Here is a 61,046-nt window from a genome sequence, read left to right on the forward strand (position 1 = left end):
GTTATTATATGCCATCGAGTCGGACTCGACTCATAGCGACCCCTTCTTGGGTTTCCGAGGCAGTATCACTACGGAAGTAGATTGCCCACCCTTCCTTCCAAGGAGTGCCTGATGGGTTTGAACCGCCAGCCTTCTGGTTAGCAGTCAGGTGCCTTAGGCACTATGCTACCAGAGCTCCCTCTGTTGGGTTAGACTGTGGTTATTTTCATTTTTAATTTTTTTTCCTTTTAGATTTTGAACCCTCCACCATCCCCAGCCACAGAGCGATCACATTACACAATGGAATTTGGTTATTCTTCAAACAGCCCTTCTACTCATAGATCATACAGGTAATACACGTTTTCTAATGTAAGTTGAAGTATTTATCCTAAGGAAGAAGAATTCTAGCTGTGGCTTTGATAAAGTTCGAAATAAGTAGATGATGGTCACCAGAGAGAGGAGACATCTTGTCTTGGTAATACTGCCATTTCCTCTTTCTCCCACAAATCCTTTCCTTTCAGTGAAAAGTTTTTAAAGAGACGGACAAATACTAGCTTTTAGAATAATAAATAGATTTCCCAGGCTTTTGCATTACTCTGAGGAAAAGTTACCTACCAAAATGACTGATTTCAAAATAACTTATTACTTAGTTTAGGTTTCTGTGACATCCTAAGAGTAGACTATTGGGGTAACATTATAGGTCAGAGGGTTGGTAGAGCTCTGAAATAGTATAGATGTTGAGAGTGCAGAAGTTGAGAGAAGCATAACCTCAGCCCTTACTTAGGTATGTTATTACAGTCTAGAATGAAGGGTCTCATGTTGTTGCATGGAATAATCAAAGACTCACTAAAATAAATTAAATGTAATTATAAGCCAAAAAGGAGAAAGTATGCCTTTGTGTTGTTTTTTGAGCCTATAGAGAGTGTTGAACAGGTGAACACTGTTTGTTGTATCAGCACTACTCTCCATCTGATTTAAAAGGCCAGCAGAAAGTCAACAGCTTGATAGTCTCTGAATAAACACCGATTACCCAGTGATTATGGGCAACCCTCAAGTGCCCATTACTGTCTAAATAGGGTGTCTCCTAGCATTCAAACCAAATTGCTATAGATTCACGTAACCTTATAAATGTGTAGAGATAAAGTAGAAACTGTTTATAGTATCTTATACAGAATTCTTATTTCCATTTATAGATGAGAATGAGATAGGTTTGGCTCTGAACTGATTGTTTTTATGTTTTATTTTGGATGTTTTCTCCAGACACAAGTTTGTGTTAAAAAGTCAGAACAGAAAGGTAGAAACCTGAAAGTTCAAAAACGAAAGGAAAGATCGAAAATTTTATTTTAAAAAATTTCTTTATTTCAAGTTGAGTTAAAATAAACATAATTACCTCCGAAACAATTCTTACTTAACCCATTTCTTGTGTCTTAAGCCCAGTTTCTCTTCTGAGCCAAGATTTGAAAAGATTTGTTGAAATTATCTAACCTATGACTTTTGAAAGAATTTTATTAATTCCATTCTCTTTTCTCTCATGAAAGTATTGGGCCTTTTAAATGTGGAGCCAGGAAATTTCACTAAGGCCTAACAATCTAATTGGACAGAAAGATAGGACATTAAAAAAACTATGATATCTTGTCAATACTCATGGTAAAGACTTCTGAGAACTGCTCAAGAGATATGTAACTTTTGGTCTCTTAGTTTTTTGAGGCTTGCATCCTGGGATGTTATCTTGTGACGTTTTGTATCATTGGGTATTTTATAGAATTGTTAACATCGCTTTTATTCTTGTTCTTGCCCCTTCTCTTGCAGTCATTTTAAAAAAAAGTCTGACTAAATCTTTGAGATAAATATGAAATTGGATCAGCTGTAGCTATTTAGAATATAAATGGTTTAAGAAAATACAACTAGAATTAGGAATAATAAGAAAAGTCAGCCCTTTAGATCAGCTTTTATTTTCACTAGTTTGTTCTTCTTTCTATTTCTAATACCTTTTTCTTTAGTTAGCCAGGCTACGAACTTAATTAACAGCTATATTATAAGATTACTTGAAAAAGTGGCTAAATAAGTATTAAGCAAACAAATTAGATTTCTAGCATATGTATTAGAAATTTCACTGCCTTGGTAATTCAGTGGTAGCGTTCTCTCCTTTCATGCAGGAAGACCTAGATTTATTCCTTGCCCGCATACTGCAAGCACTGTTAACTACCTGTCACTCAGCAGAGGCTTGCTGTTTGCTGCGGTGCTGAACAGCTCTCAGGGGAGCTTTCAGACTAAGGCAGACTAGTACATAAGTCAGTCTACTTCTGAAAATCAGCCATTGAAATCACAACAGTCCAGTCGTGTTGTACATGGGGTCGAGAATCACGACCTGACTTGATGGACATTAACAACAATATTAAATTTATCATTTTGATCAAACTGCTCTTAACAATATACTCACCTATACACAGGGAATCAAAGTTTATCTCCTCTAATCCACAGCAATTTCCTTTTGATAATAGTAACAGTTAATGGGATCGATATACTCCCTTAGGCTGTGCACCAAAATTCAGCTTGAGTTGTACATTGTTTGAGTTTTAAAGAAAGAAATAAAGTTTTCAGACGTATTCATCATCTACATTATGGAGCAGTTAAAGAATGTTGAGGGATGTTAACATGTTTGAGTCATATAACATATGTAAAGACCATTCTTTTCATAGACCATGAAACTACAGAAATTGGTGACAGTCCCCTGTACAGAATAAGTATAAATTTTGTAACTGATGTTTTTGAAGGATAAAATTAAGTCCTCTTTTTTTTTGTAATACAGTTTAACTTGAAGATATAAGTGCTTATCCAGAGGCTCAATTGAGTCTCCTCTGCTTTCCCATCCTATTGATTTTTTACTTGCCTGTAATCACTCATAATGAGTCAGAAACAACTCGATGGCAGTGGATGGTGGATTGTGGTTTAATCACATTTCTTTACAAATATGAAAGTACAGTCAAATCTTGTTTTTGCAGTAGCTATGTTCTGTAAAGTCTCTGCAAATGCTGAATTAGTGAATATTAAACCAGGCTTGATTGAACGCAGCTTGAAATTTTTCACCTCTCTTTGTACTCCCGTGTCTCTTCATGTATAACTGGGAACACATTGCAAGTATTTTTAACAAATAGGTGAATTTGTGAATATGAGATTAGACTGTACGTTACCATGTTGCTGTCAATTTAAAGTAGAACAGCATAGAAGCAGACTGCCACAGTTTTCTTCCATGGAGTGGCTTGTAGATTCAAACTGCCAGCCTTTTGGTTACCAGCTGAAAGCTTAACCACTGTGCTACCAGGACTCCTTAGACTATACATTAGGCTCCTCTACTCTGCCACTGAAAATAGCCTCTTGGTCTATGCAGATTTAAACTTTTAAAAACTTATTGCTGCTTGGGACCATAGTTTCAGGGGACATAGTACATAATTGACATAACATGTTGTTGTTGTTGTTGTTGTTACGTGCCGTCAAGTCAGACCTGACTCGTAGTAGCTCCGCCTTGGGTTTCTGAGGCGGTATCACTATAAAAGTAGATTGACCAGTCTTCCTTCCAAGGGGTGGCTGGTGGGTTTGAACTGCCACCCTTCTGGTTAGCAGTCAAGTGCCTTAGGCACTATGCTACCAGAGATCCTTGGCACAACATAGTACATAAAAATCTTATTCTGCATCCTTCTTTGGTGAGTAGCAACTTAGGCATTAAAAGCTTTCAAGCAGCCGTCTAAGATGCAACTATTGGTCTCATCTGTAGCAAAGAAGAGTGAAGAAAATCAGAGTCACTTGGAAATAATTAATCCAAAGATATGGTGGACCCATGAGGACCTCTTCACAACCCTGAGACCAGAAGAACTAGATGGTGCTCAGCTACCAATGCCAACCACTCAGGAAGGCATCAGAATTAGAGATCCTAGATAGGGAAAATGTGGAACAAAATTCAAAAACACAAAAATGACCAGAATTACTGGTCAGATAAAGACTGGTGGAACACCCAAGACTATGGCCCCAGAGTACCCTTCAGGCCTGGAAGTGAACTGATTTCCATGAATTAGCTCTCACTCCAGCAGCAGAAAGACCTACAAGCAGAACACCTACCCCAGGGAGATGCACCCCTTAGATCAATCAGCCATGAGACATCAGAGGGGCAGCATACACATAGAGGGGAAGCTGGATGGACAGGAATGCATAGATGATAAGGGCACAGGGAGGAGACAGGAGGAGCTTTTTATGGCTGGGATTGTAATCAGGGCTTTGAAACCAAATGTGCATGAACTGTTGAGAGTAAAACGAATCTGCTTTGTAAATTTGCACCCAAATCACAATGAAAATTTTTTTTAAAAAACCAACTTATTGCCTTCAAAGTTATATTTACATCTAATACCTCTGTAGTCACATAGGGAAAACCACTTTTCTGTAAAACTGACTCTTTTTCTCTTGATTCACCCCTATTAACAGCTACAGGCCATACAGTTATCGGCACTTTGCACCTCCCACCACACCCTGCAGCACAGATGTGTGTGACAGTGACTATGCTCCCAGCCGGAGAATGACCTCAGTGGCAACAGCCAAGGGCTACACTAGTGACTTGAACTATGACTCAGAGCCTGTTCCACCTCCTCCCACTCCTCGAAGCCAGTACTTGTCAGCAGAGGAGAACTACGAAAGCTGCCCACCTTCTCCATACACTGAGAGGAGCTACTCTCATCACCTCTACCCACCGCCACCCTCTCCCTGTACAGACTCCTCCTGAGGAGGGGCCCTCCTCCTCTGACTGCCTCCAATGCAAAAATGTAAATACAAATTTGGTTGAGCTATGGAGGGGGGGAGGGAGCTATTCTAGAAGGGTGAGGCAGACCATGTACAGTTAAAAATTATAAAATGGGGTAGGGAATACTGGAGATATTTGTACAGAAGAAAAGAATATTTATATATTTTCTTAAAACAGCGTATTTGCTGCTTGTGCCATAAAAATTTGTATAAAAAATAAATTTGTACTAAAAGTTTTATTTTTGCAAAACTAAATACACAAAGCATGCCTTAAACCCGGTGAAGTGACTGATTACAAAGGAAACAGGAATAATAAAGGCATCACTGACTCGGAATGTCTGGGCTTTATTGATACCAAAAAGAAGATTAAGTCCATCTCAGAGCAGCAAATCATAGGTTCTTGGCCATAGCCAAATAGCCTTCATGTTATTTTGAAGGCCAAGTTTAGGAAGTCATGGAAGAAAAAAAAGGAATTAATACTAACTTTGGACAAAGGGCTTTGTTTTCTTTAGGAATCCAACAATTTTAGCCAGGAAAACAGAAATATAGACATCCATTCTGAGCATTGCCGTTCAGGAGATCAGCTGTCTGGTAAGGTTTGTGAGAGTCTTCTGTCCCTCCCTTAGAACCCACATCTCTGTCAAAAATTCTCTCTGAATTATTCGTCACCTTGATGCCTCCCCCAGCAACTTTGTAGGCAACTTGGCCAATTTTCAAATTTCTTACCTGAAGAATTGGTTAAATGGAATATTCTCAATTAAGGTTTGATTTTAATATTTCTGCTAGCTCCATTCACCAAGAGGCTTAGCTCTTCAATTTGACTGCTGTTGTTCCATAATGATCAAAAAGTTAGACATACTATAGCTCCTCTTTACTTCTAAGATTGTTTTAATTAATACTCATTAAGATGTCTTGTTACAACATATACAGTGTGTAAGAATTACAAATTTAACTATTTTTCTTATAATCATATATCCTTGCAGTACTTTCAGCATATATCACAATATAAAATCATTTTTATATGTATTTTTCCTAGTAAAACATTTAAAAATGTTCGGTTACAAACAATATATTTAAAAGGAGAATTTTTTTGTTATCATTAGAAGGTTTTTCTTTCTGTATTAACTATCTGTGCCATTTTTATGATCCTTAAGCCAGTTTTTCTCAGAATGATGTCTACATACATACCTCTTCTAATGTGTGACATGAGTTTAATATCTTCTGTTACCCACTGTGAATGTTAGATTTTCAAATTATCCACAAACTGTTCTTATAATCACCTCCTATATATTTTTATATGTGTTCTCTCTTATCCTGTTATTAAGATGATTGAACAAATTTTAAAATGTGGATAAAGTGAGAAGCCAAACTGTTAACTTTTCAGCTGTCAGCACTTGGGTGGAGGGGAATATTTATTGGAGGCCTCTTATGTAATCTGTCCTGTAAGGTAATGGGCTGCTACATCTTCAGGATCAGGGCTGGCCTGTGGAATGATACTAGCACTGCTCTGCCACCTTGCCAGAAGTTTGATTTCCTGCTTTTTACGTTGTCAGCATTTTTCCTGCTAAAAATGAATGTGTTTTTAAACTATTGTGTTTTTTACCTTAATAGGTGTTGGTCAGCTAGTTACCAAGTGATTTTTTTCATTATTCTGTCTTGCTGAGGCCTCTCTCGGTCAAGGCCCAAGAGAAAACAATAGAAGAAAGAATTCAGAATTTTGGTAGGGGTAAAGCAGCTTTTTAAGCAATTTAAAAATACTTAAGTAAACTTTTTTTTAAGAGAAGAAAAATGTGGTTTCGGAATAATGCTTACATTGTTTTGGGGACAGCTTGTATGAATCAGGTGCACTTGATTTTGCATATAAATAAATGGTAGTGCATCAGTGGCTTGTGTTTCAGACAGAGAAGCATCAGTTCTTCCAGCTGATGGAACAAAGTGCTGACTCACAATTGATAGCATGAACACTGAGCCTGCATTCTGTGACACACAGGGCCACTTGATGCTTAAACCAAGTTGGAAAGGTTAGCAATAACTCGGTATCAATCAGATTTGTGAATTCTTTGTTTACATTTTTTAATGTGCATCTTTATCTGGTGGGCTTCCCATAAGGAAACTTGCACTATAATGAACTAAGAAGAATATTGCCTTGTTACATCTCGGTCCAAGTGCTTGTACTGCGATGGCAATGGCCTCTTCTTGCAAAATACTAATTGTGTGCCAATTTGTTTGAAATTATTTGAAGGCAATTCAGCTTAATCCCAGTATCCTCTTTCAGGAGTGGTTGAGTTAAAACCTTAGTATTTTGGGGAGAACTTTATGAGAGAATTGTCAAGTCCAGGAATGATTTATTGGTTCTCGGGTCACATGGACAGCTAAGCCTAAGTAAACTGTCTTGATTATTAAATCTGAGTGCTTTAATTGAAAGACTTAAGGAGAGAAAATAAACACACAAGAGTACAAATTGTGGGGTTGGGGTGGGGAATGAAAAACTTCTTAAATTTGGTATATTGCTAGATTCATGACCCAGGGGAGAAAAGAAATTCATTGGATTCCTTAAACACAAGTGTTTTGTTTTTTGTGTTAAAAGATGCCTACTCACTACTGTTATTAAAATAATCTGAGAAATGAACTGTAGTGTAGCATACTTTCTGTTCTGCATTGAAGTAGTCTTCTGTAGCTAAGGTTTTTCAGACTTGGCTCCTGCAGTGGTCCAAGGTGTTTTGCTGCTTAAATCAGATAATGACAAATTCATAGGAATAAAACAGTTGATGGATAGAATTTTCTCAGCATTAAGATTTTCTTCCATGAAATGTTATTACAGCTTTGGCACTTGCTACCACTCTTCTATACGAGCGTATCATGAGACTTGTCTGATTTAGCACAAAATTATCATCATTTTAATATAAAAATACTTAGTGGTATACCCCCAAGAGAAATTAGGCCTTTAATGAGGTTTGAGAACAACTATCTAGAGAGACAATCTATATTTAGAAATGAGACTAATGCACATTTCCATTTAATATAGACCAATGATTTGGGAAACTTTGAACAAAAAAATTTTAAATTGAGGATTGTATTTATTTGTTCATCATTTGAAAATACAGTAAAATCACTAACTTTGTGTGAGGCCAATTCATACGATACTAAGATGTAGAAATAGCCACCATCAATTTTAGGATCTGAAACGAGCGATCAGTTTTTTGGGAAAATCTTTTTGTTGTTTGGCCATATGTGATCCACATAAGTAGAGTTAGTAGCTGAAGCTTACCTAGCCTGTTAATGAGATGTGTGGAATTATGATGGTAGAGGCTATTTACTTCTGGTCCCAGAGGCTGGCCTACTTGACAGTGTGTGGGCTGCTGTTTTACTTCTAGCTTTTTGCCCGTTTTCAGTTCTTGAAATCCAGTTTTTGAGTAGTTTTATTCTCACAGTGGAGAACTTGCCAGTTCATTAATGGGTATGCCATAGGAGCTGCATATTGCTTACTGTTACAGACCTGACAAGATTTCAGGAACAAAAGTCTTTGACTCTGATATCTCATACATCATGCTTTGCAGTGGCAATGAATTTGGTTTGGTTTTTTTGTTTGGAGGCTGATGGCATGCCAAGTATGTGTGGAATGTGTAGATGAGGATGTAATTACTGGTTGCTAGACAAATCATTGGGCATCCACAAATGACTGTACCAAGTGGAGGTAGGAACTGATTCCTAAAGAAATTTACAATCAAGTGTTGTTTAAAACATATTATTAGACTTCTTAAACTCAAGAAGAAATTTAATTGTACTTGGCCTTCTTATCCCATGCCTTCCATGAGCCAAGAGAAGTAGCAGATGATTTCAGGAAGCACTGTGGCTTCTGACTTCTGGGATGGCATCATTTCATTTAATAATGCAACACAACGCACTGCCATTGAGTCAGATCCGACTCATAGCGACCCCTCCTTGGGTTTCCAAGGCTGTATCACTACAGAAGTGGATTGATTGCCTAACCTTCCTTCCAAGGAGTGGCTGGTGGGTTTGAACCAGTAGCCTTCTGGTTAGCAGTCAAATGCCTTAGACACTACACCACCAGAGCTCCTACATTTCATAATAGTCTCAATATTTTTAGTTTTTGAAAAGTTTTAGAATGAGGACTCTAAACCTGAAGCATAAATTTATAGATTAGTAACTTAAAAAAAAACAGTATTGTATATACTTGAGTATTGTGAATCCATATCCTCAGGTTGTTTTAACTTGATTCTTTATCTCATTAAAGAATGAATGAGCTAGATAAATTTCAAAATAAAATTTCTAAATAACTTAGAAATAAATATTGAATCTACCCTCAAGCCAGGTAAACTTTACTCTGTTTAAGTAAAGGCAAAGTCTCTAAGCAATTCTTATTTTTACTAATGAAAAACTCCATATGATTTAACAAATAGAATTAAAAACCAAGTGATTTCTTGTACTCAAAAGTGAAATGTAGACTAACCTTCAGATTTCCCACCATCACGTAGGGTAGGATTTGCCCGGAGGTAAGCACCAAAGAATTACAGACAGTTTGCTTTTGTTTAACTGTCCATTGTTATTTTTATAGTAAATAAAAGTGAGAGGGGAGGGGGGACACATGCATTTGTACATATATACATTGATGCCTATATATGGGCATTAAAAAGAAAAGCAAAAAAAAAAAATCTGATGAAATTCAGTGTTACATGAGGTATCTGGGTTTAGTAAAGAGCATTTGAACAGGAGTGAAGAGGATCTCAGGAAGCTTAAGCTGGACTAGCCTTATTTGCAAGTGAAGGATCTGGTGCTGCTTTCAGATGTTTATCCTTTGTGTTTTAAAATTTTTTTCTTAAGCTTTAATCTTCTACCTTGTCTTAAAGTCAGCTGGTGTTTCTTGTTCATAGACTTTGGTACTTTGGTACGATGGTGCTTTGCAAGGATGTATTTATATTATAATGGCCAACATTTGGTCAGCCCTTGTCCACTATTCACTACCCTCTTTTTGTAAAATAAGTGCTTTAATTGTAAACTGTATAAAAATACCTTGTATAAACCCCCTTTTGATTATTACAATAAGCTGAGTTGTAACAAATGAAATGTTGATTTTTATAATAAAAGTGGAAAAATAAAAGTGTCATTTCCTTTCAGCAGGAAATAAAAACAGGAGGTGGTTGTGCTTTGCTGTGATAGAAATAAGACTACGATTAGGACAAAATAAAATGCACCTGCTATTTGCATTTCAAGTGAAATACTACTGCCTTGTGGGGGAGAGGTTTGAAAAGTTGCTGAGTTCTCTGTTGACAGTGATGGGGAAGGAAAACAGTTTGTGCTTTAGGACAGCTCTTGTTTTCTGTAAACTCCTGGACGGAGTCCTGATATGTACTCAGACACCCCCGCACACGGACACACTCCTCAGCCCTCCAAATTAGCTTCCAAAATGAACATTTCTTTTTCCAGTGCAGAGCCCAATATAATGTGATGATACTTTTCTCCATTATGTTAGATATGGTTAAAAACCAGTGGGAACTCAAAATTACCGGATCCCTGCTTGAGTCTTAGGTTCAGTACATAGGGAAGCTTGTGGTTTTATTTGCCAGTGTTGAGCTCAAACATCAGCAGGTTAGATAGAAACCAAGTTTTATTATACAGGTCTTAGGTACTCTAGAATAAGTAAGGCAAACTTAATCATGGCTTCTTTGGTGACATACCTCATTATTTTTCCTTTGGAGAAAATCACGTAAGTTGTGCCGTTCCCATTTTGAGTCAAAGAAAGGAAGGGCAGAAGCTTTCTGAGTGAGCAGAGAACTGTGATTGGTTTGCCTCATTTAGGACTGAGCTCGTGGATCAGAAAGACTCTGTGATTAGTTTTGAGTCCTCCTCTGCCTGTAGGTAGGTTTTCAACTAAATTTACAATTCTTTTCATTTTAATCCTTTGCCTGGTATATAGTTGTATTGTTTCTGTAAGTTTAATTCAAATGACAAATTACTCAGATCTCTGCTTCTATCCACTCCTTGGAAGGAAGGCTGGGCAATCTACTTCCATAGTGATTACCGCCTCGGAAACCCAAGGAGGGGTCGCTATGAGTCGAGTCCGACTTGATGGCACATGACAACAACTGCTTCTATCCATTAACAGCATTGGGCAATCTGCACAAATTTTTTGTTTTCTTTTGGCCACTAGAAAATTTTCCACCTAAACTTGCATTTGCAAACACTCAGATGGATTACCATATAAAATCCTACGTCCTCCCCAATGAAGGCTAATGTTCCTAACATTTGCCCACCCTACCTTTGCTCTACACCCAGCACTGTGATTTAAAAAAAAAGCAATTGGTTTTGCAAGACTGTAAATCTTTTATGGAAGTAGATTGCCTCATCTCCCTCCCGCAGAGTAGCTGGTGGATCTGAACCACCCACCTTCTGGTTAGCAATCAAATGGCCTACCCACTCTGCCACCAGAGCTCCACAGCACAGTGACAGGTGTCACATTTTTTTTCCCTCAAAATAATGACTAATGACCAAGCCTGACAAATTACCTATGTGAGTGCTGAGAAGGCATTGTAGTTTGGGAATCCACATTTCTGGGCCCATAGAGTCAGGATGACCCTGGCCATTTGCCCATAGGTGTACTTTTGGACCTTGAGCCTCTTGGGTGCTTATTTTCCTGTAAGTTCTGGTCAGAGAGTGGCCCAGTTAGCAGTTTAGAGGAGAGCAGCACATAGTAGGGAATATAAGTGAACACTTAGAAATTGCTGAAGAGCAAGCACTGTTCTAAGCACTTTATGTAAATAAACTCATTTGATCCAAACAGAAACCCTGCAAATAGATGGGGACTATTACTTATTTTAACCATAGGACACTCTTGGCAGCGGTCTTTATATTTATTTTACCAGCTACCAATCGTTACCACAAAGAATAACAAAGCCACAGAGATCTTGAGTAGTAGAAGAGTGGTCACTGAGAAGAGAGGGGAGAGTAGTGGGGTTGTGGTGGTTATGTTTGTGTGTCAGCTTGGCTGGGCCTGGTTGAGTGGCTGAGCAGCTGGATGTAGTATTACCCATGATGAGACTGGTAATCAACTCCATGTAAGGAGAAGCCTTGGGGAACAATCTCCAGCTTATGCATGCTTGAACCCTGCATGTAGCCCTGTCGTTTGTCAGCAGCCTGCCATGCTTTGCCTACCTTGCTTGAGACTTTGAATGGACTTGAACTAATGGCCTGCTGTGTGGTTTGGAAACATTGGGACTGTGCCTTTTTACTTGTCAACTTCGGGCTTGTCAGCCTCAGCAGCCAGCATCTGAGTGAAGAAAAGGCTCCCAAGGTCGAGGGCCTTTCACCCAGCCCCTAGAGACTGCCAGTTTGAACTTGGACTTAAAGCCTCTAAACTGTAAGAGAATAAACTCCTGTTTCTTAAAGCCATCCCACTTGTGGTATATTCTTGTCAGCGATACAAGGTAACCAGAACAGAGAGGAATAGGTTTCTGCCAGATGAAAGTGTTTGAAACTGCCAAAGGAATTTTCAGAGAGTCAAAATGACAGAATCATCACCAGCTCCTCCAACGAAAGGATGGAGCAGTAAACGGAAGTCTTGCAGCAACATCTACTTAAGTTCATTCAGCTCATGAATATTAACACTGTCCTAAAGGTAGGCTCGTGTAACAGTGCTTACATGAGATCATCCCAAATGTAGTTTGAAAAATGAATGGTACTAGGAACCAGAGTAAGCAGATGCAGACTTTATCATTTCACCCTCATAAAGTCAGCAAACATCTGTAACACACTTTAAAGAAGCCAATGGAGGTAGGATAAATGGTACTGTTTTCAACAGTTAGCAACGAGAACTACCCCTTGTCTTTGTAGCTATCCTCACGCATTGAATGGAGGGCCTGAAAAACATCAATGTCAAGGCCATGCTACTGCATTCTCTGAGCTGGAGACGAACAAGGCCACTCCTGGTGCCTCTTGATTCATGGGAACTCATTTTAATGATTTTGAAAACTTCAGTGCTCTATTGGCCTTGTACATTTTGATTTCTCCCACAGTCTATACTGAGACTGATGTACATGGGGCCACAGTTGGATAATGAGTATTCCAGATGACGAATCTTCTGATGTTTCAGTCTATTTCTTCATGTGATATCCCAAGTACTTTTTCCTACAGGGGGAAAAGAGAAATAGATTCTTAAAATTCCAAGTTTGATTCACTAGTCAAGTGAAAACATATGCCTGCTAATACTGCTCTTTTATTCCAGAAACAACTCAAGGCTTGGAGACTTGTGTTAGAGTTGGGGGAGGGCTTAGAAAGGTGGCTGGCATCATTGGTATGCCTGCAAGGAAAATATTAGCTAAGAACTTTACACATCCAGGGCTAACAGGCTGCATCTTTTCTTGAAGAATGGGAAAAGGCTTTGATGCTTTATTTAAAATTCATAAAAATCAGTCCTGAAAGGTTGATGGCTACGGAGATTGCAAACATCTTTCCTTTCACAGTGCTGTAGAACCCGTGAGGTCGCAGGATGGCAGAGTAACTATGTGAACAGTACTCCAGGGTGAAGAAAGGGGTGAAGAAATAAAATTCCATTTGGGGGAGAAAAAAAAAATCTCATGGTTAGTAGATGGAGTAATGTTCATCCGTTTGATTTATTCCTTATTCTACATGAAGTAGCTGAACATCTAGGATGTATATAAAAGTAACAGGAGCTATGGGAGGTTAAAAAAGGCATATAATACATGATCTGCCCTCACAAATTTGCTGTTTAGTTGGGAAGATTAGATGCATGTATATGGAACATGGAGAGCATTAGGAAACCTGAGTTTCTGGAAAGCTTGTGCATGGTAGTTTCCCCTCCTTCTACACCATTTCAAGGACACTCCAGAGGGCCATTATCAAGGTGCCTTGGCCCAATGAAGGTCCTGGGGGCTTACCCTCGTCCCCCTCTGCCCCAGTCTTCTTTCTTCACTATTCAAGGAGACTGAACAAGAGTCCCAATCCACATTTCCTTCAGATTTTCATAGCTCATAACTACCATGAATATTCTTTTATCAACTGCTTTTATTTTTTTCAACCTTTTCTTTGTCACTTTGGAAAAATGAGCCTGTGATGGTTATGTTTGTGTGTCAACTTGGCTGGACCTGGTTGAGTGAGTGGGGAGCTGATGGTAGTTATTCCCCCTGATGAGACTGGTAATCAACTCCATGGTAGAATCTACTATGAGCAGCTGAGGAGCTGCCTTAGGGAATGTGGTCTGTTTCCTGTATATAAGCAGCAGCCTTGGGGAATGGTCTCTAGCCTAGGACACGCTTGGACCCTGCATGTAGCCATGTCTTTGTTGAGCAGCCTGCTATGCTCTGCCAACCTTGGGACTTACAATGGACTTAAGTTAATGGCCTGCCATGTGGTTTGGTAACATCGGGACTGTACTTTTTCACTTGTCAACGTTGGGGCTTCTCAGCCTCAGCAGCCAGCTGCTGTCTGAGAGAAGAAACGCCTCTAGCTCCAGTGGGCCTGGGAGCAGGAGGCAGAGCTGGACCCCAAGGTTGAGGAGCTTTTACCCAGCCCCTAGAGCCTGGCACTTTGAACTTGGACTTAAAGCCTCCAAATTGTAAGAATAAACTCCTGTTTGTTAAGGCCATACCATTTGTGGTGTATTTTTGTCAGAGGGGCACTGGGTAACCAGAACAGAGCCCTTTCTCTTTGATTCTTTTTCCTCCCTCTCCTGATTTCTAGTCACATGCTCCAAACTAAACCTAACTATGTCCAAGCATTAAGATTAGGTTTTATGACGTGGAAAAGTAAAGTAATAAATTTTGAATTGGAAAGATAACTAACCCCAAACCCACTGCCATTGAATCAGATCCAATTCATAATGACCCCTCCTTGGGTTTCTGGGGAGGTATCACTACAGAAGTAGATTGATTGCCCGACCTTCCTTCCGAGAAGTGGCTGGTGGGTTTGAACCGCCAGCCTTCTGGTTAGCAGTCAGATGCCTTAGGGACTATGCCACCAGAGCTCCTAGATAAAGAACTAGTGCCATCAAAGTCAAAAGCCTTGAAAAAAAATCCCTTTTATTATTTTTATTGAAAAAGCCTATTTTCTCTAATTGGTACTGCTGTTCTCTCTGGCAGCCAAATAAAAATTAAATAAATGAAAACATTTATATTTGTTCCTTTTTATTTGATTACAAGAATTAGAGTCACTATTTTTATAGCAAATTTATTGAAATGTAATTAACATTCCATAAAACAAACCTGTTTAAGGTATACAGTTCTGTGTGTGATTCACAGAGTTGCATATGTGTCATCTCCACCTGAAGGAAGGATGGATAGAACTGAAATGTTGAAGGCGCTAAGGAAGCTTGAATTTAGGATGCTTAAGAGCATTCAGGGAACTCTGGTAGCGTAGTGCCTAAGGCACTTGACTGCTAACCAGAAGGCTGGAGGGTCAAACCCACCAGCCACTCCTCGGAAGGAAGGTTGGGCAATCTACTTCCGTAGTGATACTGCCTCGGAAACCCAAGGAGGGGTCGCTATGAATGGGGTCCGACTTGACGGTACATAACAACAAGAAGAGCATTCAGGATAGTTAAGAACATACTTAAGGAGTTCTGGTTGTGCAGTGCCTAGGGCATTTGACTGCTAACCAGATGTTTGGTAGTTTAAACCCACCAGCATCTCCCCAGAAGGAAGATGAGGCAATCTGCTTCCATAAAGATTTACTGCCTCGGAAACCCATTGGGGGGTCACTATGAGTCAGAATGGACTCGATGGCAGTGACTTTGGGGTTTTTTGGTTTTAAGAGCACTCATCAGACATTTCATTGTTATGATATCAGACATAAAAGTGGAAAATAGAGAACGCTAGGTAGGCTCAATGGGCAATGACTGAAGACCACTGCAGGCCTCATAGCCCCTTAGGGAAGATCAGCTACACTTTGCTTCTGGCAGCCAAGGGATCAAGCCTATTTTGAAGGCCTCAGGGGCACTCTGGCCAAACATCTTGCTGACCCCTGGACTAATCCAGTGGAAAGAGACTAAGGATCATGTGGGATGAAGACCTGTCTGAGGAACAGCTTGAATGGACAATGCCCTGGGCCTACCTGAGGTTGAAAGCTCTGGGATAGAACATTTTGACAAGGGAGACCTTATGCAGCCACTTGAACATGGCAGTTTTAAGGAGATCTCAGGAACAGGAAGAAAGATAGGGTAGAGGTTGAAGCTGAGGTGTGTCAGGGAGGTGAAGATGCCTTTTTTGCCTGATCCCAAACTAAACCTAACCCACTGCCATTGAGTCCATTCTGACTCATAGCAACAACCCCCATTGGGTTTCTGAGGCAGTAAATCTTTACGGAAGTAGATTGCCCAGTCTTTCTTCCACGGAGTGGCTGGTGAGGAAAATTTAACTGCTTGCTTTTTAGTTTGAATCAAATTGTCCTGGTCAAATGACTGGGTCAAAGCAGCAATGACAAAATGCCATGGATGCTAAATTTCTGCATGAGAATTACTCTACACACCCTGTCAGCAGCTAAGAGTATGAGGAAGGAACTGTCTGCCTCCCCTTGTCTCATCGCCAGACTTCTGTAGCCTGCAAAATCTGTGCAAACAGAAATTATATCTATCTAAACATTTTATATCTCAGCATCTCCTCATTTCCTGTTACATCTGACCAACCCCTCTCCTCCACACACATATCCCATGTACGCTTTGGGAGCTCAGTAAATATTTATTGATGATAAAGATAATCACTAAAAATATGTTCCCATCAGTGGGATATATCTCTTGCCACTCAAGTGTCCTAATCCCATGAGAACTGTTACACAGATGTGTTTCCTTAAAAAAAAAAATCTTCCCATCCCATCTCCCTCTGAGTTCTGGGAAGATTAGGATACACTTACCCATCCACCATGCTGCTGGACCCAGGGTGAGAAGTTCTCTTTCAGGTACTTCGTTCCAAAGCCCAGTACCCTGTTCATGGGGTGGTTGTCGACAGCAGTGAGCTTGGCGGCAACGTCTATTGCAAGGGCAGCCTTAAAGCCCTGAGCTTTGATTTCTGATTCTCCTCTGGTGTCCACACCCCTGAGAAACTGGTCTATGATGGTCCTGAAGACAGAGTAGGTCAGCCCTTCCTGGAAAATGTTCACCAAAGCCTTCTCTTTCTTCAACTGTGTACAAGAGGATAAACAGTCAGCAGAGCAGCTGGATCCAGTGACATACATGGAAAGCCATTCTTTTGCTCAACAGTGGGCTACTAGAATACCCAGTGGAAATCCCTGGATTCTAGTCTCAACCATGGCACCAACGTTGCATAATTAGACCAGGCATATCTGCTGTTGGGAGAATGGTCTGGCTCTGTGTCCCCCATCTGGGCCACCTAAGCAGAGTCTTGGGCCTAGAACATTCTCTGATAAGGAGGCTGAGAACTAGGTCTCTATTTCTTTCTTTCTTTCTTGTCTTTCTTTGACAGTTTACAGAGCAAATTCACTTTCCATATAGCAGTTCACACACACATTGTCTCATGACATTAACTACAATGTACCCCAATGCAACAGCTCCCCTCCCACTTCCTCCTGATAGTTACCTCTTCCCTGTGTCCATCCCTCCATGCACTCCTGCCCCCTGAACTGTCTCCCTGTGCACAAACAGCCCTTCTATTCTCTCATGATTGATCTCTCCAAGGAGTGTATCTACCTGAGGTAAATGTTCAACTCATATGCCTGTCTTTTGTTTGGCTGGAAGCCACAGGTGTGGGTTCAATTCCAGACCTGAAGGGCACTAGGGACCATAGTCTCAGTGGTTCCATCAGGCTCTATCAGACCAGCAAACCTGGTCCCTCCCCCCCCTTTTTTCCCCAAATGATTTTGAGTTTTGTTCCACATTGTTCTCCCTCTCTATCCAGGATCTCCTACACAGATCCTGTGGTAGTCAGGCACCATCTAGTTCTTCTGGTCTCATAGCCAATAGGCTGAGGATCGCATGGTATACCAGTCACGAAGACTAATTGTTTCCATGAATCTTTGGATTTCTTCATTCTTCTTTCCTCTGGAAGAGGAGAGACCCATCATTGCATCTAGACGGCTGTTTGCAAGCTTTTAAGATCCCAGTCACTACTCACCAAAGTAGGAGGTAGAACAATATTTTGTGTAGTATGTTATGCCAATTGAGCTTGATGTCCCCTGCGACTATGGTCCCAAGCCCACAAGTATGTCTCTATTTCTCGTTCCCAGTTACTTCTGCTTATCAGAGAAGGCTTCCACCCTGTTCTATGTTCGCAGTAACTTTCTCTACCTCTTGTTCATGCACAAGTACCAGATAGCACCTGGCCAAGGCCACTTCTGTATCTGTTCCCAGTAGAAACAGAATAGGGTCTCTTACCTGTGGCACAAGGGGGATGTGCCCAGGACAGTTGTCCAGCACTGGCCATGAGGAATCAACTCACTGGCGAGGGGAGAACAGTGCTCACAGCTGACGTTGACCTTACTCTATCTCTTCTCTATGTGAGGAAAGTGTTGTTCCACTTCCTGTGTGATCTGTGTGTTGTGTTGGTGACCTGAACCTTGATAAGACACTTGCTCTGTGAATTCATTTCATGAGGACATAAGTGACAAAGTTGAACAACTTTTCAACATTCAACTAATATTTCATGAGCATTTACAATGGGCAGATACTGTGTTAGACAGAGGGGATATAAAGATAATTGAGACTCGAGCCCTGACTGAGGGAGTTTAGTGTCAATTGCAATATAGTGCTAAATGCTTTGCTAGAGGTGGGATAATAGACAGAAGCAGGAGCCTAGAAGTCAGACCATCTTGTCTAAAACCCCTGTCCCACCTCTTATTAGCTGTGCGATTTTGGGCAATTACTTAACCTCTTGGACTCAGTTTTGTCATCTGTAAGCTGGGATGATGATAGAACCAATAACCAAGGCAAACCTGTTGCTGACAAGTTGATTCCTACTCATAGCGACCCTACAGGACAGAGTAGAACTGTCCCACAAGGTTTCTGAGGGTGTAATCTTTACACAAGCAGACTACTACATCTTTCTTCTGTGGAGCAGCTGGGGGATTCAAACTACTGAGCTTCCATTAACAGTTGAGCATTTAACCACTGTTCCACCAGGGCTCCTTTACAGGACCTACACTATAGAGTAATTGAGTAAAACACTTAGCATAGAGCCAGGCATGAAGGAGGTACTCTCTATATGTTAGTAATTTTTCAGGATGATGTGAGAGCACAAGTGGGTCAGGGAAAGACTCTAAGAAGTGCATATGCTCACTTTTTAGAACACTCAATCCTTTGATTCCTTCTCCATTATTCTACTCAATCATCTTACCTCCCACCCCTCTCTTGAACCTGGTATCTGTCTGCTTTACTCATTTGACTACCACAATTTTTTAAAAATCAACTCTGTCTGTTTCTTTTGAAAAATCCATGGTTTATGTAATTAAGGAGTCCCTGGGTGGTAAAAATTGTTAAGCATTCAGCTGCTAATTGAAAAGCTTGAAGGTTGAAATTCACCCACAGTACCGTAGAAGAAGGGAGCTCTGGTGGCGTAGTGCACTTGACTGCTAACCAGATGGTTGGTGGTCCAAACCCACCAGCCACTCCTCGGAAGGAAGGTTGGGCAATCTACTTCCGTATACTGCCTTGGAAACCCAAGGAGGGGTCGCCTATGAGTTGGAGACGACTTGATGGCACATAACAACAACAACAACCACCTTGGAATAAAGGTCTAGTGATCTACTTTAAAAAAATCAGTCCCTGAAAACCCTATAGAAAATGGAAAAGCCAACCCTCAAATTTATGTGGAATGGCAAGAAGCCTCAAATAGCCAAAGCAATCTGAAAGAGAAGAACAAAGTGGGAGGACTCAGGCTTCCTGATTTTAAAAAATATTATTCAGCTACAGAAATCAAAACGGCCTGGTACTAGCACAACAATAGACACTTAGCCCAATGGAATAGAATTTAGAATCCAGAAATAAACCCATATGGCTATGGTCAGTTGATTTTTGACAAGGGTGCTAAGTTCATTTGATGGAGAAAGAAGAGTCTCTTCAATAAATAGTGTTGGGAAAACTGGATTTCCCATGCAGAAAAATGAAACAGGATCCATGCCTCACACCACATGCAAAAAACAAATTCAAAATGGACTGAGGACCTAAATGTGCAAACTACAACCACAAAATTCTTACAAGAAAATGAAGGGCCACTGCTGCTGGCTTTAGCCTTTAACAGTGGATTATCTAATAACAAAAGTACAATATGCAGAAGACAAAATAAATAAATAAGACCTAATAAAAGTTTTGAGCTCTGGTGGCGTAGTGCCTAAGGCATTTGCCTACTAACCAGAAGGCTGGCAGTTCAAACCCACCAGCCACTCCTTGGAAGGAAGGTTGAGCAACTACTTCCATTAGAGATACCTCCTCAGAAACCCAAGGAGGGGTCACTATGAGTCAGAACCAACTCAGTGGCAGTGAGTTTGGTTTGTTTTTTTGGAGTAGAAGAAACAAGAAGTCTGGTTACAATAATGATGGAGCTTGAAAACATTATATTGAGTGAAATAAGTCAATCACAAAAAGATAAATATTGTATAATCTCATGCATATGAAAAGAAAAGGCAAATGTATAGAGACCAAAGTTTGTTAGTGGCTGCCAGGGGTGAGAGGGAGCAGGGAAAGGGGGTGGTAATGGTGCTGGCACAACTGGGTATCCATTTGCAGAAAAATGAAACAAGATCCCGTACCTCACACCTTATACAAAAACTAACTCCAGATGGATCAAAGACTCAAATGTGAAACCTAAAACTATAAAGTTCCCTAACAAAAAACTAGGGGCAAATTTAGGGGCCCTAATATATGGCATAAAAGACTATCAAGCATCACCCAAACTGCACAAACAACAGAAGAGAAACAATGAATGTGACCTTCTGAAAATTAAATTTTTATGTGGTTCCAAAGACTTCTTCAAATGAGTCAAAAGAAAACCTACAGATTGGGAAAAAAATATTCGGCAATGACCTATCTGAGAAAGGACTTATCTCTGGGATTGATAGAACACTCCTAAACCTCAACAACAAAAAGACAAATGATCCAATTTAAAAATGGGCAGAAGACATGAATAGACACTTCACCAAAGAGGATATTCAGCCAGCCAACAAACATATGAAGAAATGCTCACGATCATTAGCTATTAGAGAGATGCAAATCAAAACAACAATGAGATACCATCTTGCCCCAGTACTAGTAGCAAAGTTCAACAAGACAGAAAATAACAAATGCTGGTGAGGATGCAGAGAGATTGGGACTTTCATACACTGCTGGTGGGACTGTAAAATGGTACAATCATTGTGGAAAGCAGTATGGCGATTCCTTAAAAAGTTGGAATTAGAAATACCGTTTGACCTAGCCATTTCATTACTAGGTATATATCCTAAAGAAGTGAGAGCCAGGAAAAGAACAGATATATGCACACCCATGTTCATCACAGCAATATTTACAATAGCCAAAAGATGGAAACAACCTAGGTGCCCATCAACAGAAGAATGGATAACCAAACTATGGTACATACACACAATGGAATACTATGCAACCTTAAAGAACAACGTAGGATCTGCAAAACACCGCATAAAGTGGATGAACTTGGAGGACATTATGCTGAGTGAAATAAGTCAGTTGCAGAAGGACAAATATTGTATTAGTCCATTATTGTAAAAAGTCAAAGAAGATTTATATATGGAAGGAAATTTTCTTTGTTGGTTACCAGAGGTAGGAGGGGAGGGGAGGGAACGCTGTTAGAAAGGTAGAGACAAGTATTGACTTGGGTGAACAGAAGGGCAATGTACCAAATGTGAGTGATCAACATGGTGGCATTGAGGAAGAGGAAGACATAGAGATTGCATGGGAGGTACAGACAACAAAGATGAACACTTTTGTACATACAGTACTGCATTGTTAGTTAGGCAAACATGGGTATATGGATGGATAGATGGGTGGACAGGCTGAACGATTAGGTATGTCTATGCAGGGAGGAGTGTGCCCATGACCATGTACAGGGTTGGCAGACAATGTTTCTACTTTTGTATTTGTATGTTCTGTAAGAATTCCCAGGTATATAGTAGCACTGACAAAGGATGAAGTTGTAGTCACTTCTTGGCCACAGCCAGCTACCCCTACGAGTAGTTGGACCTGTGGGCTCGGGACCATAGTCACAGGGGGCATAATCAAGCTCAATTGGCATAACATATTACACAAAAACATTGTTCCATAACCTACTCTGGTGAGTAGCGACTGGGATCTTAAAAGCTTTCAAGAGGCCATCTAGATGCAATGATGGGTCTCTCCTCATCCAGAGCAAAGAAGAATGAAGAAAACTAAAGACACGTGGAAACAATTAGTCCAAGCGATTTGCACACCATGAGATTCTCAGCCTATACGACTATGAGACCAGAAGAACTAGATGGTGCCCGGTTACCACTGTCAACCACTCGGAGGGGGATCTATGTAGGACATCCTGGACAGAGTAGGAGAACAATGTGGAATAAAACTCAAAATCATTTAAAAAAAAGGAAGAAAGAAAAGGGACCAGTTTTGCTGGTCTGATAGAGCCTGATGGAACCACTGAGACTATGGGCCCCAGCTGGCATTCAGGTCTGGAATTGAACCCACTCCTGTGGCTTCCAGCCAAACAAAAGACAGGCATATGAGCTGAACATTTACATTAGGTAGGTATATGCCTTGGAGAGATAAATCATGGGACAACAGACAGGCTGTGTATGTACAGGGAGACAGCTCAGGGGGCAGGAATGCATTGGAGGGAAGGACACAGGGAAGAGGTAACTATGGGGAAGAGGTGGGGGGTAGCTGTTGCATTGTGGGAGACTGCAGTCAATATCTTGAGACAAAGTGTATGCAAGCTGCTGCATGGAAAGTGAATTTGCTCTGTAAACTTTCACCCAAATCACAATAAAAATTTCTTTTTAAAAATATTAAATAAATAATAATTTTAAAAATTGGTTAATAACACAATTTTAAATTAAAAAAAGAAGAGGGGAATGGTGTTAACAGTGATGGAAAAATTGCATTGATTATGGATAGGGTTGCACAGCTGATTATTATGAGTCTGTCAGTAATTTGTAAACCTGTAAAAAACTGAATTGGTAAAATGTGTGTGATAGACAGTTATATAGTACCTTGGGTCTCAAAAGCTTGCAAGTGGCCACGCAAGATATGACAAAACTTGTGTAATGGATAGAGGTAACTATGGGGAGGAAGTGGGAAGAGAGCTGTTACATTGTGGGGAATTGCAGTCAATGTCGTGCAACAAAATGTATATGATCTGCTGTATGGAAAATGAATTTGTTCTGTAAATTTCACCCAAATCACAATAAAAATTATAAATAAATAAATAAATTGGGGGGTGGGGGAGACTTCATGGGATTTGCTTCCTTGGTTTGGAGGTTTCGGGTCATGGTTTCATGAGACATCCCAGTTAATTGGCCTAATAAAGTGTTTAGTGCTTCTATTCTACCTCCTAGTTACATAGTGCCCTGGGTCTTAAAAGCTTGCAAGGGCCATCCAAGGCATGACAATTGATCTCTATTCATCTGCAGTAACAGAGGAAGAAGGAGTCAGGAAGAGGAGGAAGATATGGAATGTGTGGCTAATTGCCTGCCTCCATGAGACCATGAGACCAGAACTGGATGGTGTCCAGCTACCATCACTGAATATTTTGATCAAAGATTCTATAGAAGAGCTCTCATCGAAATGGGAAAATGCAGAAGAGAACTGCAAATTCTCATGGACTTAGACATTCTGAAGCCATGGGGTCTGGATGAACCACTGAAACTATTGACCTGAAATAATCTTTAAAACTTAAACCAACAGTATCCCCTGAAGTCTTCTTAAAACCAAACAGTACTTTAGCTTAACCAGTAAAGAATGCCTGCCTTGAGTACTGTGCTCTTAAAGAACTATGTGTATGGGATCAAAGTGACAACAGCAACTGGCATGATTAGATAGGAACCTGACGGGACAGGGAGTTTATGTTAATGGCGGAGGAACAACTCAGTACGAAGGGTGAGAATCTTGTACAACTCAAAGAATGTAATCAATATCACTGAGTTGTACATGTAGAAATGGTTGGATTGGTGTATGTTTTGCTGTATATAATCTCAACAACAACCACGAAACCTATAGAGCACAGCTCTACTCCAGTACACACGGGGTTGCCACGACTTGAAATTGACTTCATAGCAACTGGTTTGGCTTTTTGTTTTTTATGTCCTTAAAGGTATATATCAGCCTCATTTAAAATCATCCTTGCAACATCTATTAACTTAATGGTTGCAATGAGAAAAGAGGAAATTTTTAATGAGCAAGGCCTAAATGTTTATTTCAAAATCCTTTAGTTCTGTTCTTGAGGGATAATAAGCTAAGCAGGTTTCCAATAAACACTGTCTCTAAATGGGATAGTTTGAGGATGACTCGGAGACTATGAGATTTTGGTGGCTGCTCAGTGTCCTTTATCTGAGCCAGGCTTACCTCCCAACTTCCATAAGATACAAGGGTCCGATCGGAATAATAAATCTGAAACAGGAATGACTAGCAGCCTCCACACCAGGAATGGACTCCTCTTACTCATTTTCAGAGACCCACTTGAAAGAGCTAGGCTCAAAACCAGAGCAGGCAGCTGGATGCCTGAACCAGAAAGAAACACCTTCCAGTGAGCTTGTTTTCCCCTTTCCTTTTTCTCTCATTGCGCCTGGCTCTTGGGAATCCCCAGGGATGTAGGACTAGGCTATGAGCCTTCAAGGGCTCTTGGGGTTGAGTGGCTTTGAGGGTACACTGCAGCCAGGGAATAAGTTCCCTCTCCTCATTGTTACTCTCCTACCCTGTGGTGAAGACTCACACCCCACATATCACAGGTCAGACCTATGGTGTGTTCCTACCAGAGCCGTTCCACATTTTCTACATAAGTAATATAAAACATCTCTTAAGAGGGTATCTAGTAAGGTGAGGTTTTGTAAAGTGGTGACTTGTGGAGAGGAATGGGAAATATCTCTTGAACCCTGGAAGACATCTAATAGATCCCTCCCAGTTCAGATACTCAACGGCTGACTGTTTTACCGGCATTTGTTTGAAATTCTTCTAGTGGCAAGGAGACTATTCCTTCACAAGGCAGCCCTTGGCACTGAAGGGCATCCCTGACTGCTGTAACGTTCATTTTTTGCATTGAGGAGAAATCAATTGCTTCATAACTACTGACTGATGTTCGTTTAGGAGAAACACAGAGTTATCCTGAAAACATGTATCATGTTCTATTTCCTGCTTTCTCTGCATCCCTCTCCACCCTCCACTTGTGGCCTCAAAGGTCTTACACTCTCTTTTCTTTTTTTAAATTGAATGTTCCTGGTGTTCTTATTCTGTACCATCAGCCATGCCCATCACCCTCCTGGTCACTACCCTCAGGTACATGACTGACAGAGCTATAGAGAGAGGGGCCACTGAGGATACTGTGACTGTGGTAGAGTGACTGGCTAGTTAGTGCTGTTTCCCTCATGCAGAAGTCCCATAGGGCTTGACTCCCCATGGATCCAGGAAAACACAAGGAAATGAGTCCACAGACCAGCACCCAGTTGACAGATTCCAGAAACTACTCAGGGTTGAACCATTGGTGGTTCAGTGGAACAATTTTCTCTTCCATGTAGGAGAACTAGGGTTGGTTCCCAGTCAATAGTCCTCATGCACACCCACCACTTGTCTGTTTGTGGAGATTTGCGTGTTGCCATTATACTGAACACATCTCAGCAGAGCTTCCAAATTAAAATGGATTAGGAAGAAAGGCCTGGTAAATGACTTGTGAAAAATGAGTCAGTGAAAAACTTTATAAACCACAATGGTTTGATCTACAACTGATCATGGGAATGGTACAGGACCAAGCAGTGTTTTGTTCCATGTGCATGAAGTCACTGTGTTGTTGGCGGCCAACCCTGTGGCAGCTGACAACCACCACAACAGAGACTACTCAGTAGCCCATGGGTGACAGCCAGGGTGGCCTGACTGAAGGTGTTCTTGTCTCAACCACAGCACCACTTCTGGCCACAGTGAGGGCCGGGTCAGCAACTCTTTGTCTGGCAGCAATTCTCCCACCATTTATCTTCTGATTGGCAGGAAGGGCCTCACCTTCCAAATGGCAGGAAATCTAAAAGTTGTCTGACTAACCCACTTCTCTGGCTGAGAGAGTTACTGAGAGAGAACTCAAGCAGGCAACAGTTCAGCAAATCCCAAAAAACCAAACCCACTGCAATTGAGTCAATTTCAACTCGTAGCAACCCTACAGGACAGAGTAGAACTGCCCCACAGGGCTTTCGAGGCTGGAAATCTTTACAGAAGCAGACTGACTCATCTTTCTCCTGTGGAGTGGTTGGTGGGTTCAAACTACCGACCTTTTGGTTAGCAGCCAAATACTTTAACCACTGGGCCACTGGAGCTCTCTTTAGCAACTGCAGGGGGAGATTATCTCAGAAAGACTCCAGCCTTTGAGCAACCATGGGACACAGATATCCAGGCTGTAGGGCAAATGCAGAAGTCTAAACTTCACTAAGGATCAGTTACATGGGGAACTAGATTAATAATACTGTTCAGCAATTTTTAATGTACTGGTGTCTTTTCTTACAATAACAAAGTTACTTTTTTAGTTTCCAAAAATTCCAAGGAGGCCCCAGAAGATTTACTTATGTTTTCCAAAGTGATTCATTTTTGAGATACTGCCAGCATGAAGAATTTTGACTCCAAAGGAAATAAAATTTAGGACTAAGTGGAAACCAGAACTTTGAAAAGGAATTAGGTTGCAACCTGGAATATAATTCCATCCTCGTGGATCAGTGCATGGGCACAGAAAGAAATCATATTAGTTTAAGAAGCTTCATACCTCTCTTTCCATCTGATCCCCTGAATATTTCAGCAACTCAACAATTTTGGCTATTATTTGTTCTTCATCATCTGTCAGGGGAAAATTCCAGTTATTTCTTTTAAGAAAGGAAAAAAATAATCTTAAGTTTTTCCAGTGGCAACACTAGTGGCCTCATTTGGGACGGAGGAAGAACTGTGCTTTCTAACTCTTAGCCCCTTCAATCTTACCTCATCTCTTCTGATCAGGCACCAACCATTCCAGACACCCTCTCCCACAATCCTCTTCTTTCTTTTCTCCTCTTCCTCTATTCTTTGCTTGGACCCTCAATTCTCACTGTGAAATTCATCTCTGTATTTATACTAAGAATGTTAGACATCAGGTCCACTACACATGAGCCTGTCTATGAAGATAATTAAGAGAAACCTCCCTGAGCAATTGGTGCTTTTTCTCCTCACAGACACCAGAAATCACACATTTGATCACATTCGCCTCTTTGTGTTAGCTGTGAGAGTGTAGAGCCAAATTTGTGGCCCACGTCTAAGAAGGCATATAGTCTTTCTGGATTGTGTTTCAAGAATTAACCTCATTCCTAACCCCATTTTATTTTCCTAGTCTTGTTTTCTTTCTTACATTGTCTCTCAAATTTGATTTTATTTCATCTTACTAAAATTTACATTTCCTTGTCTGCCATGTTTTTAAAACAAAGGTGGGGTACAAATAAACAAAGTTAATAAATTCTCCCAGAAGCCAAAATGGCAGATGGAAAGAAGACAGCTACAGCTGGCATGTGGTGTAGATGTTGGAACAGAAGAGGGGGAATATTATTTTTCTTGTCCCAAAACTTGCTAACAAGTAAACAGGATGAAAATGATCCTTTCTATAGAAAAGAATCCAAACAGAGGAAAGACAGTTACTGAGGAAACAGCATTTCTTTTTTATGGCATAATCTCTGAAATCATAGTGTTTATCCCATAGAAGAGGGGATGAGAGGCTAGTGAATTAATCTAGCAAGTCCCAAGAAGGTCTAAGGGAGGGCAAAGGCAGAGCTAAGGGGGAAGACTGAAACTCAAGTCACTTGAGAGAAGAAAGAACTGGTGTTTCCATAGCTCTGGGGCTACCTTTCTCTGGGAAAGTGGCTCCAACAGCTGCCTCCATTTCTCATGTGCACAGAGAATAAGAGCCTCAGCTTTAGTTTGATTTAGGGGTATTGTTCCCAGACACACGTGATAGCAAAAAGAATGGGAGGTTTTTCCAAAACCAGATTCAGAAAAATCCTCTTCTCCTACAACTCCTCACACTTTTGCTATCTAAGCATCTACGTCAGCTTGTGGTGCCCTCAGGAACTGACCCCAACAGCACAGCAGGGGATAAGCAAGACCACCACCCTGTTTCAGGAGGTGAGAGACACCAGTGCCTTCAGAGAGAAATTTTGCCATGTGCTCTGGGGGTGCTGCAAACCCAGGAGCCATCTTGGCCCCACATCTTGCACCTGAGTTTGAGGATAGAGCCAAGAGTGAGGCTCTGAGCTCTCCAAACCACCACACTGCAGAACATTAGTTAGGGAACAAAACTGAGGCTCTCCTCTGGTCTTTCCCCTTTCAATTCTCCCCTCATAGACCAGAGTTCCCACAAGCCTCATGGGATCCATATTCCTAACTAGTGCTGTAGTTGTAGTGAAAACTAACCCAGTCTGGCCACTACTCCTCAGTCCTACTTCATGTTCTACATCAGACCTGGTGCCTGATAACTCCCTGCTTTTTCATGGGAGCTCAAAGCAATATTATGAATCCCTGGGTTGATGCTCCAGTGACTCAATGCACTCCCAAGAGCAAACTAGACCATGGCCATTGGTAACGTGATCAAATCTAATATTGCATTTCCCCGTGTGGACAAGGCTGAATGCAAGCTTTCTGTTTTTGCCTCTCCCTCAGCAGAAGACTTCCTTCTGGTCTTAGTGAGGTTGGTGTATTGGTTCAACATAAGGATGCAGGCTTCTTGTTTTGCTCGAGCTGACATCTCAGACTGGAGCTCAGTGCCCTTAGCATGCTGCTGTCATGCCCTTAGTCCAGCTCAGCAGAGATGCCCCAGTAGCAGAGCCATAAGCTGAATAAATTCAGAAATACTCATATATCTCTGCCTCATAAATACTCAACCCAATGCAAACATTAAGAAGAGAAGATTACCTTTCTTAGCACTTGCACGCCTAGGCTGGCAGCCTTGGGCCTGGTAGGAGAAACCCTGACGTTGGACCTTCCCTTTGAACAGGGAGCTTGCTCCCTGGGTGTGGCTCTCTTCCGGTGGTGGCCAGGAATGAACAATTTCAGCAACTCGGCTGGAAATGGAAATGACTTTGGGGTTCACAGCTGAAACAAGATAAAAATGGTGCTGAGAGAGACCCTTTCCAGAAGAACTTCCCTGTCTGGCTTATTGGTATGCACAGTTGCTCTCAATGAAAAGACCCGGCCCAGAATGAGAGGAAATTGCCCAAGAGTGGGGGGTGAGGGGCGTCATTCTTCAGTTAGGACTGGCAGTTGCCTGGCAGAGTCTGGGTTGGGGGAGGAGCACACAGAGGAATGATTGTCACCTTGAAACAATTGCCCTTCTGCACCCTCTTTTTGAAGTCTTGCAAAATTAGGGTCCCCTTTCCCCTTTGCAAGGGAAGAAAGACAAAAGGGAGTGCTTAGTTCTTTGGTTGAAGGAATGCTCATTATGCTTTTATTTTTATTCTTCTTTTTGAACATCTTTTATACCTCAGCGAGCTGGCCCCTGTGTGCACAGGAGGGCATTCAAAAATTTGACAAGCCTTTGGGAGTTGGTCAGTGAAGAAAGAGAAATATCCCTGCTCTCAGTTCATATTCCTTACCCAAGTTCCCTATTAAGTAAACACCTAACTCCCTTTGCTCATAAACTCATAGAGAGCTAATACTTCCTGGGTAAACAAAGATGCATAAGTGTAACTAATCTACTGCCTTCAAGAATTTATAATCCAGGAAAAGAGTTAGGTCATGTATTTGCCCACACATCATTACAAAACAAAGCATTAGGGGACATGAGGGTTTAAATGGCATTAGTTTCCTGAATGTTGTAGCCTAAGAAGGCAGGTTAGCTTTGCCTCTGCTTAGGGGACTGGGTGCAGTGGGACAGCATTACTCAGATGGTATTGCTGGGTTGTTTAAAATTATTGTTCAACCAGCAGTTAGGTTATTATTGATTTGTTCTTAACTTTTAGAAAATTTTGCAAGCTCTGCTGTCGATACTGTATAGAGCAGTTGGGTTTCACATAATGTTTAAAGAATGACACTATTTAATTCACAAGACAAAGAAAATAATGGAGTGAAATTTGGGCTAGAGGGTTGGCCCGCTCAGGGGAACTCATGGGCTTTTTAAATCATGATGGATGAGAGAGGCACAATCCAGGTCCTGGGAGGAACGGTATCACATGAAACACAGGCCCTGACGTGCTACTGAGCTGTCAAGGTGGTGTCTGATCCTCTTTCCTTTGGTCTCTTCACAGCATAAGTGTCAGTGTCCTCTCTCCATCCCTCTGGATAGTCACTGAAAGGCCATGGGAGATAATGTTTTCTATAAAATCTTCCTGAAGTGGACTTCCGGCTTAAAAAGCAGTACTCCAAAACAGAGGAGTGAATAAGAAGGAAAAGGAGGACTGTCTTTCCTTCTCATTTTAACAATCAAATCAGATGTACTTTCCACTTTTAAACCACCTTATTTCAGTCCAATCAGCCTCATCTCGAACACTGGCCACCAATGTTGTTGTTGTTGTTGTTATGTGCCATCAAGTCGGACCCGACTCATAGCAACCCCTCCTTGGGTTTCTGAGGCAGTATCACTATGGAAGTAGATTGCCCCATCTCCCTTCCCAGGAGCGGCTGGTGGGTTTGAACCGCCAGGCTTCTGGTTAGCAGTCAAGTGCCTTAGCCACTATAGCCCCTAGCAAAGAAATGGCAAGAAACTGGTTGCCAAAGCCAATGAGAACCTTCCCTTGCAGTGCCTGCAGGAACCAGAAAAGAAGAGCTTACATCTGCTCCCTCTGCTGTCTTAAGCAGCCTGGCTAGGGTGATCAGAGTATGACTCCTCCTCCAGAAGTCACACTGCACCCATCTTACATGCGAAACAGGCAGATAAAGACCCCCAAGGCTGTCATTCCTCAACACCACCACCTCACCATGTGGCAGGGCAACCACAAGACCAGTGGCAGATACAGAAGGACCCAATTTGCTTAACATGTGTGTATAGTTTATTGATCCCTATGAGGTTATGGTCATTGAGCAAGGGACACAGATGAAATAAATAGGTGCTGGGGAAAAAAAAAAAAAACTATAAGAAATCACATTTTGACCCAGATGAATTGCTCTGGTTAAGATTTCTGTCTTGAATATTTTAATTTTTAAAAAGAGAAAATTCCCTTCTTGTCAGCGTTGATGCTATCTGATAGGCAAAGGAAAACTGGTTGGGGACAGAGACAACAGAAAGAATACCCGTCCTCTGAACTCTATCCTGGGGGATTCTCGTTTCCTTACATTATCTGTGCAATAAGGTCCCAGATAATCCCTAACTCCTCCTGTTCTACAAGTCCCTAAATCTAATGGGAAATGGAAGTCTCCTTGATTGTAGTGAATGATCTAAAGTTGTCCATGTATGGTTTGATTCTCCAAGTAAGCCAGAATCAGCACATTTTTAAATTGAAGCATTACTGCCACCTGTTGACTGATTATTGACAAGTTATTCAGGCTGAACAAATGCTACAGAGAGGAGCTTCCTTTTCAAATCTATGCATCCAGGCACTGGGCATTGTTGAGGTGGATGATGTGTCTGCCAAAATCTGTGGGCAGAGGACAAGTCCCAGCCTGTTGTAAAAATGTTTCATTTTCACAAAGTTCAATTTATTTGGGGGTGGTGGTGAAGATTTTGTCAAAATGTTCCTCAGTTGTTTTCTTTTAAATTGGGTTTTAAAAGTATTTTTGCATATATCTCTTTGATCTTCCATCAACCCTAAGGGGTAGGGAGAATGGGAATATTCTAAGTGTTCAGACAGAAATGCAGAGACCCAGAGGTGAGCTGACTTCCCTCTGAAAGACTAGAAGCCTAAACCTGTCTTTTTCTTTACACGGAAGATTAGGAATTGGGGCAGCAAGTTTACACACCGAAAATCAGTCCCTTCACTGCCAACATCTTCCTTTCTGCTCAATCTTGAGAAAAGTAGAGCAACTATTACTGAAAATTAATAAATAGAAAAGCTAAGACACAATGAGTGTCCTGCCTAAGGCCACACACTAGGAAATCAAATACTGTGCACCAAGAAGGGAGACACTTGGATGGGTGATAGAAAGCATTTCCAAAAGCCTACCTTCTGGTTCTATGCGTTGTTCCACATTAGAAAGGGATCTAGACCAATGCTGACTGTGAGAACCACCCTGCCATTCTGTTGGACCCTGAGCAAGGACCTCCGTAGAATCTTCCTCCTTCTCTCCTCCTCCAAATAATGCTCTCCAAGAAGACTTTTTCTTGGCAACACGTTTCTCAGCTGATTGGGAACTTCTGGAAGGCCTTGATGCCTGTGCCCACGAGTCATTTGCTGACCAATTCCCCAAGCCCTTCTGGGACAAACTTCTTGTTCTCAACAGCTTTGGTGAGACGCCAGCAGAGGTGTTCTTGAAGACGTGGTGTTTGGCATAAAAGGCTAGTATTTTGAATTCTATGCTGTTTGAGTCATCATCATCCAGGGGGATTTCTTCCAGGTCACATTCATGGGTGGTGCTCATGGTGGATCTGTAACAATAAAATTCACACCATGTCCTACTTGTAGAAAAGTTGCTTTTTGTAGGTTAGGAGAGCTGGGGGTCAAAACTTCATAAACAATGATTGGGAACCTACTTTGTTTATGCTGGGCAGCAGGAGTTAATCAGACATAGAAGAGCCAAGGTGTTTTCTAAATGTTCATAGTCTGATAGGGTTGGGGAAGAAAGGCACGTGTATAGATAACATCAAAAAGAGTGAGTTAAGAGCTCTAACAGAGATGAAGACAGGTATGGGGACATAGGGGAGGAATGTTGTTGTTGTTATTGTTATGTACCATCGAGTCAGACCCAACTCATAGTGACCCAGACTTAGGATATTCTCTGACTTTTCCTTCTGTTTCTCCTATTTGAAGGAGGTACAAACTAAAAAACCAAACTCACTGCCATCAAATTGATTCTGACTCACAGTGACTCCTGTTGGGTTTCCAAGGCTGTAAATCTTTACGCAAGTAGACTGCCTCATCTTTCTTCCTTGGAGAAGCTGATGGGTTTGAACCACTAACCTTTTGGTTAGCAGCCAAGTGCCTGAACCACTACACCACCAGAGCTCCTTATTTCAAGGAGGTGGAGGGGCTGAAATATATCCTCTGCAGTCCTGTAGATGATTCTTATTTCCTCTCCTTTATTTGGGAGAGGCTCACACTGGCCTAAAGAAACTGTTCTGAGGACCTGCTCCTTGTCCAGGCTCCAAGAAAGCAATGGCCCTGGCTAGGTGTGTTCTGATGGGAGGGAGGAAGGGAGGGGCTGCAGGGAGAGGTTTTTGAAAAGTATTGAGACCTGATACAAGTATGAGTGAGTAAAATCGATCAAGGGTCAAGACTGAGAAAACTGAGACAAACAAGAGAAGGAGCCAGAGGGTAAGGCTACAGTGGGGTTATGTGGTCAGAACTACGTGCACCAGTGAGCGCAGAAGTGAGACCAGAGCTGGAATCTTTCAGGGAAGGATTTATGAAGCTCTTAATTCAAAGCTTCCTTTTAAATTGGGCAGCTCAGAAAAAAGTATAGCCAGAAACACTAATGGGACTACATCCTTGGACAGGAAGGTGACCTCTTCTCTGAATCCATGATAATACACTTCAGAAGAAATTTCCATATGTTTTTTTTTTTTTTTTCCTATCAGGAAACCAGAAGAGAAGTTATTTCATGATAGTTTAAACAAGGGAAATTGAACAAAATCATTTATTAAATCTATCCAGTACTGTATAGAAATAAAGATGAAACCATCCATCCCATAATTTTAGTACTTGTATTGGTCTTTCTAACACACAGAAGGGCTGTGTGGGAGCTCTGGTAGCATAGTGCCTAAGGCACTTGACTGCTAACCAGAAGGCTGGCGGTTCAAACCCACCAGCCACTCCTCGGAAGGAAGGTGGGGCTATCTACTTCCATAGAGGTACCACCTTGGAAACCCAAGGTGGATCCCTATGAGTCAGGATCGACTTGACGGCAGTGAGTTTAGTTTTTTGGTTTATTGTTAGACTTAAGGAGCTCTGGTGGTGTAGTGGTTAAGGCATTTTGGCTGCTAACCAAAAGGTCAGTGGTTCAAACCCCACAGGCTGTTCTACAGAAGAAAGATGAGGCAGTCTGCTTCCAAAAGATTTACAGCCTTGGAAACCCAATGGAGATCCCTATGAGTTGGAATCGACTAGATGGCAGTGAGTGTGTTTGTACTGTTAAACTTATAGGTAAATCTTACTTTAAAGCAGTAGTGAGTTGGTTTATCACATGTTAGAGATCCTTTCTGCTCTCAGCTATTCTTGTTGAAAGTAAAAGCCCAACTTCTGAGTCTATAGAAGCTCGAATGGCTCCTTGAGGGAGCAGCAGAGGCTGAGTAGCAGGGCGGGAGACCTGGGTTTGACTCTCAGTCAATGTACTTCCTGCACAGTCACCCTCATCTGCCATAGTGGGGGCTATGTGTGGCTATGATGCTAACAGGTATCAGTGGAGCTTCCAGACTCAGACTCGAAAGAAAGGCCTGGCAATCTGCTTCAGAAAATCCACCAATGAAAGCCCTATGGATTGGTCACAAAGGTATGATCCACAACCAGTGCTTCACTTTGTTGTGCACGGGTCACCATGAGTCAGGGCAACTTTAAGGCAGCGAACAGCAAAAGGGGCCACCCTGGGTGTGGCCCCCTGAGTGCTGGTCCAGAGCCTGGAAGAGAGAATTCAGTTCTCCCAGGACAGACCTGTGAGGCTTATTCTAATTCAATGACTCAGTTGACACGAGGTTATTTTTACCACCCAGTTGTTTACATACTTTCTCCTTATCTGTAACCAAAAAAGTAAAGTTGAAGAACCTTCTGATGAAGTTCAGACTACAGCCTTCAGTTTAGATTACACTTCAACATAACTGGAAGTCCCCACAATCGGACAAATAAGCCACATGACAATAAATGGAGAAAATATTGAAGTTGTCAAGGGTTTCATTCTACTTGGATCCACAATCAAAACCCACAGAAGAAGTAATCAAGAAGTCAGATGATGTATTGCATGGGCAAATATGCTGCAAAAGACCTCGTTAGAGCGTTAAAGAGCAAAGATTCCACTTTGAAGACTAAGGTGCACCTGACCCAAGCCATGGTATTTTCAATCACTTCCTATGCATGTGAAAGCTGGACAGTGTATAAGGAAGACCAAAGAAGAATTGATGCATTTGAATTGTGGTTTTGTTAAAGAATATTGAAAATACTACAGACCGCCAGAAGAACGAACAAATCTGTCTTGGAAGAAGCACATCCAGAATCCTCCTTAGAAGGAAGAATGGCCAGACTTGTGTCCTGCACTTTGGTCATGTTGTCAGAAGGGACCAGTCCCTGGACAGGATATCATATTTGGTAAAGTAGAGGGTCAGTGAAAAAGAGAAAGACCCTCAACGAGATGGACTGACACAGTGGCTGCAATGGTGGGCTCAAGCATGGCAACAATGATGAGGCTGGCATGTGGCCAGGCAATGCTTCGTTCTGTTGTACACAGTGCTGCTGGGAGTTGGCGCCAACTCAACGGCACTTAGCAACATAACAAGCTATTGCCAACCTATGCTCTCAAAACTAAGATGGCCAGACTTCTTTCTTTTATTTGCCTCTTTTCCTTCCCCGCCCCACCACCAGTACCAAGTGCTCCTCCTTCCTCTCCCACCACAAATGGCCTCCAGGTTCCTGCCCAACCTGGCCTTTGGGAGCGTGGCAGAGAGCACGACCGAGGGAGATGCGTGCTCAGCTGCGAGGGGCTCACCTGCAGGGAGCACCTAAATTCCCGTTGTCACCAAACATACATTTGGGACTTCTCAAGCTTTGCAGATTCATTTCTTGGGGTTAGATTTCATTTCCTCTTCTCTGACATACAGAGGAAACAACAGCAGTGCGTACTTCACAAAATTCGACACAGGAGGCTGCCCAAAGAACACCTGAAGTCACACGTACACTGGGGCATCCCTGGGTGGCACAAACAGTTAAGCAATTGGTGGCTGACTAACAGGCTGGCCTTTGAGTTCATCCAGAGGTGCCTCAGAAGGCCTGACAATCTACTTCCAAAAAGTCAGCCACTGAAAATTCCCTGGAGTACAGCTCTATTCTGATACACGTGGGCCGCCATGAATCAGGATCGACAATGCAATAGCAATTGATTTTACTGGTAGGCTTAGACTTGGGTCACTTTGCCCAGCATGTCCTAGGTGTCCGGGTCTCAGCATGGCGAGCCCACTGGCAACAGGTGTAACTAAACCAACAGCTTACTCCTATTTGCTCTTGAGACATAGATGTGGCCTGAGTGTTACTCAAGAGTGTAGACTCTCACCCCCAAGAAGTTTCCTAGACCAAAATATAAGCAAAACTTGGTCTGGTTACCTCAAGCCCTATGCCCTTCAGAGTCAGTCCCTTCTTCTAACGATAGATCCTTCAACGTCTTCCTTCCTTCTCCCCTGGCTCTTACCTCCAAGTAGCATATGCTGTTTAATCCTGTTAAAAGAGAGAAACCGAGGAACAGGAATGGACAGACTCCTCCCACCGTATTGGGCACATTCACAGAGGTCACTGTCCGATTGAAAATGCATCCAAAAACAGATGAAAGAATATAATGTGGAGACAGGTAATCATAAAATCACAAACCCCCTCTGGGATAAGACAATTGTGATAGCTGCGAAGCGGATTAAAGTTTATTTCTACAAAGAAGTTAACTTCAGGCAATTTCAAATGAATGGGGGCCACAGAAATCTTGTAACCAGATCTCAGCTGACCTCCAAGAGTCCCTGTAACTAGCCTGCATTGAGCCATTTGGTTTTTAGAAACAAAACGGTCTCCCTGTATGCATATAGAATAAATTTTCATTTTTAAAAAAATTTTTTAAAAGTTTATCTGAGGACCTGCTTTTTTTTTCTTTTTAAACAATACTAAGGGTGAACCAAGGTCTTAATTTCACAAATGATGCACACATTATGCAGGTTCCACGTGGCTGCACCCTTGTTTCCTATGCACAGTATGTATGCTATATGCACACACATTATTTACACAAATATAGTAGTCATGGTCAAACCAGTTGCTGCTGAGTCAATTCTGACTCCTGGTGACCCATGTGTGTTATAGTAGAATAGTGCTCCATAGGGTTTTCAATAGCTACTTTTTCAGAAGTAGATAGCCAGGCCTTTCTGCTGAGGTGCCTTTTGATGAACTCAAACTTCTAACCTTTGGTTAGCAGCCTAATCATTTGCACCACTAAGGACTCCTTAGGTCATATTAAACAGAAAGACTAAGGCTTTAATTATAGTACAGAGGAAGCAGGCAACTAATTCTTGGGGTGGTGGTGGATTTCTATAGAAGAGAAGGGTTTTCCCACGTTACCTGAGTCTTGTACTCAAGGAAGACTACAGGGCTTGCCAGGACTAGACTTTTTGAGGCTGAGAGCCAGAGTTCTCATAAGCACAGGTTGGGGTTGTAGGTTAAACCCAGGAACTTCCTTCTGTCCCTCCTCAGCTCTATCCCTGGTATAGGGGAGGCAATTAGTTCACCACAGTCTTCAGCTTGGTTCCACACTGAGCAATTGACATGGCATCACAAACCTAGTCATATACACAATGAGAAACTAATGCAAAATTATAAAATTGATCTGACCAGTGGTATGTTCTTAACTGAGCTGTCCAAAACCCTCAGTAGCAAAAGAGAAATGAAAGAGAAACCCAACTAGCTTTTCTTTCCCTTTCTTTAAACCCCAGTAAACTGGATTCTTGGCTGTCCTTTTATATTCTGAAACTTGCATGATAATAACTTTTTAAATAGACCCAGTAGGTAGCTCTCCCAGTTACATTGCTGTCTCCTCCTCTGAATGTCTGACACAGGTGCCTCCTGGGGTTACCTGGTCTCCAAATGGTTAGTGGTTTCTGCTTCAGGCCAGAGTGGTAATAAGGACATTTCTATACCTGAGTCTCTCTCCACAGCATTTAAGAGGAAACTTTGAAAAGGTCTTCTTGGCTTCTCATTTAGAAAGGCATAGGTGAATTCAGGATTCCATCTGGGTGCCACCTCTCCAGGATTAGGACTAAAACTGAAATGAAATTTACGCAAGGAGAGCCACTTCCTTGTTAGGCCCTGCCCCTAGCTCTTTTAAACCGAAGGAGGGGCTGACCTTTGCCCATGTAATTTGCCTGTAAATGGAGTTGTGCATTCTTTACCTAGGCTCTTAACTGCCCTCAGGACAATTAGGTGGGTGTTTCCATCTTCCATTCTTAGCATTTTATCAGTTTATATAACACATGCTCACTGAGTACCTGTGTTACAGGTCTTGTATAGATTTAATCTTAACAGTGAGAGACAAGTTATAATTCCCATTTGGTAGAACAGGAAACCAAGGCTCAAAGAGGTGAAGTATCTTGCCAGTGTCTTCATTGGTGGAGCGGTGTTCAAATCCAGGTTTTTCTGGCTTTCCACTATATAATGCTACCTCTTGTGAGATTCAAGGATTATGTTTAAATAGACCACCAGAAACTTTAAAAACTAAAAGAAAAACTTTACAAGCTGACTCTAACCCCAGCTATAATAAATGCCACAACAATCCCATTTAAAGACTGTATGTCACAGTTTGGGCATAGAATTCCTTATGAGTGTGAAAGAAGAAACAGTTAAATATGATTTCACACTCGTCCAGATCTTAACTGAAATCAATATTTATGATCATACTCGTGATCATGAAACCATGAGCACTGGTTTGTGGAACTGTGAAATGAAGAAAGTATGAACTCTGGAAGGAGAATAGAGGGAATTTTCGTAAAAGTAAGGGAAGAAGCAGTCACATAAAGTTAGGCAAACAGATCCACCAGAGATAAACTGGCAATAGTTGTTCTACACTTGAATCTGACTGACAAAGAGGAATTGATTGGTTCAGTAGAAGCCATGAGAACCTTGGGGAAAAGAATTAACCTTCCTCGTATTGTAGAATTTGTGACCATTAAGAGAGAATGCTGATTTAGTCATCAACTTTTAGGGGAGGGAAAATTATGCTTTCATGATCACAAGGTATTAATAATAGCAATCGTTTTTTGCAGAGTCCCTGGAAGATGGGACAATCTACTTCTGTAGTGATACTGCCTCAGAAACCCAAGGAGGGGTCGCTATGAGTTGGATCCGACTCTACGGCAGTAAGTTTGGTTTGGTTTGGTATCAATTATTCATTCATTCACCTATGTACCAGTTGAGGGAACTGATTGCTCAAAGTAACACAACCACATTTGGCAAAGCTGAGCTTTTAACCCAAATAGTGGGATGCAACTCGATGGCAGTGAGAGTCAATCTCTGGAGCCCATGCACCTAACCACTCAAGTAAGTAAATAAATAAGCCAAACCTGTTGCTTTTGAGTTGATTCCTTCTCAAAGCAACACCATAAACTGAACCAAACTCATTGTCATGGAGTTGATTCGACTCACAGCCACCCCTCGTTGGGTTTCCGAGGTGGTATCTCAATGGAATTAGATTGCCCAACCTTCCTTCCGAGGCAGTATCACTACGAAAGTAGATTGGCCAACCTTCCTTCTGAGGAGTGGCTGGTGGGTTTGAACTGCCAGACTTCTGGTTAGCAGTCAAGTGCCTTAGGCACTATGCTACCAGAGCTCTAAGCAACTCTATAGGACAGAGTAAAACTGCCCCATATGGTTTCCAAGCCTGTTATCTTTAGAGAAACAGAAAGCCATATCTTTCTCTTGTATGTTCCAACCTCCAACCTTTAAATTAGCAGCCCGGTGCTTAACCACTACGCCACCAGGGCTCCTTACCTAACCACTTAAACTCTAAAAAACAAATAAACCAAACCCATTGCTGTCAGGTCAATTCTGGCTTATGTGTTACAGAGCAGAACTACTTCATAAAGTTTTCTTGGCGGTAATCTTCACAGAAGCAGATTGCCAGGCCTTTATTCAGCGCTATTGGGTGGGTTTGAACCAACAATCTTTAGGTTAGTAGATGACCCCAAACCAGTTCCACCACCTAGGGACCTATTTAAGGAGTTCTGGTAGCATAGTGCCTAAAGCATTTGACTGCTAACCAGAAGGCTGGCAGTTCAAACCCACCAGCCACTCCTCGGAAAGAAGGTTGGCCAATCTACTTTCGTAGTGATACTGCCTCAGAAACCCAAGGAGGGGTCATTATGAGTTGGATTCGACTCCACAGCAGTGTGTTTGTGTGCACGTGCATGTGCGTGAAGGACCTATTCACTAAACTATCCCATCTTCTTAATACTATTTACTGGTGTCCCTGGTTGTTAATGCTACTCATCTTTTTTTTTCCTGCTGTGGACTCACTTCTTCTATTTTTAACATGCAAACTGTTTAACTCATTGAAATATTTCACAACATTTTTTCAGTTCTTTAAATATTTTGGATGTTGTTATTAGATGCTATCAAATAGGTGACAACTTAGAGTGACCTGTGCACAACAGAACGAAACATTGCTTGGCCCTGTGTCACACTCACTATCTTTACTATACTTGAGCTCATTTGGTCACACTGTGTCAATTCCTCTTGCTGAGGGTCTTCCCTTTTTTCGCTGACCCTCCACTTTACCAAGCGTAATATCCTTCTCCAGGAGCTCTGGTGGCATAGTGCCTAAGGCATTTGACTGCTAACCAGAAGGCTGGTGGTTCAAACCCACCAGCCACTCCTCATAAGGAAGATGGGGCAATCTACTTCTGTAGTGATACTGCCTTGGAAACCCAAAGAGGGGTTGCTTTGAGTTGGATCCGACTCGACGACAGTGAGTTTGGTTTTTTTGGTTTGTCTTCATTTTCTAGTGCAGCTATAAAAGAAATATCACAAATGATGTTTTTAACAAACAGAAATGTATTCTATCACAGTTTGAGAGGTTACAAATCCAAATTCAGAGCACTGGCTCTAGGGAAAGTCTTTCTCTCTCTGTTGACACTGGAAGAAAGTCCTTGTCTCCTTTCTATACCTGTGGCAGCATTCTTTGGAGATGTACATATGTTTTGGCATCAGTCTTTCCCTGAGTCTAGGATGTTCACAATGCATGGAACAAAGGAAACACTCCACTCTTGGTTCTTCTTTCTTGATAATCCCTCTCATCTCTGCTCCTTTGTTTAATCTCTTTTATATCTCAAAAGAGATTGACTCAACATACAACCTAAACCTATAGGTTGTATCTTGCCTTGTTAACATAAGTGCCACTAATCCTGCCTCATTAGCGTCGTAGAGGTTAGGATTTATAACACATAGGATAATTACATCAGATCACAAAACGGAGGATAATTACATAATAGTGAGAATCAAAATATTGACCCATATTTTTAGGGGACACAATTCAATCCATAACAGTATGCATTTGGATAGAGGTCTCAACCAAACCAAACCCATTGCCATCAAGTTGATTCCAACTTATAGTGACCCTATATGCAGACTAGAATTGCTCCATAGTGTTTCCAAGACTGTAAATCTTTATGGTAGCTGCCACATCTTTCTCCCAAAGAGTGAGTGGTGGGCTTGAACTGCCAAGCACTTAACCACTGCACCACTAGAGCTCCTTTAATGATCTCAGGGTTCTATTATTCACTGTGTTTTTAATCAATGGATTAGTTATTGACAAGGTTATAGATAATACAATGTGTAAGACAACAGAACAATTAAGAGTTCAGGCTCTGGTGAATCTTGGTTCTACCACTTACTGGTTGATGTGTGAGAGGGACTCCCAGTGATCTGGAGAAGAAAGAGAGGTACTTAAAAGTACATATTAGAAATGTGCCCAAAGGAAGCTATAACAAAAAGCAAACACTAAAGAGTGGAAGAAGTCTGCAATAAGTGTCAGACTGAGTGTTGTTGGTGTCAGCTTCCATTGAGTTGGAGCCCAATTCATGGTGATCCCATGGACAATGGGACAAACACTGCCTGGTTGTGGACTATCCCCATGATTGGATCATTCAGTGGTTTACAATGGACTGCCTAAGGCACCTGACTGCTAACCAGAAGGCTGGCGGTTCAAACCCACCAGCCACTCCTCAGAAGGAAGGTTGGGCAATCTACTTCCGTAATGATACTGCCTCAGAAACTCAAGGAGGGGTCGCTATGAGTCGGGTCCGACTCAACAGCACATAACAACAACAACAACTGTGGTGCGATATATGGCTCTTCTAGCTATGGTGTTTGAGACTCCCACCAGAATACTGGGTGGGACTACGCAAATGTGAGGGGCTTGTGGCCCACCAAAGGGTTTGGATAGTTTATTAATGATATAAATAAGGTATATAGCACCTTGTGGGGGTGGGATCATGGAAATAATGTGTATGGAAACCTAATGTGGGGATTGGTCAATTTTACCATTCTGTTAAGCTTAAAATGAGTCACCCCAGAGGTGGAAAAGGGGCATCTCACTACCATCGAGAAAGAGCAGCCAGGAGTGGAGCACATCCTTGGACCTAAGATCCTTGTGCAGAGATGGCAGAGAGACCCATCAGAGACACTCAGCAGAGAGACAGGGGCAGCAGAGGCAGCAGAACCAAGAGATTGGCATGAGACAGAGTGGTGGGCTTCCTGACTCACAGAGTGAGAAAGCTGAACACCTTCAGGCAAGAACTTTGCTGGCAGAGTGGGTTACCTCTTTGGGCACCTATTAGAAAAGCTCAAAGAGCTTTGTAACACTGGCCTGAGCAGGGAAAGGGCCAATCCCAGAGAAGCATGCTTGCAGCACAACTAAGAAAAAGCCATCCTGATTGAAGAACTATAACCTCAGCTGGTTCTAATCCTGATTTGTAACCTGTTGCTTTCCCTAATAAACCCTGTAATCATGAGTATGGTCTGTGAGTTCGAAGTGACCATTGCGAAGGAATTATTGAACCCAGCAGAGAAGTAGAGAGTACCATGGGGTGGGGGGGATAGTTGGTGTCAGAATTGCTAAAAAGATTGGAGGGTAGTGGTATGTCTGACCTTTGCCTCAGAGCAATCAACCTTGGGCTGTTGATGTTGTTCTGGACTTCCTTCCCCTTCATAAAGTTAGAGTAGGTCAGATGATGATGCTCCCATTTTCTTTTTGCAACTATTAACCTAAAGATTGTTGTTCTTGTTGTTATATGCCGTCGAGTCGGCCCCGACTCATAGCGACCCCTCCTTGGGTTTCCAAGGCAGTATCACTACGGAAGTAGGATTGCCCAACCTTCCTTCCGAGGAGTGGCTGGTGGGTTTGAACCGCCAGCCTTCTGGTTAGCAGTCAAGTGCCTTAGGCACTATGCTACCAGAGCTCCTAGCAACCTAAAGAATGGCAGGTCAAAAAGTATATGTGAACCACTGTATGGAAAGTGAATTTGCTCTGCAAACTTTCACCCAAATCACAATAAAAAAAAAAAAAGGAGATTGGCGGGTCAAACCCATCTAGCAGTGCCATGGAAGAAAGGCCTGATGATCTGCTTTTGTAGATGATCACAGCTAAGAAAATCCTATGGACCAGTTCTACTCCGTAACACATAGGGTTGCCACAACTTGGAACAGACACAACAGCAATGGATTTGGTTGCCGTTCTCATGGTTTATCTGTAGGATTTCATTGGCTTGTTTTTCGGAAGTAGATCACCAGGTCTTTCTTCTTAATCTATCTTAGTGTGTAAGCTCCCTGAAACCTGTTTAGCATCATAGCAACACACAGCCTCCACTGACAGATGGGTAGTGGCTGCAGACGAGGTATATTGGTCAGGAATCGAACCTGGGTCTCCCACAAGGAAGGCAAGAATTCTACAACTGAACCACCTATGCTCCCAGAATGAGCCAAGATTCATGAAAAAGTTAAAGACAAAGAAGGGATTTTTTCCAGCACTGTATTCACAACAATAGAAAGCAGAGAAAAAGTAGAACTGCTCCCATCCAATTTGACTTCTATCTTCTCTACCAAGGAAAATAGTCTCCCAGATGGAAATTGAAGCTTTAGATAAACGAGGAGACAGCAGAGGGGCCTTTAGCAGCTTAAAGTGAGTCTCCAGTCCAGCTTGGGAGACCCAAGGCCCCCGTCTAGTGAGGCCCAAAGATGGGAGGTGACTTACACAGTTTTCAGGGAGTGGTAGATCTCAAAACATCTCACACTGAAGTCAACTTCCTGCAAAATCCTACACTGAATTAAACAGATGATTTATGAACCATTACAATAGGGAATTTCATGTTTTCACTGAGAGCTACACAAGACAAGTTCATCCCACCTTCCACCAATCAAGAAGCATTTTGGATGAAGTACACATTCACTCCAGTGAGGCGTGTGACAAAGACCTCATGAGATGCATGTGAACATGTTGGAGATGTGCAGGCTCGATGATACTGCAGCCACAAAACTTGTTGGGTGGTTTCTCATTTATCTCAGAAGTGTGTGTGGATAAAATAAAGTACCTGACCTTTCTAGACTGTGTGAGTTTCTATCTCATTTTCCCCTAGTTGTGTGAGCTTGGGCATATTTTTCAACTTCTCAGGCTCTCAATATCATGTGAAAAATGCCTCAATCTCTAGCCATTTATGACAATAGGATTAATTGGTTCATATACATCTGGGAGGATATAATTTACCTCTGGGATCTGTCCAAAATATGTTGGACATATTTTAGTGTTAGACTTGGATAATGACATATTTATAAATAATACAAAGAGGTGGAAGAGCCCATGGTGAAGAGTTCAGACACTGGAGACAGACAGTTCTTGACATGACCCTCAGATCTGTTACTACCTAATTAGAATTTCAGCTAAGTTTCCTAACTTCACTAGAGTTGATTTCCAAGTCTATTAAATAAGAATAATAGTAATAATATTTAGCTTCTTGTAAAGATTAAATGATTATATAAGATACTACATGAAAAACCCTTAGCAGAGTGGCTGGCACAAAGTCAGTGCTCCAGGAACTGTTAGCTATTATTGTTATGTCATGGTTATATTCTTACAAACATAAGAGATATTATACTTCACAATTATTTTAGCATGAAACTAGGAGTTAAAATCCAGAATTTCGTAGGATTCAATGTAAAGCACAACATTTAGGATTAAATAATTAACTGCCTGTTAACAGGTTAAGAAGGACCTAGCAAAAGGGTGACTCACCTCAAAAACATTTTAGGCAACTATTAGCTCAATTTGAATCATCAATGTAGCACAATTTCCAAGAAAGCCAATGTTGTCTTATCAGTTGCCGCTGAATTGGTTCTAACTTTTTGTGGCCCCATGAGTGTCAGAGTAGAACTGTGTTCCATAGGGTTTTCAATGGTTGATTTTTTGGAAGTAGATCACCAGGCCTTTCTTCCAAGGTGCCTCTGGGTGGACTCAAACTTCCAATTAGTAGCCAAGAATGCAAGGGAAGTTATACCACATTCCTTCTGTCCTGGTTAGGCAGATCATAAACACCTAAAGAGCTGTGCTAAATTCTACCTTTGCATTTTTTTTACTGAAGAAGTAAAGCAGGCAGCCAGACTAACCAGACTGCCTGTATTCAAATCCCATCAAAATGCCTGCCATTAGATTACCTTGATGAACTTCATAAGTTATTTAAACTTTCCATCCCTCTGCTTTATTATCTGTAAAATGGGAACAACAAAAATTGTACCCATCTCATAAGGCTGTTATGAGGATTCAGTGGGATGTAAGTGTAAATATGTAAAGTACTTCCAAAGGGGCCTGGCTCCTAATAATTGCTACAGAGATGTTGCTGTTGTTGCTGTTGTTGGTGGTGGTGGTGCTGCTGCTGGTGGTGGTGGTAGCTCACCAGTTTTCTAAGAAGGACATCGTTAATGTTTCAAAGCAGCATGATCAGAACACTAATTGTTGCTGCATCTGTGTGATAGGCAGAATATAGAAGGAATGATCTCTCTCTCTTTCAAGGAGCCCTGGTGGCACAGTTGTTAACTGCTCAGCTGCTAACTGAAAGGTCAGAGGTTCTAACCCACTGCTGCTCCAAGGGAGAAAGATGTGACAGTCTGCTTCTGTAAAGATTACAGCCTTGGAAACCCTATGGGACAGTTCTTCTCTATACTACTGGGTTGCTGAGTTGGAATTGACTTAACAGCAAAGGTTTTTTTTTTTTTTCTTTTTAAATCTCCCATTCTATCCTTCCCACCCTTGCCTCAAACATACACACAACACTCCCATGATATGGGCAGGACATCACAATTTTGGGCTCTTGCCTAAGTTGAAGTGCTTGGTCTTATACTCTTGGTTTCTGTCTCTGAACTTTAAAAATTAGGTTTCTCATTTTAGATACACACTCATTCCCCACGTGGCAACATAGTTAAGTTCCAAAGACCAGGTCATTATGTGAAAATCAGTGTTAGGTGAAAATGGAGGATGACCTCATCCACTCACAAAATGGAGGATAACTACATCCATTATATAACTGCCAAATTTCATCATTACATAACTGCCAAACCACTGAAAATCAAGACACAGCCAAATGGACACATAATCTTAACCATCACAGCCAGTGTTACTCTTGCCTCACACTTCAGGATTTGTTACATCGTTAATGCATAAAATAGTTGGAAAATAGATTTTTACTGTTTTCATAAATGCAACTGTGGTATAATGAGATAATTGATAAGTGAAGGGTGGGTGTATGCTCAAGTTCAAATAGGAAGCGAAAGACCAGGTCCTCATGGCCGTGCCCTGTGCTCTTTCCACTCACCACTTCATCTCCTCATTTCCTTGTTTAAGGTTTCAAACTCCACCTGAAATCCCACCTCTTCTTAGAAGCCTTTCTCGATACCCCAGTTGGTTTCCTCTCCCCCCATACCTCTACTGTAACAAAGTTTGAACTTTCACTATAGTACTTTTCAGTCTTCTTTCCATTAGAGTCCATCATCCATACCTTTGTCTTCACCTTGTTGGCTTGAAGAACAAGGAGATAATTTATTCACTTATGATCCCACTTAGTACCTGCCTGGTGCTTTACATTACAAAATGCTCATTGAATTGGTATTTAAAGTTGTGTAATGGGAGAATGTACCCCAAAAGAGAGAGATTTAGGGAAAGTGGAACTGACTTAGGGAGGAAAGACTACATTTAGCTACCTACCTTCAGAGAGCGTAATGAGGACCAAGGGCTAGAAGTCACCAGGGGGCAGATTTTACCTGGCTTTGAGTTCTGGTGGCATGGTACCTAAGGCATTTGAATGCTAACCAGAAGGCTGGCAGTTCAAACCCACCAGCCACTCCTCAGAAGAAAGACTTGGCAATCTACTTCTGTAAAGATACTGCCTTGGAAACCCAAGGAGCAGTCACTATGAGTCACAGTGAGCTTGGTTTTTTACGTTTGTGTGGCAAGAGCTGTTCACAATGGCAGTTATTTGATAACGAGAAGTTGTTAGTTCCCTAGTGCTGCTATAACAGAAATACCACCAGTGGATGTCTTTAACAAACAGGAATTTATTACCCTACAGTTGAGGAAGCTAGATGTCTAAGCTCAGAGTGCCAGCTCTAGGGGCCAGGTGGAGGCCCCTAGACCTAGGGCTTCAGCCTTGCCTCTTGCTCCAGGCCCACTGGAGCAAGGTAAAGCTTCTTCTAATTCATGCAGCTGCTGGCTGTGGAGCCTGACGAACCCAAGATTAACACGTAAAATGGCACAATCCCAAGATCAGCAGGCAACAAGGATAGTCATTGGTTCAAGTCCATGAACAATCCCAAGATTGGCAGACAACATGGCTAGCCACTGGTTATCCAACTGTGCCTAAAAGCTAGAGACCTTTCTCATAACTTCTTATATACTGGTAGCAAGCCACACCCCAAAGGCAGCTAGGTAGCTGCTCACAGCAGATCCCACCATGGAGGTGATTACAATCTCATAATGGGGAATAACTACATCCAGCTGCCAAGCCACTCAAAACCATGGCCCAGTCAAACTGACACATAATCTTAACTACCAAGAGAAGTGAGTTCCTATTATTAACTGTGTTTAAGCACAGGTTTGTCAACTACTGTCAGGGATGCTTCCCTGAGATTTCCTGGTTACTAGCTGGATTTCAACATCACTAAGGATCTTGGTGATATTTTACGGTTCTCATGTAGTTGCAAACACAGCTATTGCCATTGAATCAATTGTGACTAATAGCAACCCTATGGAATAAAGTAGAACTGCCCCATAGTGTTTCCAAAACTATAAAGCTTTATGGGGGAGCTCTGGTAGCATAGTGGCTAAAGCACTTGACTGCTAACCAGAAGGCTGGCGGTTCAAACCCACCAGCCACTCCTCGGAAGGAAGGTTGGGCAATCCTACTTCCGTAGTGATACTGCCTTGGAAACCCAAGAAGGGGTCGCTATGAGTCGGGGCCGACTCGACGGCACATAACAACAACAACAACAAAGCTTTATGGAAACAGACTACCACATCTTTCTCCCACAGAGAGAGGCTGGTGGATTAAAATCAGTGACCTTCTGATTAGCAGCCAAGCACTTAACTACTGTGGCTCCTTGCAGAGTGCACTAACAGGGTTGAAACAGGGCTCAATACTGCCAGGTAGACCTGGCTATCACCCAGGTTCATCCTTGGCTTTTGCTACCCCAGTGTGAAAAATAGGCTGCGCCTCCATCAAATGCCAGTTCCTTTTCCCACCTCCCTGTCTTGAAATATCACTTCCTTTACCCTGTGTGCCCTACTCACTGCTGTCCTGTGCACCCAGAAAGTCAGTTTCAGGTTGAACTTTATTATAGTGGAAAATCTAGGTTTCATCTAAAAGCATTTGAGATGTTCCACAGGTATATTCTGAAACCTCTCAGCGTAGTAGCTTCAGCTTAAAGCATCATTCAACTCTTTATCAAGCATTTTCATGAAAAGTTCTTTTTAGTCACCAAATCCATCTTTTCTTGGCCCTTCTCCTTGAAACTATAGTTCTTCCATTTCTTCTGGCTGTTCCAATTTATACTCCAATTATGAGTCTTGCTATTTCCTTCTTTGTGAGTCCCTGATATCCTCCTATAAGCTTCTGGTTAAAACCTTTCTGTTTTCACATCTTCCTCCCAATAAGGTGGTGTCCTCTGGCATTGCCTATAGAGTTTCATTTTCTCCACCTCTGAGATTCCTTTCCAAGATTCCTCCACAGCTTCTGCACACCAAGGTATTGCTTGTGACCTCCCACTGTCCCCTTTCCCAAGATCTACCTCGTTTTCTTTACAACACAATTTTGCTTGTCACCCTTGGTCCTAAGCATCTCTATCATCTGGCTTCACTCCTAAGGTTCCTGCTCAGGGAGGTTGGTAGAATGTCTGTAACACATCAGCCTGAAAAACTCAGTCTCCACAGCATCCTCCCTTAGAACATTACATTTTAAACAACACCAAACTTAAGAGTGAATTCTATTTCAAAAGCTCATTTATAAAGGACTTGTTTAGAACTCACATTTTCCCCTTGCAGTAATGGTCTTCATGGTGGTTAGTTTCACTAGGCCTGTCCAGGAGCATACATTTAACCTGTAGTATTAAGTAGACGCACTGGAACCATAGAATCTTTGGGAGTAATAATAGCTGTGTGGAATACAACCACAGCGTACAACAGTGTTTCTAAGGAAAAATATTTTCAGAGTTCCAATTTGGAATGCTGGGAATGCATTCTGTTAACTGTCTGCAGTGACACTGAGCAACTGCCTCCACCCCTATTAAAAGAAAAACAAAATCAAAAACAAAAACCCTACAATTTTTATTGACAGAATACTCCAGACCAGACAGTATAAGCTTATTACATGAGCAATCTCATTTTATCCTTACATCAACACTGTGAGGTAGGTTCTGCTATTATCTACACTTTGTTGTTGTTGTTTGCCGTCGAGTCAGCCCTGACTTATAGTGACCCCTCCTTGGGTTTCCGAGGCAGTATCACTACGGAAGTAGGATTGCCCAACCTTCCTTCCGAGGAGTGGCTGGTGGGTTTGAACCGCCAGCCTTCTGGTGAGCAGTCAAGTGCCTTAGGCATTATGCTACTAAGGAGCTCTGGTGGCACTGTGGTTAAAGTATTTGGGCTGCTAACCAAAAAGTCTATGGTTTGAACCCACCAGCCGCTCTGCAGGAGACAGATGAGGCATTCAGCTTCCATAATGATTACAGCCTTGGAATCCCTGTGGGGCGGTTCTACTCTGTCCTATAGGGCTGCTATGAGTTGAAATTGACTCGTGGGCAGGGTTTGGTTTGTTTTTCAAATGTAAGCTGAAAGCACTCCTATTAGTGACTCTGGATTAAAGCTGCGAGAAGAAAATCCAAGATGAGATAGCAGATGGCGTAAAGATCGGGACAGGACTGGGAAAGGTGGAAAATGGGGCAGTAGGCTATGGCAGAGGCAGCTTGGTACAGTGCGGAGGATTTTTAGACATTACATATTCTCTTCCCTTATAGGCTGTCATCAGTGAACAGACACTCAGACCTTGCTGTACAGTCCTCAAAACAACAGACAACAGCCTATGTCTATGAGAAGGAAAAATATTTACATAGTAGTGCCAGAGATTCAGGCCTCACATGATTTCCAAGGAACTCCATAACACACACACACACTCAATGCTGTTTCTCTGTACCCAGTTGTTGCATTAAGAAAGATAAGTGGCAACAGGACATTTTTAGTTCTGGAGGTGGTCAAGGATAATGAGGTAGAATCCATCAGTGACCCCAACTTTTCACTCCTCTTGGTATCTATGCCCTTTGCCTTGAAATTTGCAGGAGGTCTCTCACCTTGGGTAGAATAACCTACCCTGTCCCTGGACTGGTTCAGCCACATGACTTGTTTTGGTTCTTAGAATGTAAAAGACATGACTCAAGAACAGACTTGAAAGAGATTTGCCCCTTAGAGCCTGTGTTCTTCTGTACCTTTGCCAGGTCAGCCTGCTGAGGATGAGAGGGACCACAGAGCAGAGTTAAGTTCCCCACTTGCCCCAGAGGAACCCAGACTGGAGCTGCCAAATCCTACACGTGTGAGTGAGCCTAGTCAAGATAAGCAGAGCTCCCCAGTCCATACCAGCTGAACTCTGTGGACTTATGAAAAATAAGTTTGTTTTTATATGCTCTGGTTTTCAAACTTTTAAATTTTGAAATAAATATAGATCACATGCAGTTGTACACAATAATAGCAATCCCATGTACCCTTTATCCAGCTTCTCCCAATGGTAACATCATGCAAAACCATAGGACAATATCATAACCAGGATATTGACGTTGATTCAGTCAAGATATGAAACAATTGGTTTCTGTTTGTCTTGAGCAATAGAGGAAGAAGGAGAATCATGAATAGAAGGAAATAGAATGGCTAATTGCCTCCATGAACAACTTCCTCCTTTGCCATGAGACCAGAAGAATTGAAGCGTGCCCAGCACTGAACGTTTTGATCAAAAATTCTGTAGAAGAATCCTGGGGAAAATGTAGAACAGAATTTAAATTTTTCATGGACTCCAGACTTTCTGGAGCCATGGAGCCTGGATGAACCCCTGAAAATATTGCCCTGGGATAATCTTTAAAACTTAAACCAAAAATATCTCCTGAAATCTTCTTAAAACCAAACAATAATTAAATTTAACTAGTAAAAAAAAGCCTGCCTTGAGCATAATGCTCTTTTAATAATTATCTCTATGGGATCAAAGTGACAACAGCAACTAGAAAGACTAGACAGGAACCTTAGGCAGCAGCAGTGAGTGTATGTTAACGAGGGAGGAACCACTCAGAAAAGAAGGGTAAGAATGGCTGCACAACTTGAAGAATGCAATCAATGTCATTGAACTGTACTTGTAGAAATGGTGGAGTTGGTGTATGTTTTGCTGGGTATATTCTCAGCAATAACAACAGAATAAATTGTAAAAAAAAAAAAAAAAAATAGACATAGAATGTTTTCATCATCACAAAGATCCCTCACATTGCCCTTTTATAGCCACACCACTTCCTCCCCAGTCCCTCCCACTGGCAACCACTAATCTGTTCTCCATTTCTTTAATTTTGTCATTTCAAGAATGTTATATAAATAATATGGAGGTTAACTGTTCTTACCCAGCAAAATTCTCTGGAGATTCATCCAGGATGTTGTGTATATCGATACTTTGTAGCTTTTTATTGTTGAGTAGTATTTCATAGTATGGATATTCCATAGTTTGTTTAACCATTTGCCCATTCAAGGACATCTGGATTGTGTGCAGTTTGGCTATTATGAATAAAGCTACTGTAAACATTCATATTTATGTGAACATTTTATGTGAACATAAGTTTTCACTTCTCGGAGATAAACGTGTAACATATTCTTTTGCCTTAGTCCCATAGTTTTTAGATGTCACCTAAAGCTTGACAGATTGCCTTATCCTATGAAACGTTTGCATTTTATTTTCTAGGAAGGGGCTTCTGTCATTGTACACAGGTCCATGCTTACAATCCCAAGAAACGAGGACTGAGGCCTCTAGCCCTTGTTTCATGCTCTGGAAGCAAGAAATAAAATCTTTTGAGAAAATTCATTTTTAACTCAGTACAAACCTTTGGCCCCCTCATTTTAGGAGGAGCTGCTGCTATTGCCTTTACTCGGAGTGTACTATCCAGTCATGATTGGCCTACATGGGATGACAAATCTTCATGCATATGCAGAATTCCAATCCCTATTATTTTTACTACTTTCATCATGGTATTTCTCAAACTGTGGCTCAAGCAATTCCCTTGTCTTAAATATCAACTCTGAATATGGATTTCTGGTAGCCAGGACTTTCCATTAATTATTACATCCTTTCAGACCAACCAACCAGTTGCTGTCCAATAGATTCTGACTCATGGTGCTCCAACGGGTGTCAGAGTAGAGCTGTGCTCCTTAAGGTTTTCAGGAGCTGATTATTCAAATAGACCTTCTTTCCAACTGCCCCTCCCTCCACAACAGGAACCCTTTCTTTATAGTTAGATTAGATTTCTTGCATGGGCCAAGCCCATTTCTGCCTCCAGATTGTTAGTCTAGTCCCTTATTTTCATTCATCCAAATCCAGCTGATCTTTCACTGTGCATTAAGATGATCTCTTCCATCATTGCTCTGGGCTTTCCTTCTCTTACAGCCTATTACCTTATATCACTTAGTTGGAACTTGTAATATTTTCCATATGATTGGAGTATACTAGTCTTTGTAATGGACAGGGGTTTCAGAAGCTAACTTTGGCCTGTTTAAGCAGAAATGGAATTTATTAAAATAAAAATTATGGAAACAGCCTAAGTACCCATCAACAGATGAATGGGTAAACAAACCATGATACATACACACAATGGAATACTAAGCAATATTTAAGAATAATGAAGAATCTGCAAAATACCTCATAACATGGAATAATCTGGAGTGCATTATGCTGAGTCAAATAAGTCAGTCACAAACAGACAAACATTGTATAAGTCCAATATTATAAAAAGTTAAGCATAGGTTTACACACAGAAAGAAACATTCTTTGATGGTTACCAGGCATGGGAAGGGAGGAATGGGAAAAGCATTAACCAAATAATAGACACTTAAGAATTTGAGTAAAGTGAGAGGAAATATGCAATAAGAAGGTGATCAGCACAATATCAATAAGGCAAAGGAAGACATGGTGAAGTGCTCAAGAGTTACAGAAAACAAAGGTAAATGCTATTACATACACAATCCTGCAACATGACAATCCTGTAATAGCAAACATTAATCTACAAGTGGATACATAGACAGACAGGCAACCTGAACAGGTATGGGTAGGCAAATGGGACTACACTCATGACCATATGTAGATTTGGCAGAAGATATTGCTACATACGTATTTGTATGTATTGTAAATATACCCATAGAGAATTAACAAGCGTCAAAGGTATGAAAACTTTTTAGCTATAATCAAACACCTTGAGGTAATGAGTCATTGGATTTGGAGGCTTAACCACAGTGCTGGGGAACAGCTAAGTCAATTGGCATAACATAGTTCACAAAGACGATGTTCTACATCCTACTGTGGTGAGTAGGATCACTGGGGTCTTAAAAGCTAGCAAGTGGCCATCTAGGGTGCAAGTATTGGTTTCTCCTATCCAAAGCAAAGCAGAGTGTAGAGAAACAAAGACACATTGATCCAAAAGATTAATGGCCACCTGAACCTCAACCTCATGAATCTGAGACCAGAAGAACGAGATGGTGCCCAGCTACCACTACCAACCACTGTGAAAGGGAGCACAATAGAAGGTCCTGGATAGAGTGGGAGACAGATGTGGAACTAAAACCAAAATCATAAAAAAGACCAGACTTACTGGTCTGATAAGGAAGTCTGATGGTGTAGTGGTACAAACATTTGGCTGCTGGGAGATCAGAAGGACAGTGTTTGCACAGAGAGGTAGCTCAGGGGGCAGGAATGCACAGGAAAGGACACTGGGAAGAGGTAACTACAGGGAGGAAGTGGAAAGAGAGCATTTTCATTGTGGAGATTGCAGTCAATGTCATGAAAGAAGAAGTGTATGAACTGCTGTATGGAAAATGAATTTGCTCAGTAAACTTTCACCCAAATTGCAATAAAAATTAAAATGCACGCACACAACATTTGGTTGCTAACCAATAGTTGGTGGTTCAAACCCACCAGCCACCCAGGGAAGAATGATGAGGCTGTCTGCGTCTGTAAAGATTTATAGACTTGGAAAACGTATGGGACAGTTCTACTCTACCCTAAAGGGTTACTGTGAGTTGGAATCAACTTGCTGGCAGTGGGTTTGGGTTTGATTTGGGTACTGGTCTGACAGAGACTGATGGAACCTCTGAGACTGTGGCCCTCAGTCACCTTTCAAGCCTGGAACTGACTCATCCCCTTGGCTCATCTTTCAGCCAAACAATAGATAGGGCTTTAAGGTAAACAATTAACACCAGTGAGGTTTGCACTCCTTAGAACAACCAACCACACAAGATCAAAAGAGCGGCATCGCCAAAGGATAGAGTTCAGAAAGAGGAAGGGATAGGAAAAAAGGGCAAATTGAAATGGGAAACACAGGCAAGAAGTGGAAAGAGTGCTTTTACCTTGTGGGGATTATGATGAATGTCACAAAACAAAATGAGCATGAATTGCTGAATGGAAAACCAATATGCTCTATAAACTTCCACCCAAATCACAAGAAAAAGTTAAAAAAAAAAGATGTGATACATATACACAATGGAATATTATTCAGCTGTAAGGAGAAATGAAGTCTTAATACATGCTACAACAGGGATGAACCTAGAAGACATCATGCTGAGTGAAACAAGTTAGACAAACAAGGGTAAATATCGAATGATTGCACTTACACGAAATATCTAGAATGGGCAAATGTATAGAGATCAAAGTTCATTAGTGGTTCCCAGGGGTTGCGGGAGGAAGGGGGAAAGGAAGGTACAATGCACAGGGGACACTGAGCTTCTGTTAAGGGTGTTAGAAAAATTTGGGAGTGATTAAGGATGACTGAACAACATGATGGACACACCTATTTAATGCCACTGAACTGTACATGTGAAGATTGTTTAGATGGCAAATGTTTTGTTACCTATATATTTACCATGATAAAAAAAAAAAAAAAATGAAAATTAGGTAGTTCAAGGTGCTCAAGGAAAGCCAGAGAGCTTCATCATCAGGAAAAATCCCTTGAGAAGATATCACTACAGAAAAAACCATAATTTGCATTGCTAACACCAAATCTTACTGCTCAAAGCTTCACCCCAGCTACCTGTGGAACCTGGTCATGGCGGCCCACTCTTTCCAGAATGGATCTGCTAGTGCCTGCCTGCCACTCCTTATAGACTCAGGGAAATGAATGGAGGCTTTTATTTGATGGACATCTTGCTGCACATGTAGTAAGTACTCAACAAATATGTTCAGAACTGACGTAATTTGAATTAAAAAAAAAAATTTATGCCCTTTGCCTATTGAAAATTTTTCCCTGTTTTCTTCTGAAGTGGTAAAAATATATATGACAAAATTTTTGCCAATTCAATAATTTTCACATGTGCAGTTCAGTGATATTTGATAATGTCCATGTTGTACAACCATCACCACTATCTGTTTCCAAATAATTCCACTACCATCAATAGAAACTCAGTGCCCCTAAGCAATGATTTTCCCTTCACTCCTCCCTCCCATCCCTGGTAACCACTAATAATAGACTTTGGTCTCTATATATTTACCTATTTCTTATAGGTGGGACTGTACAGTATTGTCTTTTTTGTGACTGACTTATTCCCTCACCATAATGTTTTCAAGGTTCATCCATACTTTGGCATGCACTAGAACTTTATTTATCCTTATGGTTGTATAACATTCCATGACTTGATTTGAATTTAAATGTCATCTCATATCTTCATGAAAGTAGGGAGACTAAAATTAAGAGGCAGAGATTTGTTAAGAGGCTCTTTCTTAGCTACCTGACCCTGTTGAACTACCACAGTCACAGACAAATCTTACAGCCATCCATTGAAGGGGCCAGCTGAAGTGCCCTAAACAGCTCCCAAGGAATGAATCAGAATAAGTCTTTCATTTTGAGACTTTCCTTGGCTGACTTTGTTCAGATATCCCAGAGGCCAATAACAAGAAAAGCCAACTGTAGTATTTGGACTTCTAACCCTAAGGTTAAAACCAGGTTTACCTGACAGTGCCGACTTCACCAGTTGTGTGCTTCTCTGTGACTCGGTTCCTGAGCAGAAGACAGATCCAGAAAGGATTTTCTCTGAGAGTGATTGTCTTGATCTTTGTTACTGTGGTTGTGGTTAACTTCCCTCCAGTAGGCCCCTAACTCTTGGTGACCCCATGCACAATGGAACTGAAGAACCTGCTGCTGGGTTCTGTGCCATCCTTCTGGTTAGTTACAGATCAGACAATCATGATCCACAGGGTTCTCACGGACTTTAGAAGGCCTTTTTTTTTCTTTTCATCTTCTTCTTTTTTTTTTGCCAGGACTTTCTTTCAGTCTGGGAGCTCTGGTGGCGTAGTGCCTAAGGCACTTGACTGCTAACCAGAAGGCTGGCGGTTCAAACCCACCAGCCACTCCTCAGAAGAAAGGTTGGGTAATCTACTTCCTTAGTGATACTGCCTTGGGAACCCAAGCAGGGGTCGTTATGAATTGGAACGGACTCAAGGGCAGTGAGTTTGGTGTTTTGGTGGTTCTTTCAGTCTGTCTTAGTCTGGAAGTTCTGCTGAAACCTGTTTAGTATTATAGCAACACAGAAGCCTCCATCAACAGAGGAGTGGTGGCTGCACTTAAGGTGCATTGGCCAGATAGCAAACTGGTCTCCTGCATGAAAGGCAGTGATTCTACCACCGAACTACCACTGCCCTCTCCTGATCTTTAAGTTAATTAATAAGGGGTGGGGACCATAACACAATGGTTAGGGGTATAGTTTCCATGCCAGATTGCCTGGGTTTAAGTTCTAACTCTACCACTCAGTACCTGAAAGTATAAAATAGGGGATAACAAGATACCTAATAGGAATGCTGTGAGACTCAAAACAATCAATATGAATAGTATAGGAAAAAGATTGCATGGTATATAATAAAAGAAACAAACAAAAAATTGTAAACAAACAATAGTAGAATAAAACATCCACTGCCATCAAGTAGATTCTGACTCATAGCAACTCCCACAGGGTTTCCAAGGCTATAAATCTTTACAGAAGCAGACTTCCTCATCTTGGTCCCATGGAGTTGCTGGTGTGTTCAAACCACTCACCTTTTGGTTAACAGCCCAATGCCTTAACCACAGCACCATCAGAACTCACTGGCATATATTAAGTGCCATGAATAAGTGTTGAAAGAAACCCTGGTAGCACAGTGGTTAAGCACTTGGTGCTAACTAAAAGGCTGGTGGTTTGAGTCCATAAGCCACTCCATGGGAGAAAGATGTTGTCAGTCTGCTTCTGTAAAGATATACAGTCTTAAAAACCCTATGGACTTAAGTTAATTGGCAAAACACAGTTCATAAAGATAACATTCTCTATTTTAGTCTGGTGAGTAGCACCTAAGATCTTAAAAGCTTGTGAGTGGCCATTTAAGAAGAAACTATTGGTCTCTTCCTACTTGAAGCATGGGAGAAAGAAAAATGAAAACTCAAGTAAGCAATTAGTTCAAAGGACTGATGACCCACATAAACTATAAACTAGAGTATCTATCTATTCAAGTGATCCAATATTCAACTATTAGGAATTCTTATTAAGAGAGAGTTTCTATTAAGAGATTAACTATTAAGAGAAAATCATGTGTGGAAGAAAATTTTCAAGGAATAATGGAAGTGAATATCCCAGAACTGAGCTTTCATATCTTGAAACAATACATTATCCCAAGTAAATGTCATCAACAGGATGTGGAATGGAAGTACTTCAGTTTGCTTTCAGAGACCTTCTCTAACCTGAGATCAGAAAAACTAGATGGTGCCCAGCTACCACTACCAACCACTCTGACAAAGACCACAATAGATGGGATCAGTAAGAATGGGTTTTAAAAAAAAGCCGACTTACTGGTCAGAAAGAGACTAGAGGAATCCCTGAGACTATTGCTCTGACAAAACCTAACTTGAAACTGAAGACATTCCTGGAAGCCAACTTCCAGGTGAATAATATTGTTGTTGTCATGTGCCATCGAGTCAGACTCGACTCATACTGACCCCTCCTTGGGTTCCCGAGGCAGTATCACTATGGAAGTAGATTGCCCAACCTTCCTTCCAAGGAGTGGCTGGTGGGTTTGAACTGCCAGCCTTCTGGTTAGCAGTCAAGTGCATTAGGCACTATGCTACCAGAGCTCCTAGGTGAATAATAGAGGGGACTATAAAACAAATCACATGAGGAATGTGCTCCTCAGAACAATCAGCAAAGGAGACCCAAAGGGCAACATTTGCCTAAAACATGCAATGACAGGGAGGGACAGGGAAAGCAGAAAAATGGAAATAGGGAACTCAAGGAGGCAACGGAGAGTATTGACACATTGCAGGAGGTTGCAATCAATGTCACAGAAAAATTTGTATATGAACTATTGATTGGGAAAAGTAATTTGCTATATAAACTTTCACCCAAAGCGCAATAAAATATTTAGAAAGTAAAAAGAAAACCCTATGGGGCAGTTCTACTCTGTCCTAGAAGGTCTCTATGAGTTGGACTTTACTTGATGGCAACAAGTTTGGATTTTGTTGTTGTTAAGTATTAGCTTAATATCATTGAAAAATACTTGGTGCTTTAGGCAGAATTCAAAATTCCACATTCTCTTCCATATATTTATTTTGTCTAGCTCTTCAGGATATAGATTTTTCTTCTTCTTCTTCTTTGGCTGCTGAGACCCCCAAAGACAAGAAACCAGAAAAATTAAACAGAAAATGTCAGCATCTTTTCATGAGAAAAGATTCAGTCAGGAAAATGACTTAAAATCTAGCTGATGTCCTTGGGCAGGGAACATCCTCTCTGTGCATCTGCTTTTTTTATCTGTAAAATGGTCATGCTGCCATCTGGCTTGCAGGGAAGCACTTGGCAAATGGCAACTCTAAGTCCCACGTCTTACAGAAACTTGTCAGGGCAGAAGGCTACTCTATGTACAGACCCTGGCAGGCTCTGAATTTCTTTGCAGTCCCTAGAACAGTGTCTGCACTGTCCCAATTGTCCAAAAATCCCCAGGGGTTTATTTAGGCCAGTAGATCAGTCTGGCAGAGAATTAGAGAAGTTGAGAGCATCAGCAGCCCCTAAGTGTCACCGTCAAAAATGGACCCTTCACAGTTGATGAGCCCGCCACCATTATGATATCAAAGACTCTTTTTGGGCTGAACCCTGCTGCATGAATAATTTCTTTTAGAAGAATAGTACAAGGCTGGTCCTATGAAGCAGAGGTTTCAGATGTTCCAAATGTCTCGCTTTTCCAAACTGCTATTCCACTCCATCATCGCTAACATGAACCACTCATTCTATGCTCAGTACCTTCCCTCCTGTCTAAGCGTTCCTTAATTTGCTGCAATGCAATGTGTCACAGAACTCACAAACCACAAAGGAAATAGTTCATGTGGGATGTAGAGGCTGGAAAGTCCCAAATCTGTAGGTTAGGCATCAGGTTGGAGGATTCTCCTTACTCATGTGATTGCAGGGGCTGACAAACACAAATTGCAGATTAGAGAATAGGCCACGGGCTGACAAGTCTGCAGAAGCTGACAAGTCTGCAGTCAGATGATAGGCTGCTAGCTCCAGTCCCAAGAGCAGAGGTCAATGATGACAAGCCAAATGCAGGATCCAGAGCAAGAGAGAGAACTTTGCCAGAGCATTCATATATGTTGGATGCAGACCCTCAAGGAAACTAAGCGTGGTGACTTGAGTCACACCTTCTAGTAAGATACATCCTACCCTAATCCTGCCTCATTAACATTACTGACAACTCAAAATGGGACCATAACCATAGGTATTTCCTTCTTTCCTTACTGCCGTCGAGTCAAATCTGACTCATAGTGACCCCTCCTTGGGTTTCCGAGGCTGTATCACTATGGAAGTAGATTGCCCAATCTTTCTTCTGAGGAGTGGCTGGTGGGTGTGAACCACCAGCCTTCTGGTTAGCACAAATGGCTTAGGCACTATGCCACCAGAGCTCCTTAACCACAGTCATAGAGGATAGGATTTATAATACATCACAAAATGGAGGAGTAAGGCTAGAAAGGCCATTTAAGTCATTCACTGTAGTGCATCTGTCCTCCCTCAGAGGCCCAGGGTTTCCACCCCTTGGTTTATAGTCTCAGTTTAGGTATCATTCCCAGGGCCACTGGGAACCGGGGTCTGGTGGTGTTTCTGTTTTATGCTATTATTTAAAAGTTTCCAAAATAAACATTCCTGGATGTATATACTTGAACACTTTGGCAATAGTGTCTGTACAACAAATCCCTAGAAGTAGATGTAAAAATATGCTTCACAAGTCCTTCTTAAGAGACTAGCCCTAGGTACATTGATTTACTCCATATGTTGCTGTTGTTAGGTGCCGTCGAGTCGTTTCCGACTCATAGTGACCCCATGCACAGCAGGACGAAACACTGACGGATCCCACGCCAGCTCCATGATCCCTGCTGTACTTGAGCCCATCATTGCAGCCACTGTGTCAATCCATCTCGTTGAAGGCCTCTCCCTCTTTCGTCAACCCTCCACCCTACCAAGCATGACATCCTTCTCCAAGGAATGGTCCCTTCTG

At 41.6% G+C, this 61,046-nt stretch overlaps 2 protein-coding genes across 2 annotated transcripts in view; one reads left to right on the forward strand and one right to left on the reverse strand.

Annotated features, from left to right (window-relative positions):
• Positions 1-4,747, forward strand: part of LRP6 (LDL receptor related protein 6) — a 255,064-nt gene extending 250,317 nt beyond the window's left edge. The window contains exons 23-24 of the mRNA XM_042782839.1: positions 232-329; positions 4,453-4,747. Coding sequence (XP_042638773.1) covers positions 232-329; positions 4,453-4,747 — 393 coding nt within the window. The remainder of the gene's footprint in view (positions 1-231; positions 330-4,452) is intronic.
• An 8,120-nt stretch (positions 4,748-12,867) lies between these two features.
• BCL2L14 (BCL2 like 14) lies at positions 12,868-37,890 on the reverse strand. Its single transcript, XM_007955018.2, has 6 exons — positions 37,817-37,890; positions 32,020-32,441; positions 28,838-29,017; positions 26,673-26,743; positions 16,642-16,908; positions 12,868-12,906 (listed from the first exon to the last, which is right to left on the reverse strand). The coding sequence occupies exons 1-6, from the start codon at positions 37,870-37,872 to the stop codon at positions 12,868-12,870; spliced, it is 1,035 nt and encodes a 344-aa protein (XP_007953209.2). The 5' UTR covers positions 37,873-37,890.
• Between the last annotated feature and the right edge of the window lie 23,156 nt (positions 37,891-61,046).

Source organism: Orycteropus afer, unplaced genomic scaffold, assembly GCF_000298275.1.
Source record: "Orycteropus afer afer isolate SDZICR_OR568_19922 unplaced genomic scaffold, OryAfe1.0 scaffold00488, whole genome shotgun sequence".
NCBI classification, from domain to species: Eukaryota; Metazoa; Chordata; class Mammalia; order Tubulidentata; family Orycteropodidae; genus Orycteropus; species Orycteropus afer.

Bases quoted from the DNA above. Each gene is read 5' to 3' on its own strand.
- BCL2L14 (XM_007955018.2), bottom strand. From the start codon at position 37,872: ATGTCCTTATTACCACTCTGGCCTGAAGCAGAAACCACTAACCATTTG. The intron at 29,018-32,019 runs GTAGGCTTTTGG...ATCTTGTTTCAG, and splicing joins ACAACGCATAGAACCAGAAG to CTGTGAACCCCAAAGTCATT. The intron at 26,744-28,837 runs GTAATCTTCTCT...TTCCCCTGACAG, and splicing joins GCGTGCAAGTGCTAAGAAAG to ATGATGAAGAACAAATAATA.